This window comes from Benincasa hispida, chromosome 4 (genome assembly GCF_027475165.1).
Source record: "Benincasa hispida cultivar pf3 chromosome 4, pf3_genome.v1.1, whole genome shotgun sequence".
NCBI lineage: Eukaryota > Viridiplantae > Streptophyta > Magnoliopsida > Cucurbitales > Cucurbitaceae > Benincasa > Benincasa hispida.
In genome coordinates, this window is record NC_143481.1 from 54509294 (window position 1) to 54581382 (window position 72089).

The 72089-nt window shown below is 36.4% G+C and overlaps 1 protein-coding gene across 1 annotated transcript; it reads left to right on the forward strand.

The window, feature by feature from the left end:
- The first annotated feature begins 29571 nt into the window (after nucleotides 1-29571).
- Nucleotides 29572-37299, forward strand: LOC120075462 (Tetratricopeptide repeat (TPR)-like superfamily protein). The gene is made up of 3 exons (XM_090312555.1): nucleotides 29572-32709; nucleotides 35445-35760; nucleotides 36764-37299. Exons 1-2 carry the CDS (start codon nucleotides 29713-29715, stop codon nucleotides 35478-35480), a joined length of 3033 nt encoding a protein of 1010 aa, XP_090168681.1. The 5' UTR covers nucleotides 29572-29712; the 3' UTR covers nucleotides 35481-35760; nucleotides 36764-37299.
- Nucleotides 37300-72089: the final 34790 nt, after the last annotated feature.

Sequence of the window (72089 nt, forward strand, 5' to 3'; positions counted from 1 at the left end):
TGATTTTATAGGTCTCGGGTATCAAAGAGGTAAAATAAAGTATTAAGGTCAAAATAGAGTTAAAATGAGCCAAAATAGAGCTTAAATTCATCAACTGGATAAGAGGAGGCTAAATTAATGCATGATGTTGGTGCGTCGCAATGCTCAATGGCATTGTTCCTAGGATAGAGATAGTGATTCAGGGTAACATCACAGCGCTATAAGCTTTGACGAAAACACAACTTGTATTCAGAGTGTTGCTTCGATGAGAGCGACACGACGCTATAGTGATTTCTTTATAAACGGTTCGAACTGCCAACACTATTCATCTTTCGATTTCCTGATTTTCCTTCTGTTGTTCTTTCCCCTTTCTATACTTTGTTGATTTATCTCAATTGGAACTTGAACCAATTATCCTCCATTGATTTGAAGGATGATAATCGGCTAAAGTAACTAGATCTAGTTTGGGTTTCTAAGAGATTTTTCCTTCTTAGTTGAACTTGTGAGAATTGTTCATCGTGAACTTATTTTGTTCTCGTTTTCTCATTTTCCTTCTTAATTCAATTGCTAAACTATCACATTATCTTAGATTGTCTGACAAACTCTCTTAAAATGTATGATTAGAGGCTTGTGATTAGTATATAATACGTGATATATAATTGTATGTTAATTACTAAGAAACAATTGATTAGATTATCATATAAAATTGTTAGTCAATGATAATTAGTATTGTGAAATCAACCTAGAGGAAATCAACTCAAATATATAATTACATTGTTTTTTGTTAAATATTCAACTTAGCATTACCTTAGGCCATTTTGATTAGCATGCATTTCATCTTTTTACTTTGGGTTAATTTGTTATTTATGTCGATTAATTAGCGTTTCTAATTAATTTGGCTTAGAATAAACAAAAATTCTAATTGATCTCTCATGTTCTATGATCAAGTAGACTAAATTGAGAAACTCCAAAACAAACCCAAGCTAGGCTTTTTTCATTATTATTTTCACTGTTTTCTCTCTCTCTATCATTTACTTTTATGCAATTTCCTTTTCTTGAACTCAAATCAAACCCAATCCCCCTCCTCTCCGGTTACTTTAAGATCGTAAGCATTCTAACTGAGAAACACAAGGTTCCCTGTGGATTTGACTTGTACTTCCACCACCATGGTTTAGGGAGGAACGAAACTTATTTGATCTGCCGGAAAATTAGACACCCTCTGGGTGCTTGACCAATTATCTACTTACTCTTCTATAAACGATTGACCAATTGTGTATGAGTGATAATAATATAAATAAGAGTGGTGTTAGTGCAAGCATGCATTGTCAATAAGTAATAAAACGTAGGAGTGTTGCAAGTGTCATATCCTATGAGACTAGATGTAATTAGTTTCTTGTTAAACAACGCAATCGATGAAACCGATGGTAACCAAGTAAAATGAGTGATGATTGGTGTGAGTGCTCGATAAAAACAATAAACAATTATTGATAAGCACAATTTATAGTCTAGTTCCAAGTAAAAAGATATTATGCCTTGAACTATGTAGCCGCATCAGGTCAATAATGACTTAATATGGACAAAAAAACGTCTCCTATTCGGTCTTTTATCAAGTTCTGTTATGAGCTTAAGTAGTTAGACCTATATCTCTATGGCTGACTGATTTTTTTTATTATTTTCATGCAATTTCTTTATCCTACAGTGTACCTCATCTCTAAGCATACAAGATAGTCCTATCTCTAAGCTTCTTAGACTTGTATTCTTTTGTGAAATTAGTTTATATCCTAACTTTCTCAGCATTAAGACTCTACTAGCATGTTAAATTAAGTGTTCAATTCAACTTAACACGCTGTCATTAAAAATCAACAAAAGAAGTAGAAGTCAAAGTAAGAAAAGATGCACGAGCAATTACTCGAGTCATAAGATCTTAGTGTATCCACATGACTGAATCTCCTAGAGATATAGTTCATAACTAAGAAAGAATGAATGGATTTTTTTATTCAAATTTTATGGTTACTATATCAACATTGAAAGGAAAAAAAAAAAAAAGTGGAAATAGAATTGAAGTAATGTTGGAAAATGTAGAGAACAAGACTCCTCTCAATCATCATTCCTCCACTCTCTGAATATACTCAATAATTTTGGTTCATATTCTTAACAATGAAATTATGCTCAACTTTTCGGTGAGAAGCCACGTTTACCATATTTCTATGATGCATGCATGGGAGTTACTTGAATGGAGGGTTGTCTTTATCACAAAGATACTAATGCAATCCACAATCACCTATCCGAGAGGCATTTAAGCTTTATCCACTTGGTTCAATCAACCAAATGGAACCAAGATTAGAGAAATAAAAACACATCAACCAAATCAAACTTTTAGATACATTCACCGAAATGATAATATACTAACCCCAACCCATTTAAGGTTTAACTACTCATGAAAGAAGAACAAATGAAAGTGGAGATGAAGAGTGAAATAGGATTCATGATATAAAATGAATGAAACAGTGTCTACAATAATGTTGAGTGACAAGATGAAAAGAAAAATAGATGGAGAATGATAAGCCAAGTCGTCGATTGTGACTGCCTTTGTTGATGTGCATTTGTGACAGGCGACAGAGTGGAAGTTCTCTCGAAACTTTCCTCCACTCTCCTTTGCCTTCTTCTTCTCTTCGTATTTTGTGTTTGTTATGGCAGATGCATCAGGCTACTTTTTCACGTAGCATTGATTTCTTATCGACGTTCCCCACCTTGCTTTTGCTTAGCTCACCGCATCCCTTTTCGATGCATGGTTGTTTCAATGCAAGGAGATTAAATCCTTTGTTTCTTCACCTGTTTCTTGCATTTTCAACGGATTAATGCTTGATAGAGTATGGATCTTAGTTTTGCACCTGTACTAATGAAAAGCACTCAAAAAATGCTTTTTTGAGCTTAGAATTTAGTTGATTCGATTCTTTTTATATTTAGTTCGTAGAAAATCAAGCATATGGACTGTAATGAGCTAATTTGAGTGCATAATGACCAAAATACCCATAGAATAGGTCAAACTTTGATTTAGAGTAAGAAGAGATGAGAAAATAGGTCAAAAGGGGTGAAAAACGTGGAAGAGGTCGTGCATGGTGTGTTGCGGCGACGTGCTTCATACCACAAGATAGTAGTTTCAGAATAGGGCAGTGTCGTGACGCTACAGAAATTCCAGCTCGTTTTAGTCAGATTTTTTTTCTTTTGGGGGGGGGGGGGGGGTGAGGTTTTTTAGAGTTTTTCAAAGATTGCTATGTGGGGAGACGACATCTTAGAGCTTTCAAAGGAGTGATTGATTGGGGAGTTCGTCGGAGGGCGACTTGACTTGAGGACAACATTCAAGAGTGCAACTTGCATCTCTTTTCCTCTTTAATTCTCTTTTTCTTTGTATTTTGGATGGGATATGAACAGTCGATATTTGTATCACTGCCATGAGTGATTGAGTTGTAGTGCTTAGAATTTTTTATGTAGTTTTTGGGTTGTTGCAAAACTTGATTGATTGATGTTTGATTTGATTTATGCATAAACTATTTTGACATGTTTGTGTCTATTATTTTTTAACAATTGGCTACTGTTTGAATGATTTTTATTTAATATCTTGCTTGAGGGAGAGGGCATTAGATTATAACTAGCATGTTAAACTATGAATCAATTATCCATGAAAAGATAGGAGATTAATAGAGATTAATGATGAAGGAACTTAATGCTATGACTAACTAATTAATTGCATGAAAATGAATTAATATTTAGGAATTAGAAAGGGTTGAGCTCTAAAAAGAATACTTGGACATAAGACTTCTAGGTCTATAGTTAGCATAAAACTAATCTAAGGTTAAAACAATAAATTTAGTCAATCCATCAATGAAATCATTATCCTAGGATGTGTCTTTGTTTGGTTTCGCCCCAATTGTTATCTTTTATTTTCTTTTTAGGAGTAGATTTTTAAGTATTCATCACAGTTCAATTCTTTAAACACAATTAGAAGGATCTCTGAATAATCAGAAGAATCAAACCAATTTTCCAAAGGACGACACTCGACTTCTTGACCATTCTACTATATTACTACTCGACATGTGCACTTGCGCATATCAAGTTTTTGGCTAATACAAGGAAAGTATTCTTGCCCCATTTTCTGTTAGTTCCAAGGGAATTTATATCAAAGAGTACTAATTATTCTAATCTTACGCCACAATAACGTGTATTTCTACAAGTTATCAACTCCCTATGTTGGATTCACCTCTCTCAAGGCTTAATCCTCTCTCTACCCTTGTTCTCACAAGGTAGGGACGATCTAAACTTAGGGGTTCTTAAAGAATTTCTAGATGAGGTGTGAGGTTTCTCTTTTGGACTGAGGAATTTTGAAGATAGATGAAGAATGAGGCTTCCACTCTTTTATGTAGGCCAAGATGGTTGAGAAATGATTGAATTTCACGTTTTAAACGGCTTGAGGCATTTTCAACGCTGAAAACGATTGTGGATCGAGAAAAAAGTAACCAGAACGGCTGGACATGATTATGAAATTTAGGGTTTTGATGTGGGCACATCATAGGTAAAATTTGCAAAATAGTCAAATTTCATGATAAAAATTCATGGAATCAATCCAAACTAGTAAAAACCCACTTTAGATAGTTAAATAACTCGTGCTTGATCATTTTATCCTATTTAAACCAATTAGAGGGGTAAATATATGCAAACGACAACTTTCAATAAGGAAAAGTACCCAAAACTTTTATCCAAAATCTTGCATTTCATACATTTATCAATAAACAAAGAACAAAAAATTAAATTAAATATTGTATAAACATACATCTTTTTTCTGTTGAGATAATATAAATATGATAGAGTATACTAACATGCAACGGAAGAAATAAGAATCAATAAGCACTCTAATTACACTTAATTTGAGTTTAAAACATGCTTTTCAAAACTATTTCATAAGAGGGTTTGAGTAATACATAACCTTTGATGAATCCTCCTCAATTTTAGCAGAATATCACGAATTGGTACTTCAAACTTAGACCACTACAAAGATCTTCTCAACTAAACTCTAGCAAGGATTGTATGGTGGAAACACTAAATTAAGTTGAATTTAGATGAATTTGAGGAAGGTTTTTATAGGTTTCAATTTCTGCAGAATATTGGGAAGTATCTCAGCATACATACCTCTTGTTTAACCTTGAACTTCAATTTATAAGTTCATAAACATGCAGGCAGTGTGTGTGCATAGTGGCCAACACCTGCTTCATGAATTAATTGAAGAATTGAGTGGAGATTGAGTAAGGTGCTTAGCACCAAAGTGAGATTTTCCAACTTTTTAGAAAATTCCACTATCCAATTTGTTTTTAAAACAACAAATTGATTTTTAAAATAATTTTGTTTTTCAAATAAACTGATTTATTTATATATTAGTTTTATAAAATTAATTCAATTAATTAATTTTAGATAAAACTAATTTAATTAAATTTTTTTAATTATTTTGTTAATTTAATATCTTAATATTAAATTAATAAAACACCAATTCCACCACAATGAATTCAATTTCATGTAATTAATATTTAAATCATAATTTAAATATTAATTAATTCTTCAACTTTGTTTAATTTTGATAAATTTAAACATTTCAATTGTATTGAATACAATTAATTGAAACTCTAATTGAATTTGAATATTTCAAATTTTTAACCCTAATTTAAAATCTCATCTAAAATACTCAATTTACTAATCCGATTTACAAGCTAGTATAGGGACCTTATAGACCTACAGATCATGAGCTCCAACGATTTGCAATTAATTGGTTAAACTCTTTGAACCAAATTAATTACTATTCGTTAACTATCAAGGCATGCCACTATAGCTCAATAGTTGCACTCTCCCCACTGTAGATGTATTTCTATCCATTTTAACCATAATCAGTAAGTCGATCCTTCACAGATCGTTCATATTTACAACTGGGTCAAATTACCGTTTTACCCTTGTAAATACATTGATCCTTAAGCTCCCACTGATCCTTTATTGAACAATTGATTTATAGTATATCTTATAAATCATGACCCTCTCTACTAAGAGAGGGCAGGGCCCCGTTGTTCAAGACTAGGCGTCAGCACTTGAGAGAACAACCTATCTGCTAACCCTAAGTTAGGTAAGAGTGAATTCCATCTTGCATCGCTATGTCCCCAACTATCTATCCGGTCTTATCCCCAAAATGGCAGGATTATTGAGTAGTGTTGTTGGACTACTCTCACCTATGCAAATCAAAGGATAATCCCGAATAAACAGGAGTTCATAGTTAGCTTAGGATTAAGATCGAGTTACCCTATGTCATTTTAGTTTAATATAGTCAGTTTTAACAGTAAACGGTCGTTATAAAGAAAAGTGATTATTTTGATGTCCGATCTTATGCAAATCATTGTATAGGATGCCCCCATTCACATGTCTCTACATGAATGATTTGTGGATCACACCATTTGTCCATACAAAATGGGCCACATCCAATAGTGTCACAAGGATGAGATACCCAATTTCATCCATATACTTATAGACCATTTTGGCTATACCCAATTTGTTGATCCAATTTATGTCACCACATAAAGTTAAAGTACTCATACTATAGCCATAGGTTTATTTATTGGATTTTCATAAAAGAATGCAATATCAACAATTTTATTGAATAAAATGTTCAATGATACTTTTATTGATAAATTGAATATGTTAACACTATTTACGAACTGTGAGTTTAGGACATTCCCAACAAAATATACATGTTTTTCCTTTACAATATATAAATATACATGTCAGAAAATTTTAAAATGACATTAAAATGATATTGTGCCTAAGTTCCAAATAAAAAATAATATATATTTTGGGCTAAATTATATAGAATACTCCTAAACTTTGTACTTTGTATCAAAAATACTTTTCAACTTTCAGAAGTTTAAAGAATACCCTTAAACTTCCAAAATGAGTTAAAAAATATCTTTACCATTTGTTTTGGATGGAAATCGTTAGTGTTTTGTGTAAAAAAATACCTCTAAAGGGGTGTTTGACGCGCATAGTTGAGTTGATAATTATTATTTAGGAAGTTAGATTATTTGGGGAGTTAGATTGTCTGTGTTTGGGGTGAAAAGTTGAGTTGAGTTGAGTTGGAATGTCAGTGTTTGGGATGTTGAGTTGAGTTGATTTGAGTCATAAAATGAGTGTTTAGGGTACAGAGCTGAATTCAGCTGAGTTGGGGTATCTAATACAATTTTTCTAAACAAAATTTATTTTGTATTGGATTTTTTTTGGCTATTTTTATTTAAAAAAAATTCAATTGTACACATATTTTTTTAAATTGTCAACACTAAAAAATGCTTAATTTTTTTCCCTTTTTAAAACATAACAAATTCCTACAAAGTAAACATATACTATACACAAATTTTGAATTCAATTTTTGAACACTCAATTACATAATATATTTTTTTCTATTCCTAAACACCAAATATATTCCAAATAAATGAAAACTTCTAACAATTACTTAGCCCTCAATCATAAACACTGAAGAAGTTTAAAAATTGAATAACTTTTTATTTTTCTTTCTTGAAAAGTATAACATATTTTCACCACATAATTTAAACATTCAAATGCATAACAATCTTATTTACATCTCCAAAGATATGTCATATTTCAATCAATGAACATTTGTCTCTACTCCTTATTGTTCAATTTTTAACGCTCAATTGATTTTAACTCAACCATAAGTGTTAATAAAAGAAAACCAATTCTTATCTTATTTTTGCCCATTAGTGGGAGGAAATATGCAATTAGTTTAGTCCCTACAAAAAATATAACAAAATATAGTTAGATTAAAATGAAGCTAAATGGAAATAAAATTAAAATTAAACATACTACTGTTGGGGTTGGTGCCCTAAAGCTCATAGAGTTCTGTAGTTTGTAATTGTATTGTACAAATATTTTATTTAGTTAATAAAATATGAGATATTTTATTTGACATTTAGTAGCATTAAACCCACAAACCAATAAAGTAACATCCAAGGTTATTTTCTGTAGCTTAATCATGTATATAGAGACAAATAGGTGGATCATGTTTAAATGATAACCTGAATGGTCTATAGTAGATTGATAAAGCTGGATACCTTATCCTGGTGACACTACGCGTACGACTCGCTTTGTAGATGTTACAATTGTTGTAAAGTACTACAAATGATCTGATGTTGATTATTCATGTGGAGACATGTGAGTGGGAATATTCTATACAAATGAGTTTGTATAAGATCAAACCACAAAATGACTAGTCTCATTATATAACAACGTTCATGATAGAGACTTACATTTCACCAGGATGACTATAGGTGACATGACCTAAATCCTAAGTGAGTTGTGAACTCTTGCCTATAAAGGCGGTCCGTTGATTTGTATGGGTGAGAGTGGCCAGATCACCGACTCAACAAGCCTACCATTTTGAAGATTCGTATGATTGAGGAGCTGGAAACATAGTTATACAAGACAGAATTAACTCATTCCCTAGGTAAGGGAAAGTAGATAAATTGATCCTTTAAAGACTGATTCTGGGGCTTGAACAATGTGACACCACACCCTCTCCTGGCCCGCGAGGAGTTTAGTCATAGTTGGACTATGATTTATTTTTCATTAGAGGGATCAGTGGTACTTAAGAAGTTAATGTAAGTACATGGGCAAAACGGTAATTTTGGTCCAGTTGTACTTACAAGCAATTTGTGAAAAGTCATTGCATTATTGATTGATTATGTCCGGACACAGAAATATATCTATAGTGCAAAGAGTGCAGCTGTCGTTCTTTAGTGGAGTGCTCGACAGTTAAGGGATGTTGAGTAAATTAATTAAATAGTTTAATTAATTATACAAGTACCGTTGGAGCTTCAAGCTACAGGTCCATGAGGTTCCCTCTATAGCTCAACAAAGATTTATAAGAATCAATTTTGGATTAATTTGAATTGTTCAAATTAATTGAGGAAATTAATTATATGTAATATAATTATTTTAATCTAATTATATATAATATAATTACTATAATGTATTTGATACATTGTAATATAAAGTTTATTTGAGAGAAAATAAATATTTGAATATGATTCAAATATTAGTTATGTAAATTAGATTCATATAATTAAATTTAATATAAATGGGATTTATATTAAATATCACTGTTGAGATAATTAAATTATAGGTTATATTATATTGGATACAATATTAAACTATAGGTTATATGTTATATTTGATATAACATATAGTTTAATATATATTGTATAATAAAGTGGTTATCATATAAATATATATTAATGTTTTTATTAAAATTAATTTTATTTTGAAAAATAATTTTAGGGAGGGAGTTATAACTCCTTCCCCTTTTTCTCTCTACTACGTGTTAGTGGGAAGAGGGAAGTTGAATTGGTTTTTTCATCTTCTTCCTCCTTTAGATTTTTACAGAAGGGTTCTTAAATGCTTAATCTCTTTCAATATCTCAACTCTTTTCTTCTCTCTTAATTCTTTGCTTCACCAAAAAGCCAGAAGCCACATACTCCAAGATTCTCATCCTAGAGAATATAGAGGAAATCAAGTGGTGGTATCCATTGTGGGGTCTCGAGCTTTTTTTTTTTTTTCTTTTTTTTTCTTTTTGTAGAGAGGATAAACGTGAAAAAATTGTTCTTCAAGGGTTAGTGTTCATCTCCCTATTCTCTTTTATTTTTCCTTTAAGCATGCTGTAATTTATCCTAAATGCATAATATTCCATTTCTTCTATAAAATTGTTAATTCTATAAAATTTGGGATTTGAGTCCGATCCTGTTTCTGCTCAAGGACCTTCAACAGTTCCTTCAATTGGTATCAAAGCAGGTTTTTTGTCCAAAATTTTCCAAAATTTCGAAATTAATTTTACAGTTTAATGGTGGGATTTAAGCATTTTGTATTTTCATGTGATGAGTGTTTAAGAATGTGTAGTTTAAAATTATTGGATGTTTTTGGGATTGGTCGCTTTGCTTTATCGCTTTGTTTTACAATTTAATTTGTAAGAACCCATGTTTTAGGGCATATTATTGTGATCGAGTCTGTATTTTTGTGTTCTTGAGTCGATCATGGTTGTTTCAGTCGTGATCTAGAGAAATCGAGACCAAATTTGGCGGAGAAACGAACGAGAACGCAGCTGTACAATGGAGACTGTACCGCAGCGTTGCAATGCTACGAAGAAGAACAATGCTTTGTTCTTTCCGCCCAGCGTTGCAACACTCTGAGATGGAAAGAAAAAATTGGTTCTTGTCCGGTTCGGTTCATGGCTCATTTGGTTCGCTTGCAGTTCGGGTCCGATTCGGAGGTTGGATGGTTTGGTTCGAGCGATTCAAGGCGCAGTTCGCTTGTTTCGAACTAGTTGACTGTTTACTTATGTAATAGATAGTTACTTGATTAATTTAATTAATATAAGTGTTACATTAATTTAATTAATTGTTTAAGTGCCCAATCCCGGTCCAATAATTATTTTATTAATTATACATTTGATGTATGATTTTTATTTAAATATATATGTCATATAGTATTAAATCCCACCATAGGTTATGCATTTAATTTCATGCATCATCTATATTATAAGTGTTAATATATATAATTGCATGATTTGATTAATTTAGCATGCCCATGCATCATATAGTATAAATTTTACAATATGTGCATGCATGCATTAATAACATATACATGCATCAATCATATTATACGGGTTATAATATAGTGTATGGATGTATGTTTGGTTGTATGTTATTATTTATTTCATTACTTTAGTATATAAATGTTATGTATGTTAGTAATGAGATAGAATTGCATGAAGCATGTCACTACTTTAGGGTATTTTATAATTGTTATAATATTACCTAAGTATGCTTTCACATGCAATATATGGTTTTAATTAATTTCATTTTCTTTATAAATGTTATATTTAAATGAAATTAGAAATTAAAATCAATAATTCAAAATTGCATGCAAACCTTAGGTTAAAATCATCTTTAAAATAGTTTTAAAATATGATTTATATAGACCTAAGATCACTTTTCTAATGAGATTAGAAATTTATGTTTAATCTTTTAATTAGCATAATAGGATTAAATTGATTCTTAATTAAAAGATTAAATTTGTAAGAAAAATATGTCTATAAGGAACCTTTTGTCTAAGATTTGTTCTGTTTAGGCTGGGATATTTAAATTGACAGAAACGTAACACCCCTATTTGGGAACTTACCTGGAAATGTGAATTAGATAGATTTGTTACAAGCATGCAATGTTTGATTAAAATTTATTAAAATTTTTAATATATCTAAAGTAAGTTTTACTTTTAGGCAAATTAAACAAACACTTAGTTTAAAATCAGTAGTCGGGTTTTCCTATGTTAATTAACCCTAGGTAAAACACTCAGTGGGAGGAAATATGATATATGATACTTCATTTTTCCTCTTCACATTTCTCTCTAAATGTTCACACTGTGAGATCTATACTCGACCTTAAGGCACCTTAAGTGTCCCCCTACAAATGGTATTTGTATAGATCAATACCAAGGTGAATGGAGAGAGTGTTTTATATTAAGTGGGGGTAGAACAAGTGTCAACTGATCCCTCAGTCTCTCTCATTAGTTTGAAGTAAAGTTTCATGCTCGGCCTCGAGTCACCTTGAGTGTCCCCCTACGGATGGTATTTTGCATGACACTTTATTCAAACTCTAGAAATGAATAAGGGTTACTTTAGTTTTTGCCCCAATCGGTTTTTCCCTACGGTTGGATTATTGGGACGAAACTCTAGAATTTAAAATGAGCGATTACACTTACAAGAAATGTTAAGCGAGTTTAACTATTTTTGGACCGAACAATGGTGACTGATAGTTATAGTAACAAGGAGTTGTTTTGTCTATTGGTTGAGATAGTCTCATTTCAATGAAGGGACACCTGATCATCCTATGGTAGCTTTTTTCCTGACTGACTAAAATATCATTGCAAAATATATGTCACTTAGGATGCATTAGATTACTTTGCTAAATTTGATTGGTATTTCCAAGTGAGTTAATGCATAATATACTGATATAAATAATTTGTATGGTTTCAACAATTTATTATAACTTCCGTGACTTTAAATCTGCTCGCTGCTGACAAACTAATAGGGATAATTATACAACCTAGAAAAATACGATCAACACTATACTGATCATCGATGACCTCCATTTTTTTCCTAATGGAGGATTGTCCTGCTATTCCTACTTCAAATGCCACTCAAAATGTTAAAGAGGCATACTATACGCTGGACAGGGGCGAATGAGAAGATTCGAGCATATATCTTGGCAAGCCTTTCAGAAGTCTTGGCCAAGAAGCATGAGCCCATGATCACTGCCCATGAGATCATGGAGTCCCTGCGGAGGATGTTCGGATAATCATCCACACAACTCAGGCACGACACTCTTAAACACATCTTCAATGTTCGTATACAAGAAGGGGCATCTGTTAGAGAACATGTTCTCAATATGATGATCCACTTCAACGTGGCGGAGATGAATGGGTCTGTCATTGATGAAGCCAGTCAGGTTAGCTTCATTTTGGAATCTTTACCTGAAACTTTCCTATAGTTTCGTAGTAATGCTATTATGAATAAGATTGACTACAACTTGACCACCTTGCTCAATGAGCTTCAAACTTTTCAGACTTTGATGAAAAGCAAGGAACAAAAGAGAGAGGCAAAATGTTGCCTCATCCTTAAAGAAGTTCTACAGAGGATCATTCTCTAGAACTAAATCTATGCCTTCTTATTTTGATACCAAAAGGTGGAAGAAGAAGAAAGGTGGAAAGAGGAAAGCTAACTCACCAACTGCTACCCAAAAGGACAAGAAGGCCAAGGCTACAAAGAGAATCTATTTCCATTGCAACCACGAGGGACATTAGAAGAGGAACTGTCCCAAATACTTGGTAGAAAAGAAGAAGGCCAAGCAAGGTAAATATGATTTACTTGTATTGGAGACTTGTTTAGTGAAGAATGATGATTTTGCCTGGATAATGGATTCATGCGCCACTAACCATGTTTGTTCTTCATTTTAGGGAATTAGTTCCTGGCGGCAACTGGAAGCTGAGGAGATGACAATGCATGCTGAAACTGGGCACTTCGTCTTAGTTGTGGCTGTAGGAAGACTCCAACTGATTTTACAGAATAAATATGTTTTACTTGAAAATGTATATATTGTTCCTGGTCTGAAAGGGAACTTAATTTCTGTAAAGTGTTTGTTAGAACAAAATTATTGTATTCAATTCTCTATAAATAAAGTATTTATTTCAAAGAATGGTATTAATATTTGTTCTGCTAAACTGGAAAACAATCTTTATGTGCTAAAACCGTTAGCGACTAAAGCCCTCCTTAACACTGAAATGTTTAAAACTGCAATAACTCAAAATAAAAGACTTATTTCTCCTAAAGAAAATGCCCAACTTTGACACCTAAGATTAGGGCACATCAATCTCAATAGAATTGAGAGATTGGTAAAGAATAAACTTTTAAGCGAATTAGAAGAAAACTCTTTACCTGTGTGTGAGTCATGCCTTGAAGGTAAATTGACTAAAAGATCTTTTACTGGAAAATGTCATAGGGCCAAAGAACTCTTAGAACTTGTACATTCAGACCTCTGTGGTCTGATGAATGTAAAAACAAAATAAGGGTTTGAATATTTCATCACCTTTACTAATGATTATTTAAGGTATGGGTATGTTTATTTGATGCAACATAAGTCTGAATCCTTTGAAAATTTCAAAGAGTTTAAGGTCGAAGTTGAAAATGCATTGAATAGAAAAATTAAGACATTTCGATCTGATCAAGGTGGAGAGTTTTTGGATCTTACACTCTAAAATTATTTGATAGAGCATGGAATTATATCCCAACTCTCAGCATTTGATACACCTCACCAAAATGGTGTATCAGAAAGGAGAAATTGAATCCTGTTGAACATGGTTCAGTCTATGATGAGTTATTCTTATCTGATTCGTTTTGGGATTTTGCAGTACAAATTGCAGCGTATATTTTGAACCGTGTTCCATCCAAGAGTGTTACGAGAACACCTTTAGAGTTATGGATTAGTCGTAAAGCTAGTTTACATCATTTCAGAATATGGGGTTGTCCAACACATGTGCTTGAGGCAAATCCTAAGAAACCGGAAGTCGTTCAAAGTTGTGACTATTTGTAGGTTGCTCGAAAGGAACGAGAGGTGGTTACTTCTTCAACCCTAAGGAAAATAAAGTGTTTTTGTCGACAAATGCTACTTTTCTAGAAGAATACCACTTGAGGAAGCACAAGCTCCGCAGTAAAATTGTGTTGAATGAAATTTCCAAGAAAAAAACTACTGAAACTTCAACAAGAGCTGTTGAAGAACCCAACACCTCAATAAGGGTTGTTGAATTTGGATCTTCTAGTAGGTAAAATCCATATAAAGTGTTGAGGGAAACTCGACGTAGTGGGAGGGTTGCGAACCCACTTGTCCATTATATGGGTTTAACAGAAATCCTAGCTATGGTAGCTGACGAAAATGTTGAGGATCCATTGTATTACAAGAATAAAATGGAGGATGTTGACAAACATAAATTGATCAAAGTTATGGATTTCGAAATAGAGTCTATGTACCTCAATTCAGTTTGAGATCTTGTAGATCAACCTGATGGGGTAAAACCTATAGGTTACAAATGGATCTACAAGAGAAAACGGGGTGTTGATGGGAAGGTGCAAACCTTCAAGGTTAGAATTATGGCAAAAGGTTATACCTAGGTTGAGGGAGTTAACTATGAGGAGACTTTCTCACCCGTTGCCATGTTAAAGTCCATCTAAATTCTCATGTCCATTGCCTCATTCTATGACTATGAGATCTGGTAAATGGATGTTAAAACTGTCTTTCTGAATGGCAACTTTAAGGAGACCATTTGTATGTAGCAACCTGAAGGATTTATATCCCAAGGTCAAAAGTAAAAGGTTTGCAGGCTTAATCGGTCCATCTATGGATTGAAGCAAGCTTCTTAATCTTGGAATATAAGATTTGTTACTGCTATCAAATCTTACCGCTTGTGAACCTCGATATCCACGGGCTTATTAGCGATATCGACACATCTGAGATCGCCAAATGTTCGGGAGTTCCTCTAAGAAGATTTTTTTGGCTTTGATTAGAATGTTGATGAGCCTTGTGTATACAAAAGGATCATCAACAGTTCAGTAGCATTTCTAGTGTTCTATGTAGACATTATCCTACTCATTGGAAATGATGTAGGCCCATTGACTGAAGTTAAGAGCTAGCTAGCGTCCCAATTCCAAATGAAAGATTTGAGAGAGGCTCAGTTTGTTTTGGGAATTCAAATCTTTAGAGATTGAAAGAACAAATCACTAGCTCTGTCTCAGGCATCGTATATTGACAAGATGCTTGTCAAATTTTTTATGCAGAACTTCAAGGGAGGTTTACTCACTTTCAAACATGGAGTTATATTGTCTAAGAAACAATGTCCTAAGAAATCTCAAGAGATTAGAAATGAGATGGATCCCCTAGCATCGGTTGTTGGCAACATGATGTATGTGATATTATGTACTAGACCTGACATCTGCTATGTAGTGGGGATAGTCAATAGATATTGGTCTAATCTAGGATTTGAACACTAGACTGCTGTTAAGAACATCCTCAAGTATCGACGGAGAACGAGGGACTACATGCTCGTGTATGGTTTTAAGGATTTTATCCTTACAGGATACACATACTCTAATTTTTAAATAGATAAGGATTCTAGGAAATCTACATCAGGGTCAGTGTTCCCTCTTATGGAGGAGCAGTAGTCTGGAGGAGCACCAAGCAGGGTGCATTGCTGACTCCACCATGGAGGCTGAGTATGTTGTAACTTATGAAGCTGCTAAGGAAGTTGTATGGCTCAAGAAATTCCTGACTGATCTAGAAGTGGTTCTAGACATGTCAAAGCCCATCGCCTTTTATTGTGATAATAGTGGTGTTGTGGCTAATTTCCAAGAGTCTCAGAGTCACAAACACGGGAAGATAGAGCAGAAGTATTATCTCATCCAAGAGATTATGCATCGAGGGGACTTGATCGTCACACATGTTGGGTATGGTGTCTTAATTCTCCTGGAGTCTCGTAGTTCGTAAACATTGTACACATTGTTATGAATAAAATAAGAGTTATTTTATTTTGCATTTACTCATATCCAATAAACAAAGATTCGTGGTTATTGTATGTAAACTTAAACATGTATATGAGATATATAAGTGGATCATGCCTTAAGTAATAACTTAAAAAGGTCTGTAGTATAAGGATTAAAGGAGGGATACCTTATCTTGGTGAACACTATGAATACGGCTCACTTTGTAGAGGTTTACAAGTGTTGTGAACTACTACAAATGGTCTGCTCCTGATCATTCATGTGGACATGCGAGCGGAGGTGTCCCATACAAAGAGTTTGTATAAGACCGGACCATGAGATGATTCGTCTCTTTATATAACGCCATTGATACTTGAGACTTACATCTCACTTAAACGGCCATAGATTACATGAACTTAATCTTGAGTGTTTTAGGAACTCCTGCCTTTAAGGCCGATCCTTTGATTAGTATGGATGAGAGTGGCCAGATAGCCAATTTAACAAGCCTACCTTTCTGGGGATTTGTCTGATTGGGGAGCTGGGAACTCAGTTACACAAGATGATATTCAATCTTTCCTCGAAGTAGGGGTAAGTAGATAGATTGCTCCCTTAAAGACTGATTCCGGGTCTTGAATAGTGGCCACATCCTTTCTTTGGAAGATAAGATTTAGTCATAGTAGGACTATGACTTATGTTCATTAGAGGAATCAGTGGTACTTAAAGAATGAGATGTAACTACAGGAGCAAAACGGTAAATTGGCCCAGTTGTACTTACGAACGATCTGTGAAGGGTTATCACACTATTGATTGATTGATATGGACATAGAAATATATTTGTAGTGAGGAGAGTGCAGCTGTCAATCTTTAGTGGAGTGTCCGGCAGTTAATGGATGGTGGATCTCGTGGCTAAAGAGTTTAGTTAACTATTCACGTACTGTTGGAGCTTCAAGCTAAAGGTCCATGAGGTCCCCTTGGTAGCTCAATGGATTCAAGTTGAGAATCAGTTCTTGGAGTTAGTTTGAAGTGTTCAAATTAACATGATGAAATTCAATTATATATGATATAATTGGTGTGATGTATGAGATACATCAAGTGGAGGATTAATGTAAATATGATTTACATTAAGTACCATAAAATAGAAAAAGAACTATGGTTTGTATGTTTCATGAGATTAAATATTAAAATTATAGGTTATAAATATAATATGGTAAGTTGGTTATCATATTTATTTATAATAATATTAATTATTTGATAATTATCTATTTTTTCTTTAATAACCAATTGAGTGGGAGGTTATTGGTGGTTTTATGGTAACCGTGAGATAAAAGGAAAAATGTTTTCCTAAAATAAAGGTTACTTGATTTGGAAAGACTCACGGTGAAAGCTATCAAGTGAATGAGTTTCACTAAGTGATAGCTAATAGAGATACTAAACGATCATGGAGTTTGACTATACGATAGTTCATTCAGCTGATCATAGCTAAATGATCGCGTGGTTTTGTCTATACGATAGGCTACCATCTTCTACATGATCGAGCAAATCGTCTATACGATAGACAGCTTCCTATCTCCCACTTGCTCGATCGTCTACACGATTGTTGTTCTCTAGTCTCTTCCTCAAGAAAAGTCCATTCAAAGCCCACAACTCCTGGATTCTCACACCGAGAATACCAAGGTAACCATCGTGGCGGTGTTCTCACACAACTCGATTGGTTTTGGAGAGCCATTTGCCGTTTGTTGGGTTTGTGATCACGGTGTTCGTGTTGTTGTTCTGGTCATTGTGTTCGAGGGTTGTTTTGCTATTCTTGGACGCTTGGCGATTAATAGAGGGAGTTTGAAGAATGTTTCTTCAAAGGTACACATACTATATCCCTTGATTTCTATCTCAGAATACTATAATTTCTTGTTGTGCATGACAAGTTAGTTTCTGTTTTTGTACCGTAATTATTTATGTTCAATTTCGAATGGAATTTGGAACGATCCTTCCACTGCTCATGGAAATCCTTATGTCTGATTTTCTTCAATTGATATCAGAGCCAGGTTATTCTGATATCCCAAATTTCACTTCTGTTTTGAACTTCTTTTACAGTCGTGGTGGGTTTTTTGATGTGTTTTGTTAATGTGATGAAATAATGGTGTAGAATGCAATGGTGGAATATGCGTTGTGCATGCCAGTTTTCTTAGCAAGATCCAAGTATAAATCCTACTGAGTTGCCTGGTAATCCCAGGGTCGAACACAGGGACTAAAGAAATAGTATGCGATGGTAATTTTAGATCTCTTTGCAGTGACAAATAAAACAATGTGTTGGTTGGTATGTTGTTTGAATTATAAAGTTTATGCGGCGGAGTTGAGAAAAGAGTTAATAATACGAACGATGCGATGAGTATGCAGGGGAACGAGTTGAGAAGGGTTTTAGCTAACACTTCCTTAGATTGCGTTCATGTTATGCGATCATACTACATACATACAATAGCAAGTCATCTCTCAATGCAAATGCTATGGCTTCTAGTTTTAGAACGCATGCGATGGTGTCTATAGGACCTACGTTTAAGCCTTATCTATGCGATGACGAATGACACACACATACAAAAGGTGACCACATACTACCATAACCTATCTCTAGGGTGCATGCGATGCATGTTGGCAAATAGAGCTTATCTCTAAGTCTCTATCTCTTGTTTATGTAGATCTAATCTTGCTCTCTCGAGTATAGATTCTAACCTAGCTCTTTCAAGTCTTAGGTTCTTTCTTTAGACTCTCTCTTGAGTAGCTCTAAAGGGTGATGGACGCAACATAAGACAAGATGATCGCATGCAATAAAGATCCTAGGTCATGTTAGCTAAATACTTCTCAACCCATTCGAAAGTTTAGTTACTCATGCGTATTGTAAAGAGAGTGAACAGATGTAGAAATGCAAGTTCCATTCTATATATGAAATTGAAATACAGAATGACAATGTGAAATAGAGATAAAGAGCCTGGTAGCAATTTCTTGCTTCCCAAGGCTTTTACACTGTTCTTATCTACTCTGCTCAAAAGATATTCTTGCTCTCGCAAGAGTCGGCCCTCTATTTGTTTTCCACGCTTCCTGGCACTCTCTTGAGCTGACCAGGACGATCTTCCGACATCTTTTCCCTTCTCTCGCTTCTGCCTTCTAAGTATAAGAAAACTATGAACAAGGCTAACTATCTTTTATATGGTGAACTCTCTGAACTGGGCGAGCTCCTTCAATGAAGGTGGCTTTCGATATTTATAGAGCTTCAGGGTGAAGAGATTTTTCTCTCAAATGATTGCACTGATAGCATGTCATTAATTCTCTGTCTGATGTGTCGAATAATTGTCACCGAAAAGTTTAGTATACTTGCTACAGTGTCGTTAACGGCTTGTCAACTTAATTCAGAATCGACTGTCATCAGCTTTCTGTCCTATCGTGATTTATTAAGCTTTCACCTTGATGCGCCAGCTCTATGCGGCCACCTTCTTGAGCAGATTTTCGCGAACGCATAGCCTTGCGGTCACAATCTCTTAATGCGCTCGGACGTTAATTTCTTTGGATCGCAATTCTGCCTTGCGCCAACACATTTTCTGCACAAAATACACAAGTTAGCTATTTTTAATGCGATAGACGCATGCGATCGCAATGTTATAAATTTAATGCTTTTGGACGAAATTTTATATATTTTTACCGTCGCAATCCATCATTGTTTTATAACTTTGCGCTGTAATAACGTGCATTTCTGCCAGTTATCACACCCCTAACTTTAAAACAATGTTTGTCCTCAAGCATAAGCTAAAGATTTTCTCTAGAAAGTCGACCGCCTTCTTCTTTCCTAGATTTCTCAAGGTTGCCTTATTCAAATCCTATGTACCAAAATCTCATTAATTCCTATCCAGGTCTCTTCTTAAAATATTTCTAAAATTTAGGGACCGCAAGTTTAACCTTCAAAAAGACTTTACTTGTTTCCAGGGCATCACATGATTTATTTCATATAAAAAACTTTTTCAACTGGGGTATTTTCAAATGATTTATATCCTTGCGTATTTTAGATATATACATATATATATTTTATGACTTTGCGCCGATCCAAGTACATAGCCTTCGTTTTGGCTTGCCCCCACGTGTGTTATGCGGACATCCAACTACAAGCAAGACGCTCTTTCTCAGTCTAAATTCATGCCCATTTGGCTGTGGAGTTACGATCATTTTATTTACGCATTGATCACAATTCCTACCTTCGTTTTGCCTTGCCCCCACGTGTGTCATGCGAACATCCAACTATGAGTAGGATCCAATCGCAATGTTATGATTTTTTTTTTTGTAGAGCCTAAAAATAGCAAGGTTGAAAATGAATACCGCACCCCCAAATTTAAACACAACACTGCACTCATTGCTGAAAGATTGAAAGAAGTCATGCGATGCTCTTAGGAATTTTCGTAAAAAGTCAGTTTGAAAGAAAGCTGGCAGACCACTAACTTCTAGAAATATTTAATGAGTTGACTGTCCTAAAATTAAGTTGACTCTAGTATATACGAAAAAATAGAGGCATGCGTTTCATCATTGAAATCATAATTAGCAAAGAGAAATAATGCGGTGGTTTACTAAATTAATCAATATGTAATGATTGCGCCGACTAAAGAGGATGCGATGATAAAATTATCAAAGTTAGAATGCGATGCGAGAGAGCAAAATTTGGAATAAACAAAGGCAAGGAAAGATACAACCCCCAAATTTATTCTGTCGCCTACATTATTTGTGAATGCATCATTCTTTGCGGCAAACTACTCTCTTCAATTGTTATGGCGGACTAAGCTAGTTGCGTCTTTTGTGTAGCTCCTCCGCAATCGTTCACCATGATCGTTGCAAAGAAAACATTGAGAGGGTCAAATAACAGACAGAGTTAGCAAAATCGTTTACCACGATCGTTCAACACGATTGCGGAGCCATTTTTTTTTTTGTAGAAATGCAAAAAGACAAATATATGACAACAGATAAAAGAAAGGTAACTGAAGTTCATGAATCATTGATAGGAAAAAGGATATTCTAAAAGAATTGTGTCTCTAATGAGTTTGGGTCACATAGTAACACATGGATTGCTTATTTCAATCTGGGCTATTTACGTCCAAGGCAACTTCCTCTTCTTTTCGCGGTCTTCTAGGATCTTGACTGCCTTAATCCGTAGCTTTTCCCCATTGACGTTCATTACGATTTCCCCCTTGTGCACATCAATTTAAGCACGACCGATCGAGAGGAATGATCGTCCCAATATGGTGGGCGCATCTTCGTCAGCTTTATAGTCCAGAATGATGAAGTCTTCCGGTAAGATGAATTTGTCAATTGAGACTACGACATCTTTCAACTCTCCCTTGGGATGTATTCGGGATCTGTCTGTAAGTAGAAGAGTCTCCGTCGTGGGCGTTAGTTTGCCCATATTCAATTGTTTGAAGATTGATAGTGGCATTAAGTTTATACTCGCCCCAAGATCGCATAGTGCTTGACCAATGTAGACCCCTCCAATTGAGCAAGGTATCGTGAAGCTTCCTAGGTCGTGCATTTTTGGCGGGATCATAACATTTTGCGTTACTGCCACTGTAGCGATCTTTTCTTCATCATTCTGTTTCTTTTCAATCTTTGTAGGAATGGTGGTAGCTGTACTTCTTCTATCACGTGTTCTAGAGGCTTGAAGGTGGAAGCAACTTCTAGGTTTATCTTCTCGGGCTCTTTTGAATCATATGTCAATGGGTCCTCGGATGTCACCATATTTGGGTTGGTCCTGGTGGGCTCTTCCCTTTCTTCTGCTGTCGTTTTTTCGCCTAGCAAGGAGACTGCTAGGCATTGTTCCTTTCCTATACCCCCAGAGTTGCGAGGGAGCTCAGTTGAGCTCGGCAACGCTTCTTGCGGTCTACTTTTGAGTTTGCTCGCAATCTGTCCCATCTGAATTTCAAGATTGCGGATGGACGTCGCTTGATTCTGAAGCACTATTTCATTCTTTTCAATATATTGCTTCAGCAAACTTTCCAAGGATGAAGATTGCGGTGCCTGCGAACTGCTAGCTTGGTTTTGCGTTTGACCGTTTGTTCACAGGAAAAATCCTGGTGGCCCTTCTTTTTGCGCCATAGGTTGAAAATTTTGCTGTTGATTCTTCTACGCGAAGTTAAGGTGGTTTCTCCATCCGGGGTTGTACGTATCAAAGAAAGGGTTATTCTTTATGAAGCATATTGACTACGGATTCCTTGAGCATTCTTCAATCGGATGTGCTTCTCCACAGATGACACAACTCGTGGTCGTTTGAGCGATTGCGTTGACCTGCGCTTTTTGCATTCCCGTGCTATTGATTGTGATACCTTGTATCAAACTCATCATCGCATTCATTTGGGTTTGTAGGGATGCGATGGCCCCATTATCTGCGTCACTATCTTTGATCCTCATTCTTTGATCATTTTCTCTCCAGTCTTCATGATTTTTAGAAATGCGATCAAGTATATTTTTGGCCTCATCGTAAGTTTTATCAAGCATACCACCAGCTGCTGCCGCGTTGGCAGTCGTACGCGATGCAGGGTTCAGTCTGTGGTAGAAAATCTCCATCTATAAGCAATCTGGTAAGCCGTTATGCGGGTAATCTCTTACCAGCCTCTTAAACCTCGCCCAGGCGTCACTAAGCGATTCGTCAATTTCCTGTTCAAAATTCGTAATTAACTTCCTCCTTCTTGCGTTCTCTGTTGGAGGGAAGTATTTCTTCATGAACTTTTCCACTACTTGTTCCCACGATGTTATTTCCCCTGGTTCGAGAGAATAAGTCCATTTCCTTGCTTGATCGCATAAGGAAAATGGGAACAACGTTAGTCGAACCTCCTCAGCAGAGATATTTGGCTACACAAAAGTATTGCAGATTTCAATAAAATTCTAGAGATGGGCGTGCGGATCCTTGCCACGCCTTCCACCAAACTGTCCAGCCGTTTGAATCATTTTGAACATAACCAGTTTCATTTCAAACCTCGATCCGTCCAGAGCTGGCCTCATGATTCCTGGGGAGAAATCATATAGGTTTGGCGACACATAGTCCCGAATGGGTCTATTGCAATCATTCACCAGGAGGATGGGGTTGGCCATTATATTATTTGCGTTTGCGGCCCTCTCTTCCGGTTGTTTTGCCATTCTTGGAGTTCTGTCTTTTTGCTGTTGCCGGTTGTTTCTCAATCTTCGTCAGAACATTCTTTCAATCTCTGGGTTGTAATTCACCAAAGATTGAAAGCTGCAAAGAAAATAAAAAAAATTACTGTTAGCACAATGTATTGTCGTAGTCCCCGGCAACGGCACCAAAAACTTGATGCATTTTGTTAATGCGATGAAATAATGGTGTAGAATGCGATGGTGGAATATGCATTATGTATGTAATTTTTCTTAGCAAGATCCAAGTATAAATCCTACTGAGTTGCCTGGTAAGCCCAGGGTCGAACACAGGGACTAAGGAAACATATGCGATGGTAATTTTAGATCTCTTTGGGATGACAAATAAAACAATACGTTGGTTGGTATGTTGTTTGAAGTATAAAGTTTATGCGGTGGAGTTGAGAAAAGAGTTAATAATACGAAAGATGCGAGTATGCGGGGGAACGAGTTGAGAAGGGTTTTAGCTAACACTTCCTAAGATTGTATTTATGTTATGCGATCATGCTACATACATAATAGCAAGTCATCTCTCAATGCAAATTCTATGGCTTCTAGTTTTAGAATGCATGCGATGTATGCGATGGTGTCTATAGGACCTACGTTTAAGCCTCTATTATTGTCTATGCGATGACGAATGACATACACATACACAAGGCGACCGTATACTACTATAACCTATCTCTAGGGTGCATGCGATGCATGTTGGCAAACAGAGCTTATCTCTAAGTCTCTATCTCTTGCTTATGCAAATATAATCTTGCTCTCTCGAGTCTAGATTCTAACTTAGCTTTCTCAAGTCTTAGGTTCTTTCTTTAGACTCTTTCTTGAGTAGCTCTAAAGGGTGATGGACGCAACATAAGACAAGATGATCGCATGCAATGAAGATCCTAGGTCATGTTAGCTAAGTACTTCACAACCCATTCAAAAGTTTAGTTACTCATGCGTATTATAAAGAGAGTGAACAGATGTAGAAATGTAAGTTTCATTCTATATATGAAATCGAAATACAGAATGACAATGTGAAATAGAGATAAAGAGCCTGGTAGCAATTTCTTGCTTCCCAAGACTTTTACACTGTTCTTCTCTACTCTGCTCGAAAGATATTCTTACTCTTGCAAGAGTCGGCCCTCTCTTTGTTTTCCACGCTCCCTGGCACTCTCTCGAGCTGTCCAAGACAATCTTCTAGCATCTTTTCCCTTATCTCGCTTCCGCCTTCTAAGTATAAGAAAACTATGAACAAGGCTAACTATCTTTTATATGGTGAACTCTTTGAACTGGGCGAGCTCCTTCAATGAAGGTGGCCTTCGGTATTTATAGAACTTTAGGGTGAAGATATTTTTCTCTCAAATGATTGCACTGATGGGATGTCATTAATCCTCTGTCTAATGCGCCGAATAATTGTCATCGAAAAGTTGAGTGTACTTGCTACAGTGTCGTTAACGGCTTGTCAAGTTAATTTGGAATCAACTGTCATCAGCTTTCTGTCCCATCGTGATTTATTAAGCTTTCACCTTGATGCGTCGGCTCTATGCAGCCATCTTCTTGAACAGATTTTCGAGAATGCAAATGATCGCATAGTCTTGTGGTTGTAATCTCTTAATGTGCTCGGACGTTAATTTTTTTGGATCGCAATTCCGCCTTGCGCCAGTGCATTTTCTGCACAAAATACATAAGTTAGTAGTTTTTAATGCGATGGACGCATGCGATTGCAATGTTATAAACTTAATGCTTTTGGACGCAATTTTATATATTTTTACCGTCGTAATCCATTATTGTTATTTTGCGCTGTAATAACTTGCATTTCTGCCCGTTATCATTTTTCTGCATTGCATTTAAGTGTTAAATGTGTTTGTGGATGGTTGTTGATGAATGTTTATGGGTTAATTGCCTCTGTTTAAAGCTTTCCTTGAATTTACAAAGTGTGAATTTTGTTGGTTTTGGATAGACGAATTAAAACACTTCGATCGAATCGAGGTGGAAAGTTTTTGGATTCGGAGTTCCAGAACATGGAATCGTTTCCCAACTCTCAACGCCAAGTATACCTTAGCAGAATGGTGTAGCGGAGAGGAGAAACAGAACCTTGTTGGACATGGTTCGGTCGATGATGAGTTACACTTCCTTACCGAACTCGTTTTGGGTTATTGTAGTGGAGACTGCAGCTTATATCCTCAATTGTGTTCCTCTCAAGAGTGTTGCGAGAACACCTTTGGAGTTGTGGAATGGGCGTAAAGCTAGTTTGCATCACTTCCGCATATGGGGTTGTCTAGCATATGTGCTTGACGCTAATCCAAAGAAATTGGAACCACGTTCGAGGTTGTGCCTCTTTGTAGGATACCCCAAAGGTATATGATAACTTGTAGAAATACAAGTTATTGTGACTCAAAAGTTGGAACAATTAGGGGAACTAAGGCCCACGGTGGCTAATCTAATTCGAGCGATGGGAATAAAGAACTCACGGTTAATAGATCTGAGTTGAACATGACCGAATTAGGGCTGTAACGACTAAGGACGAGGAAAATCTACCCTGAAATGATGTCGGATGGGCTAGGATTAAAAGATGTCGGATCAGGTAGGTGACACTGAATCTAGACAAAATTCCACACGAAAAAATATCGGATGGCTAGAGCAACGACGCGCGTAAGGGATATAACCAGAGGAGAAGGGCGGCGCGCGTGAGGGACTAAATGGAGTAAAGCGGCAGTGTGAGGAGTCTGAGTGGATTTAGGGTAGAAGAATGAAGGAATTGAATTCCTCGTAGAAGTGTATGAACGATGTGCCAATGTTAAAACAATTTCGAAAACATAAAATTAAGAGAAAAAACAGAGATAAATAGAACTAATATAAGCATGCTTTTGAGAGGATAAAGAATAAGGAGGAACTTACCTTTGAAGACTACTCCTCACCTCACTTCTCTCCTCCTCTGGGACAGTACGAACTAGGTCTCCCTCATACTCAACTTACTGCAGTGTCTTCCCACGAATCGAACAGATCACGAACAGGGGACACCACCAAAAGGACTTCCTTGCTATTCTCAGGCAAGGAACACAAATTGTGGGACCTGTTTATGGTTTGGAAGAAGGAAGGGAATAATGCAGAGAGTTTTGAGTGAATTCTTTTGAGAGAGATAATGTTCTACAAAAAAAATTCTGTATTCTCTATCTGTAACCATTACAGAATCACACACTCTGTAATCACGGTGAGAGACTTTATGGAGGGAAAGTTACAATTCCCCTCCAGTTAATGCGAATATTCTCATTAAATATAATATATACTAAATAAGTAATGAATCTTAGGGGTCTTGTTAAATATTAAAAGATATTTAAAAGATATTTACATTTTATAGTGAAAAGTTCCAAAAGTAGTCAAAGTACTTAGCTACTTTTAGAACTTTTTGCTATAAAGTATAAATATTTTTGGGATTTTTCTATTTATAAGAATTTTCCTAAGTCTTACTTAACATATAATTAAACTAATAATATTAAATAATTATTAATTAATTAATAACTAAATATCATATATCTAAATTTCATTTGAATCATATTCAAATGACATCCTCTCACATAACCTATAACTTTAATATGAATCTCATTCATATTAAATTTAACCTATAGTATTTATATGAATCACATTCATATAATTAATATTTGAATTTATTCAAATATTTATTTCTCTTATACATAGTATTAATTATAAATAATATTCATAATTAACTATGTATTATAATGTATCCATATACATTATACTTTATATTAAGCATATTAATATAAAATTTTCCTTGAATAATTTGAACAATTCAAATTATTCCAAAACCATTTATTCCTTATTTTATCCTTAGTGAGTTAGCAAGGTGACCTAATGGACTTACAGATTAGAAATTCCAATGATACGAGATTAATTAATTAAAATTTTAAAGTAATTAATCAACATTTATTAACTACATGTCACTCCACTAAAGATCCACAACTGCACTCTTCACATTGCAGATATATTTTTGTGTCATGGATAAAACCAATCAACAGTAAGTCGACCATTCACAAATTGTTCGTAACTACAATTGGGTCAAATTACCGTTTTACCCCTGTAGTTACATCTAACTTCTTAAGTACCACTGATCCCTCTAATGAACAATTAGTTATAGTCCAACTATAAACTAGACCCCTTTCTAGCCAATGAGAGGGTGAAACGTCTCATTATTCAAGCAAAATCAACCCTTAAGGGAGCAATTCATCTACTTACCCTAAAACCAAATGAGTGGATTTCATCTTGTGTAGCTATGTTTCCAGGCATATTGAGTCAGCGAATCTGGTCACTCTCACCCATATAGTTCAAAAGGATCACCTTCATAGATAGAAATTCACAACTCACTTAGGATTTAGGTTGAGTCGCCTATGGTCATCCTATTGAAACGTTAATCTCCTCAAGTAACGACATTATAAAGAGAGACTAATCATTTCGCAGATCAGTCTTATACAAACTTGTATAGGATACTCTCATTCGCATGTCTCCACATGAACGATTAGAATCACATCGTTTGTAACAGTTTACAACTATTATAACAATGGGGGTGTATCTGTAATGTCACCCCAACCTTATCCATATACTACAGACCATTTAAGTTATTACTTAAACATGATCCACCTATATGTCAACCACATACATGTTTAAGTTATATAAAATAACCTTAGATCTTAGTTTATTGGATTGAGTTAATGCATAAATAAAATAACTCTTGTTTTATTAATAACAATTTGTTTATACAAATTCACAAACTACGAGAGCCAAGAGATTTAGGACACTAATCCCAACAAAGAAAGACTTATGAGCAAAGAGGCTGAGTCCACGACGACAAATCTATTTCCATCGATGGAGGACTAGGTGATGGTGATAAAGAACCCATGACGACAAATCTGGCACACGCGCAGAGACCAACAACGACGAGTCTGGTACCAACGATAAAGGACGAGGTGGTGAGTAGATTAGAGTACAACGAGCTTGGATTTTTTTGGAGCGATAGATTGTAGTAAAAGGTGGGTTGTAAAGGTGACGATGACTAAGCGACAACACAAATTTGAGGTGGGCGATGATAGAGCACAACGACAATAATGACGACGGATCTAGGTTAGGGTTTAACGACAGGTGCAGATCTACTGAAATGACTGTAGATCTAATGGAGTCTAAAACGCTGGAGGTGCAAAGACCCTAGTGCATGACTCTATACCATGTTGTTTTGTGTATTTTATTGAATAATCTGCATACTTTTACAAAGATGAATGGAAGACTAAATACACACTCCATAATACAATATAATGAGAACACTAATTAGGAGAGCTATTGCTCATACATAATTGGAATAAACAAAAACCATAATTTTCATTAACAGAGAGGAAGATTTTGGGAGTTGATGCCCATCGAAGGATGGTTAATAGAAGGTGAGGAAGGAGGAAGGGGATGGAAAGAAAGGGAGGAGATGAAAAGACTAAACCCTAAAAAAATATAAAATCAATATATTTTGCCGATTCATTTAAAGTTTTCACTTCATCATAGTCAAATCAATAAGTTAACCACAACATCATTTTTTTATTAGGTCAACTATCTGTCAATTTAATTCAGGATAATTTAGAATTAATTTTCAAATCTCAAGACTAAAACATCTTGTTTGAAAAGGACTAAATATTCAAATCTCAAGGACCAAAAATGTATTTTGCCCTTAATAATTTAATTCGTTTATAGAAATATCCACAGGTTGAGGGAGGAAAAGAAAGAAAAAAAAAAGAAGGAAAAATGACCTTTTTAATCTTCGAGTTTTGAAAAAATATGTGTGTTTTGTCTTTGAAATTTCAAAATAAACCTTTTTAACTCTTAGTTTTTTAGAGTAGGTTCATTTGATACATAAGTTTTCAAAATGTACATTTTTTGTCATTGAATTTTTTAAAATGTATTTAAAAGGTTCCTACATTTTTTTTATTGTTATTTTAAATCAGAAAATTATTTTTTTTAAAATTACCTCTTTTCTCTAAAATTATTTTTCAAACATATTTTTGTAATTCAAAATTTCATATAATTATATAAAATGAAAATAAAAACTAATTAAAAAACCTTTCAAACTTATTCTTAAAATTTTGGCAACTAAAAGTATATATTTTTAAAATTTGATCAAATACATTTATTTTAAAAAATTCACGAACTAAAAAGGTATATTTTGAAAACTAAACATACTTATTCTTGAACATGAAAAGATAGTTTGTCCAGGAAAAAAAAAAAGAAAAGAAAATGAAGGAAAAAACGAACAAACTGCAAGCTTTCTACAGTCTGATTTTGCCTTTCATCAAATAAACCCTCCAAAAACCCAATCCTACAAAATCCCATTTCCAAGTTCCTCACAGTGAGTAATGAGCAGAAGGGGACTGAAATCTCTCCAATTTCTCTCAGTTTCCTTCGTTTCTTCTCCATTTAGATCCAACGCCGTCTTCTCTTCAAACCCATTTCCGATATTCTCCCATTCTTCCGTCAGTGTATATCGCCAAACCCTTTCCTCCCCCATTGCCCACCACTCCACTTCTCCTTCGGACGATCTCAAAGGATTGGTTGATCCGGACGAGTCGCTTTCGTCTGATAGTTCGCGGGTCCAATGCTTTTCGCCCCAAGAAGTCTCGTTTCTGCGTGATTCGTTGTTGGATTCTCATGCTGACTCCGGTTCTCTAGACCAGACGCTCGATACTGGTAAGATTTCAAACGAGGCCATTTCAATATTAGATGCAATTCGAAATTGTGATGATGGGTTCGGGGACAAAACCTATAAATTACTTAGGCAGTTCAGGCAGAAGTTGAATCCAGATTTGGTGGTTGAGATTTTGAGTCTTTTGGGAAGTCGTGAACTTTGTGTCAAGTTCTTTTTATGGGCGGGTCGACAAATTGGTTACAATCATACTCCGTCAGTGTACAATGCGTTGTTAGATGTTTACGAGCGTGGTACTTATGATCCAGTGCCCGAGCAGTTTCTTCTGGAAATTAAGAGTGCTGACAAAAAAGTGCTTGGGAAGTTGCTTAATGTGTCGATTAGGAAGTGCTGCCGAAATGGGTTGTGGAATATAGCATTAGAAGAGCTCGGGAGGCTTAAGGACTTTGGGTACAAGCCTACCCGATTAACTTATAATGCTTTAATTCAAGTCTTTCTCAGGGCGGATAAGTTGGACACTGCTCATTTGGTTCATAGGGAAATGGCAGAATTAGGATTTAGTATGGATGAGTTTACTCTTGGTTTTTTTGTTCAAGCTCTCTGCAAAGTGGGTAAATGGAGAGAAGCCCTCTCATTAATTGAGAAGGAAGATTTTGTCCCTAATACAATTCTTTATAATAAGATGATATCTGGACTGTGCGAAGCTTCATTTTTTGAAGAAGCAATGGATTTTTTGAACAGGATGCGGTCTAGTTCTTGCATCCCTAATGATCAGACTTTTAAGATATTGCTTTGTGGCTGTTTGAATAAAAAACAGTTGGGTCGATGCAAGAGAATTCTAAGCATGATGATTGCAGAAGGCTGTTTTCCGAGTTATACGATATTTAATTCTCTTGTTCATGCTTATTGCAAATCAGGTGATTTTTCATATGCATATAAGTTGCTTAAGAAAATGGAAAAATGTGAATGCAAACCTGGCTATGTGGTTTACAATATCTTAATTGGCAGTATTTGTAGCGGTGAAGAATTACCTGGGCCAGTTACATTTGAGTTGGCTGAGAAAGCTTACAATGAGATGCTTTCTGCCGGAACTGTTCTAAATAAGGTCAACGTTGTTAGCTTTGCTCGATGCCTTTGTGGCTTTGGGAAATTTGAGAAAGCTCATAAAGTAATCCATGAAATGGTGGGTAATGGTTTTATACCTGATACCTCTACATATTCTGAAGCGATTGGTTTTCTATGTAATGCATCCAGGGTGGAAAATGCCTTTCTGCTTTTTAAAGAAATGAAAGGGACTGGTGTGGTTCCTGATGTTTATACATACACAATTTTAATTGATTGTTTTTCTAAAGCTGGCCTCATTAAACAAGCTCACAATTGGCTAGATGAAATGGTAAGAGATGGCTGTGAACCTACTGTGGTGACTTATACAACCCTCATCCATGCATACCTTAAGGCTAAGAAAGTTTCTATTGCTAATGAACTTTTTGAGTTAATGATAGCGAAGGGTTGTCTTCCTAATGTCATTACATATACAGCTTTAATTGATGGCTATTGTAAATCAGGGAATATAGAAAAAGCTTGTCAGATTTATGCAAGAATGAGAGGTGATACAAACATTCCTGACGTAGATATGTATTTTAAAATAGAAAATAATGTGGCTGAAAAGCCAAATGTTGTTACATATGGAGCTTTAGTGGATGGTTTATGCAAGGCCCATAAAGTCAAAGATGCCCGTGACTTGTTGGAGACCATGTTTGTGGAAGGCTGTGAACCAAACACCATTGTATATGATGCACTAATTGATGGGTTTTGTAAGGCTGGAAAGTTGGATGAAGCACAAGAGGTGTTTCGTAAGATGGTAGAGCGTGGGTATAATCCTAATGTCTATACTTATAGCTCTCTTATTGATAGACTATTCAAGGATAAACGTCTAGATCTTGTTTTGAAGATGTTGTCCAAAATGTTAGAGAATTCTTGTGCTCCTAACGTTGTTATCTACACAGAGATGATTGATGGCCTTTCTAAAGTGGCAAAGACGGATGAAGCTTATAAGCTTATGCTGATGATGGAAGAGAAGGGATGTAAACCAAATGTTGTGACCTACACTGCAATGATTGATGGCTTTGGGAAAGCTGGTAAAGTCGATAAATGCCTTGAGCTTTTCAGGGAAATGGGCTCAAAAGGTTGTGCTCCAAATTTTGTCACCTACACGGTGTTGATCAACCACTGCTGTGCTGCTGGCCATTTAGATGAGGCTTATGCACTGTTGGAAGAAATGAAACAAACATATTGGCCAAAACATGTATCGAGCTACTGTAAGGTCATTGAAGGCTATAAACGGGAGTTCATTCTCTCTCTTGGGCTTTTAGAGGAAGTGGAGAAGAATGATTCTGCTCCAATTATTCTGCTGTATAGGGTTTTGATTGATAACTTTGTTAAGGCAGGAAGACTGGAACTGGCAATGGATCTCCACAAAGAGGTCATATCAGCTTCTATGCCTATGGCTGCTAAGAAGAATATGTATACAACTTTGATTCAGAGCTTTTCTAATACAACTAAGATTGGTCAGGCGTTTGAGTTATTTTATGATATGCTAAGAGAGGGTGCAATACCAGATCTTGGTACATTTGTCCACCTTATTTTGGGGCTTACCAGAGCTAGTAGGTGGGAAGAAGCACTTCAGCTGTCAGATAGCATATGTCAAATGGTATGTGTCTTGACCCCTCTGATTTCCAATATTTCTGTCAGTTGTATAATTCGCCAACATCTCGTTATTTTGGAAAGATGGGTGATAAATGGAAGGTTGTCGAGGCTTTCAATCGATCAAATATATGTACGTATACCGAACAAGAATTTCCACTACTGGTGGGGGGTGGGGGGGGGGGTGTTGGAGGGGATAACACAAGATTATCTTCGTGGATTAAGAGGCCTTTGGGCTATTTATAGGTTAATTCATTGATTTATCATAAGAATTGGGTTATCTAATTAACAAGCCTAATCAACTGATTTAGTAATGCTGGTAAGACTCCCTTAATAGAAAATTAACTCATAATACGATGTCAATTTCTAAATTGACTAAATAGTGGTCATACTACTAGTTAATTGCATTAAGCTCTTTGATTGATTAGAACATTAGATTAAATTGGCCACGTCGATTCTAATGCCTTTTCTATTCCTTAGATTTTGTTATCTTTCTTTATTGGGGACTTTGGTGACGCTAGAGATCGAACCATAACTATAACTTCACCTATTTACTACTCAAATTAAACATGCTTTCATTACGAATATATAGCATATGTGCACCTTATTTTGGGGCTTACCAATGCTTTGAGACGACTAATCTATCACATTAATATAACATTCATTGCACATAGATTCAAGCAATGAGTTAAAAACATGAAGAATCAGAAAAACCCATAAACATTCCATCAAATCATTAAATCCATAAACAAAAGTGTCCAACTAACCTCTAAATGGACATTTGGTGTCTAGTCGGTCATCAAATCTCAAATACCAATGCCAAAATCTTCATTACAAGTAAAAAATACAAAGAATCTCATGGGTCTTGGGCAAAAGTGGCCAAAACTGAGCTTAGAGTGCCCAAAATTAGCTTACAACTCTCCTCTCTTCAACCCTAAAATGATAAGAAGTATATATAATGCTTGTCAAGAACACTGCAATGCCACTTACAACTTCGCGGTTCTATGAGCTGGGCAAAATGTTTCTGCAGTGCGTGCGGGAGCTGCAGTATGCTACGGCATCGTGGCCCTATCCCCTGCTGATGCTTTTTGTCTTGCGTGCCATCTCTAGCAGCACATGGCAGAGCAACGCTAGGGCCTTTAGGGGTATTTTTAACATTTTTTCTCCTTTGAAGCCCTGGATGCTTTGGTAAGCTCCTAATAACTTCAAATTAATCATGAACTGCCCATAACGCTTTGGAATGCATGTGATGCTCAAATTCCTACAAATATAGAAATCTAAACTCGTTAATCATTTTAAACGAGTGGGATTAGAGGCACTAAGATAGTCCATTTAGGGAGCTATCAATGGGTCTGTCATCAAATTTCCCATAATAAGCAACATAGTAATTTGCCATGTTTTGGTGGCTAGATTTAAACTTAAGTATGTGGAACCAAAGAGCAATTATTTATTATTATTGTTAAGCTAAATTATGGAAAATACTTTGAACTTTGTTCTTTGTTTCAAATATGCCCCCAAATTTTCAAAGTTTCATTGACACCCTTATACTTTCAAAAAAAAAAAAAAAAAAAAAAGTTTAAAAAATACCCTAACGCTTAATATATGGATGGAAACCATTAATACCTCATTTAAAAAATTATCGCATAACTTTCAAAAAAATGCATTAATACCCTTAACATTAAAAATAAAAGTAAAAAATGGCCTTACTATTAGTATATGGACGAAAACTATTTATCTAGAGCCCATTTCACCGACCTCTTTCATTCTCCTCTCTTTCCTGCTTCAATGTATAGAAGAGGGAGGTGACATGATATAGATAAATGATTTCCATCCATATAATAACGGTAAATAACAAAGTTTAGGGATGTTTTCTTTAAACTACCTGTTAGGCCTCCGATTGTATTGCTAGGGTAATTTGGGAAAAGAGGAAGTTGCGATAGTTAGGGGGGTTGGGGACTACAACTAGTGAAGACTTCAATTCGGTTAGGAGAAGGCTTTTGTTTAAAAGGAGGGGGAAGCGGGAAATGAGGGGGGACTTTTGATAATCAGAGCAATTGTGAGTGGGGGAAGCTTAACTCTCGCGTGTGAGAGGAAGCTGAAGACGGAGACTGCTTTTAGGAAGATTTTGTAATCGTGTTGCTTATCGTCTAGCTCATCGAGTAGACGATCGTGCAGTGAATAGTAGACAATCGCGTAGTGAATAGCAACGATCGTATAGAGGATAGCCTAGCTATTTGCATCGAGTAACTGATCGTTTACTAGATTGTTTACCTGATCGCATATTCAGTTGTGTAGCTCATCGAATTATCAATAAAACTCTTCTAAACGATTTGGTTCCTATCACTACCCTTGTAATTATTATTATTATTTTTTTGAACTAAAGATAGTTTTTCACTGGAATGATGAAAAAAGAATAGAAGTTCAAAGCAAGTAATTTGCCTCGTTCAGCTAAAGAAGTCTATGTTAGTGTACAAGTCAGGCACTGAGCAATACACTAGTAAAGCTCAACTCCGGCAATTATATGTTGTAGGAATTTATAGGAGAAAATAGATTTCTGGAGTTTTTTCTTTTTCCAAAAATTATTTTAAAAGTGAATTTGAAAATATTTTATGGTTGTTTATGTGGAAAAAAGTACTGCAAAGATCATTTTTGTATTGTGGAGCCTTCAGTTTCTCTTACTTCTATCTTACTTTTTAATATTGGAGTTACTATTCATCATGTTCTGAAAATTGTACTTAGCAGGATATCAATTGGTTGCAACGGGAAGACACACCTTGAAGAGATTTCTGCACCTATTGTTTTTGTTGTTGTTTGCCCATGGATTATGTGAATACCTCTGAGAGTGTTCTCAATAATTCAACTGTGGAAACCATTTTGGAGGGTTCTACCATGCATTCACGAAAACCTTTGAAGATGTGTGACCCATTCCATGCACCCATGAACAACTATTGCAGCTAAGGACAGATTTGATTCACTTTGGGTTTTTACCTGTCAATCAGAAGATAATTTGGATGAAAATTATCTTTGCATTATCCGGAGTCCTGACATAGGAGAAGGGGTAAGATCACATAACTTCTGATTGATTTTCTTCTACGGATGGGGAGAGGACCATTTCTTTAACATTATAACATCCATTTATTTTGGTTCGAGTACTTGTTTGGTATTTAAAGTTTTATTCTTATCTTATTTTGATCGATATGCTTTTATTATTCAAGTTTTGTCCAACTTTCAAAAGCCAGTCCAGCTCAAGAAACATATGGTTATTGTTTTTACAAAATAATTAATGAAAGTGGCTTAAATAGTTTCTCATGGAAAGTTTAGATCCTGGAATGAAAGCTTGAAATTTCCAAAATGAAATCAGCATACAAGCTTAAGTATCAAAATAGGATTTAAACCCTTTGCCTAATATTGTATAATCTCCTCCTCTTGCTTGGAGAACAAAGTACCAAAATTTATTTATGTGATTATGAGTCCATAGATGTTCTTTGATCTGTGGCATTTAGTTTCGTTTTATTCTTTTATTGGTTCAAGTTGAGTGTATAAGTTTTTTCATCTTAGACATGATTAGTGTTAGCCTCACCAGGTGAATCCTCCTTATTATGTTCCACTTATGTTGTAATGCTGGTTGCTAGGAGTGTTTGTGGTTCAGTTTTGGACCAAATGAAAAGCAGAACTGTGATGGCTAACCAAACCAAACCAATGCTTCTAGATAACTGATTTTAACTGAACTGGTTTGTTTGGTTTCCATTTTTAAAATTGGCTTTGACCGAACTGATTAGTTCTATTGTCTCAGTTTTGGCATTTTGGGACTAATTTTACCTCACCTATTTTGACCCCAAATTTCAAATTAAAAATACTACGATTTTTCTACTAATTAGAGTTAACACGGTCTTGTTGCTTTTACCATAGCATGGCAATATATAAATTGTAGCTGCTCCAGGATTATACTTATGTCATGAGTCATGGCCATGTCAGTGTGCTAGTTCTTATTCTTTAACATTCTAGAGCATCCTTGCATTGTTGGTTAGTTGGCATGGTAACACCCCCCTTCCCCTCTTCAGATTATTCAAAGGAAACTGCAGGTCTGAACTGCCAACAGGATCAGTTTGTGCGCAGTGGAGCTGTTGAACAAATTTTCTGCAGTTGGTTCCTTCACAGCCCCATGCTGGAAAGGTCAATTTTATATTGTTTCTTCCCCCTCCTGGAGTAGTTTTTGTTGATAAATGGTATCTATGCAACAACACATGTGATGTGAATCAAGGAACATCAATTGTCATGTCTCAAGGTCCCATTACAAGGTCAAGAGCCAAGAAGCTACAACACGCATTAATCATTCATATCCAAACTATGGTGAACTCGACAAAGGAAGTTCTGGGAGATATTGGAGTCCTTCCCTATATTAAGAGAGCTCACTAAGTGTTATTAGGCTGGAAGCTGTTATATTTATCAATATTGTTCCAACTGAACAATTTGTTTTTATCCTTCTGTTATTCAGTTGATTGTGTTGTTTGTTCAGTTTTACACAATGTATTTTCTATATAAAGGTCATTATGTTGATCACACTTCAATTAATGAGAAATACTTCATTTTGTGGTCATTCTCTATTTGGCACTATGTATCATTTCTGGTATCGGTGCTCAAAGTCTAACAATGAAAAGTTTGGTGATTTTTTTTTACTGTTGCAAATGGGGCGACTCTCCTTTGCGAGTTCAATCATCAACAGCAACAATCTCCTCCCTAACTCCATCAGAAGCGATCAACCTTGGAAGCAAAACTACCACCTTCAAGCTTGATGAAGGTAAATTTCTTTTTTTGGAAATTACGTTACTTCCACCATGAGAGGCTATGCACCAGAGAAATTTAACAATCCAGAAGTTGCTATTCCCTCGAAATTTTTTATTTCTGAATTAGAGTCTTCTTCTACAAGAACAATGAACCCTGAATACGATTATTGGATCAGACAAGACAGTTTGATTGTTTCTTGGCTTCGAGTTATGGCGAAGGATCTTCTTTCTCAAATGTTCGATTATTTATCAGCAAAAGAAGTCTGGAATATACTCAACGCACGATTTTCTTCTAGGAACATGGCATGAGTTCCTTGATCTGAACGGAAAACTAGAAGCAATGAAAAAGGGAAGTATGAAACTAGAAGAATATTTTCAGAAAATAAAAAACTTGGTGGGTTCTTTGAATGTGGCTGGAAAAAAGATAGCTCATGAAGTGATGCACATATTGGTTGGATCGGGTCCTGAATTCGATTCTACTATCTTGGTAATCACTGACAAAGATGAATATCCTTCTTTACAAAGAGTATATTCACAACTTCTTTCTCAAGAAAATCGAATCGAGGGACTCTTTTGTAAATCCTGATGGTTCAACACCTTCAGTGAATCTGACTACACAAAATCAATCGAAGCCAACTTCTAATTCTTTTCCTTCCTCGAACAACAACGATTGAGACGACAAAACAAGAATCAAGGTAATAAACAAAATAAATGCTTCTGGAATAATAATGGCAAGCTCTAATGTCAAATGTGTGGCAAATTTGGGCATACAACCTTGAAATGCTATCGTCTTCTTGAAAAATGGTTTCAAGGACCAACGTCGAACTCAAATAGGCTAGGTTTGTTGCCTAATTATCAAGGATAGAATATAAATTCTTCCTCCATTAAAACAGTATCAAACGACCGCAACAGGGAAAATCAATGGTTTCTAGACTCAGGTGCCACAAACTACATTACATATGATGCTTCAAATTTAACCTACAGATCAGAGTATCTTGGAGACAACAAAGTGTGGGTAGGTAATGATGTAGGTTTGAATGTTTCTCATATTGGATCTTTTCTAAAATTTTCCTCTTCTTCACGTTATCCACACATTGTCTTCCAACTTAAAAATCTACTTCATGTACCTAAAATCACCAAAATCTCATTAGCGTAAGCCAATTTGCTAAAGATAACTACATCTTTTCTGAATTTCATTCAATGTTTGTTTTGTGAAGGAGTCCATGGCCAAACTCTGCTCCAAGACAATCTTGTTGATGGACTATATTGTTTTACAATGGAAAAAGCACAGTCCCAGAAGTCTTTCTCTATTCACCAACCAATCTCAGAAAGTCATTCTCAAATTCTTCATACATCGACTACAAAGAACATACCTAGATTAATCTTCTAGTTCTTCAAAACTTGATGTATGGCTCAATAGATTAGGTCATCCAAGCCTAAATATTGTCAAATATGTTCTTACCTCTTGTAATGTTTTCTATTAAAAAAAAAAAAAAAGACATCCTCTATTTGTCATACTTGTGCTCTTGCTAAAAATCACAATCTCCATTTACAAATTCTTAAACTGTGTATTTTGCTCCTTTGCAATTAGTTGTGACTGATGTTTGGGGACCTTCATATAGACCCTCTAGGAAGATTTTTGGTACAAAACCCAATTATTCATTTCTAAAAACATTTGATTGTCTATGTTATTCATCATTGAGATCCTATAACAAGCACAAGCATGATTCTTGTTCAACCCCATGTCTTTTTCTGGGATATAGTTCAATCCACAAAGGTTATAAATATCTGTCCCAAAATGGCTGACTGTTTGTCTCTCTTCATGCATTGTTTGATGAATTTAAATTTTCGACTTCGTCTTTTCTCCAATCCAATCAGCAGTCCTCAAAGTACCTTCTACATCCAGTTATTTACCCATTATCTAGCCCTATAAGCCGTCTGCTCCTCCATCAATGTACCTACTTCATGTCCTGTCAATAATGACTTGTCAAATCCACTGCTATGTACATCTTTATAGCCTATTACACTGTGTACAAACCAAATATCTTATAATCCTTCATCATCTCATATCTCTTGTGAAGCCTCTAAACCTGTACCTGATGTTCCTATTCCTCGTTCCTCATCACCATCTATTTCACAGACTCCCTCTTTAAATAATTCTGAACAACCTATTTCTGATCCTCCCAATAATGAGAACTAATTTACTCTTGCACTTTTGCTCAATTCATCTCATGTTGTCAACAATCATCTAATGGTTATAAGAGGAAATAATGGAATTTTTAAACCCAAGATTTTTTCAGCTAAACGAAGCATTAAAAAGCCGTCAGTGGGTTCAAGCAATGATAGATGAACATAAAGCTTTTTTCACAAATGGAACATGGTCTCTAGAACCATCACTATCTAATAAAAAGATGATTGGGTACAAATGAGTGTCCAAGATCAAGAAGAATTCGGATGGATTGATAGCTTGGTATAAAACAAGGCTAGTGACTCGAGGATATGATCAAATTGCAGATATTGACTACACTGAGACATTTAGTTCAGTAGTAAAACCTATAACAATTAGAGTTATATTTACTCTTGCTTTATACTATGGCTGGCAATTAAGACAGGTTGATATCAACAATGCTTTTCTTCATGAAGTATTAGAAGATGAAGTCTATATGACTCAATTACCAGATATGATTGATTCTACAACCTCTGCAACAATGTGTAAACTAAAGAAAGCATTATATGAGTTAAAGCAAGCTCCTCGTGCCTGGTTTTATAGGCTGACATCATTTCTTCATTCACTGGGATTTAGAAACTCAAAGCTGATTCTTCTTTACTTGTATATCCTAAAAATAGAATTTTCTATTATATCCTTGTATATGTAAATAACATTGTCATCATAGGAAGTTCACCATAAACGATTGATAAGTTGATTCATGATCTAAATTATCAGTACTCCCTCCAAAATCTTGGATTATTGAATTACTTTTTGGATGTTAATGGTGTCATATCTAGAGGTTGGAGGTTTATTTGTTTTATAAAAGAAATATATTTCAGATTTGTTATATAAAGCCAAGATGCAAAAGGCTAAGTTGATATCTACACCAATGGTTAGTGGATCTGTACTATCAGCCTTTCATTGTGAACAATTTGATGATATGAGGTTGTATAGAAGTATAGTGTGAACTTTGAAATATGTGACTTTTACAAGACCGGAAATTGCTTACGGTGTCAACAAAGTATGCCAGTTTATGCATTCTCCAAATCAGTTTCATTAGAAAGCAGTGAAGCATATATTTAGATATCTGTCAGGGACACTTGATCATGACTTGTTATTCAAACAACCAAAAGATTTGACTATTCAAGGATTTGCAGATGCCATCTGAGTTTCGAATCCAAATGACAGAAAATTAACCTCAGGAATATGTGTATATTTTGGAGGAAATTTGATTCAATGGGCTTCGAAGAAACAAGCAGTGATCTCACGATCTAGCACAGAAGCATAAAATAGAAGCCTAGCTCTTACCTCTACTTTATTCATTGAAATTTTTCTAAAGACATAAATTTGTCTTAAAACTTGACGATAAAGACTAAAATTTTTAGATTTATTGTCCTAAAAGATTATAAGAATTATGTAACTAAATGATTACAAGTGTTGTAAAATGCTACAAATGATTTGATCCTGATCATTCATGTGGAGATATGTGAGCGGGGGTATCCTATACAAAGAGTTTGTATAAGATCGGACCATGAAATGATTAGTCTCTTTATATAACGCCGTTAATAATAGAGACTTACATTTCACTAGGATGACCATAGGTGAAATGACTTGAATCCTGAGTGAGTTGTAATTTTTTGCTCATGATGGCGGTCCTTTGATTTGTATGAGTGAAAGTGGCAAGCTTGCCAACTCAACAAGCTTATCATTTTGGGGATTCGTCTAACTGGGGAGCTAAGAACACAACTACACAAGATGGGATTCACTCCTTCCCCGATGCAGGGGCAAGTAGATAAATTGCTACCTTAAGGGTTGATTCCGGGTCTTGAACATAGTGGCGATACCCTCTTCTAGCCCGAGAGGGACTTGGTCATAGTGGGACTATGACTTGTTGTTCATTAGAAGAATCAATGGTACTTAAGGAGTTAGATGTAACTACAAGGGTAAAACAGCAATTTTGGCCTAACTGTACTGATGAGTAATTTGTGAAAGATCATCGAACTATTGATTGGTTATATCTAATGGACACAGAAATTTATTTATAGTGTGAAGAGTGCAGTTGTCGATTTTTAGTGGAGTGACCGACAGTTAATAGATGTTGGGTTATTTAATTAAAGAGTTTAATTATTCGAGTACCATTGGAGCTTCAATCTACAGGTCCATAAGGCCCCCTCTATAGCTCAACAGAGATTTAATTGAGAATTAATTTTTGGATTAATTTGAAGTGTTCAAATTAATTGAGAGAATTAATTATATATGATATAATTAATTAAATGGATTATATATGTGATTTAATTAATATAATGTATTTGATACATTATAATTTAAGGTAATATGAGAGGAATTTGAATATGATTCAAATACCAATTATATGAATGAGATTCATGTAATTAAATATAAATATGATTTATATTGTGAGGAATTAAATATTTGGATATGATCCAAATATCAATTATATGGGTGAGATTCATATAAGTGAATTTAATATAAATGTGATTTATATTAGATGTCAAGTATAGTTGAGAGAAAATAAAATCTATAGTTTATGTTGTATTTGATGTAATATAAACTATAGGCTATATGTTATATTTGATATAACATATAGTTTATATATATAATAAAGTAGTTATTATATATATATATATATATTATTAATATTAATTTAATTGAAATTAATTAAAGGGAAGATGTTACAACTTCCTCCCCTTATTTCTCTCAATGTTTTTACTAGGTTGTGATTAAGGTGGTTGGAGATTTTTTTCCATCTTTTTCCTCAATTGGCTCTGAGAGAAGAGTTCTCTTAAAAAAAAAAAAAAAGTTATAGAGAAGAAAAGTTTTTCTCTTTCCCTCTCATCCTCTCCATTTCCTTTCCCTCTTCCAAGGATTCAAGCAAAACCCACAACTCCTGCTTGAACCCTTTATCCCAAGAGAATACAAAGGGTTCTCAAGTGGTGGTGTCCGTTCTTGAAGAAGGAGATCCATATGGAGAAGGAGTTCCATTCGTGGTTTGTACGAGGGAGTTCTTGAAGAAAGAGTTCATCAAAGGTAAGGGTTTCTAAAACCCTATGTATTTTATTTAAAGCATACTATATTGCTAAAAAAATGCATATCTTGTTATTATTTACTGTAAAACTTATATTCAATGAAAAATGGAAATTAGGTCGATCTTTGCTTCCGCTCAAAGGATCTTTTTGGAAAATTTTCTTCAATTGGTATCAGAGTCAGGTTGTAGGTTTTTTTATTCCAAAATCCATTCTTTTATTGAATCGTTTTACAGTAATGGTGGGTTTTGTATATTCTGCATTCTAGTTCACGCAATGAATGGTTATGAATATTGTTTTGTTGATGGATGTTTCGGGATAGGATACTTAGTTTTAAGGTTTTCTTTGTTTACAAATTTTGGTTTGTAAAGGTCCCTACATTTTTGGGCATTAATCTTGCAATTGAGTCTGTAATTTGTAAGTTTGAGTCACTCGTGTTGTTCTTGGGAAGCTTCAAAGAAAGGTTGCAGAGCACAGTTTCGATGGAGAAGTCGAAGCTACAAGATCGCATAGCAAGAGCTACACGATCATGTAGCATTGGCTACAAGATCACATAGATGCTTGCTACGCAATCGTGTAGTCGTTCCTACTTGATCGCATAGTTGTTTGCTACACGATTGTGCACTCTCCTACGATGTGCGCTGGAGCTACGTGATGAAGCTAGGCAGCGTGCGATGTGGTTTGCGATAGTCTTAGGCTTACGACCATAGGAGGGACGCGATAGCCTCAAGGTGAGCTACGCGTTGGCCAAGGTTGGGCGTTGCACTGTCTGAAGGAGGCATGTGGTCAAGTGAATGCAAGCGTTGGCTTGGAAGTTGAGCCTTGCCTTGATCGCATAGTTCCTTGCTACACGATCACTGCAAGGTGGTTCATTGAAGGGCGGTTTGGTTCGAGCGGTTCAAGGCCCGGTTCACCTATTTCGAATTGGTTACCTCAATTTTATGTAATAGTTAGCCTTTTATTTTCTCCTTTTAAAGGTCCTATCTCGGTTCATCAACTATTAATGTAAATGTACATGCGATGTATGCTTAATATTATATGTCATAATGTACATCATATAGTTTTAAAACCCACCATAGGTTATGCATTTATTTTCATGCATCATATATATTATAAGTGTTATAATATATGTATATGCATGATTTTGAAGGAACTCTTATCAAAGAGAACCCATGAGCAGAAGCACGATCGATCTAAATTCATTGTGACAAAATTACATGCATTCACAAACATACAAACTAGTTATGCATTTTAGAACAAATTATGACATGCTTTCATAATTAAATACAAAGGGGTGAGAGACTTACCTTTAAAGAACTTTTCTTCCAACTTTATTTCGCTCTCGTGGAGTCTGGAACAACAACCTCTCGCTGTCTCTACGATTGTCTACCCAGTCGTCTAGTCAATCACGAACAAACTTCTCCATGAACAAGTAGCCTCTCGGACATCACCACTCAGTAATCTTGGTATTCTCGGAGTGAGAATCCAAGAGGTGTGGGCTCTGTTGGATTTGCTAGAGGTAAGGAGGAAACGATGATCACACTATACGACCAAGCAAGTGGGAGAAGGATAGTGTCAAACTATAGACTGTGGTGCTTGATCGTTTAGTAAAGGTATACAATTGTTTAGTAAAACAGGTTTGATCGTTTACACGATCGTTTAGTGAAGCTCGCTTGCCACGCGATCATTTAGTAAAAAGCTACAAGAACGTTTAGAGAATGATGTGTGTACACGATCGTTTAGACAAACACTTCATGGCTGTCGTGTAGTCTCTCATGAGCTAAGCGATAGGTTGTGTACTTAATTAAGCGATTCTCTTCCAAAATGAAACATTTTTCATTTTATCCTTCAGTTATGAAAACTGAATACAACCATCCACTTTCATGCACGATTAAAGGAGAAACCGCCTATTATCTCATAATTGTTTTAATTATAAATAAATATAATAATTAACTTATCATATTATATTTATAACCTATAGTTTCAATATCACATTATATGTAACATTTAAACCATAGTCCTTTTCTCCTTTACTTGATACAAATCATATTTATATCAAATTCCTCTAAATAATGTATCTCATACATCATGTCAACTATATCATATATAATTGAACTAGTTTAATCATATCATATATAATAAAACTCCCTCTTGTAAATTTGAACACTTCAAACTTACCAAAAAACTGATTCTCAACTTGAATCCATTGAGCAACCAAGGGGACCTTATGGACCTGTAGCTCGAAGCTCCAACGGTACGTGAATAGCTGACTAAACTCTTTAGTCACGAAATCCACCATCCGTTAACTGTCGAGCACTTTACTAAAGACCGACAGCTGCACTCTTCTCACTACAGATATATTTCTATGTCCATCAAATATAACCAGTCAATAGTACGATAACCCTTCATAGATGCTCGTAAGTACAGTTGGGCCAATTTACCGTTTTCCCCCTATAGTTACATCTAGCTCCCCAATCAGATGAATCCCTAAAGTGGTAGGTTTGAGTTGGCGATCTGTCGTACCCATGTAAATCAAAGGACCACCCTCAAAGGCAGGTGTTCCCAACTCACTCAGAATTAAGGCTATGTTACCTATGGTCATCCTAGTGAAGTGAGGTCTCTGTCATGAATGCCGTTATATAATGAGACTAAATACTTCGTGGTCTGGTCTTATACAAAATCCTTTGTATAGGTCACCCCCGTTCGCATGTCTTCACATGAATGATCAGGATCAGACCATCTGTAGCACGTCACAACACTTGTAACTATCTACAAAGCGGGCCACATTCGTAGTGTCACCAGGATAAGGTTTCCCTCCTATATCTATATACTATAGACCATTTTGGTTATCACTTAAGACATGATCCACTTGTATGTCTCCACATACATGCTTAAGTTACAACGACAACCAGGGATCTTAATTTATTGGTTTGTGGTAAAACAAATAAAATATCTTATATTTCATAGACAATAGTGAAGAAAATATCCCATATTATTACATCACAGGCGTTTATTCATACGGATGTTTACAAACTACATAACCCTACGAGAGTTTAGGGCATCAACCTCAACAATCTTCCACTTGTTCTAAAGCGAGTGGGTGTAAGATAAAAACAAGTACAAAAAAATAAACTAGGGCACTAAGGCCCAATACAAAAATCTCCTACTTGCCCTAGTCCAACCGCGGGCAGTCCCTAGACCCATGCTCTAAAGGTGACCCTAAAGAACTATAGCCGTGAGAGCCTTTGTAAACGGGTGAGCAACGTTGTGCTCCGAAGCGATTTTCGTAACTATCACGTCCCTTCAATGCACTATCTCGCAGATGAGATGATACTTTCGCTCTATATGTTTGTCGCGCTTGTGACTCCTAGGCTCCCTGGAGTTCGCCACAACACCACTATTATCACAATAAAGGGTGATGGGCCTAGACATGTTTGGAATAACTTCTAGATCAGTTAGGAACTTCTTGAGCCAAACGGCCTCTTTAGTAGCTTCACAAGGCGCTACAAACTCGGCCTCAATCGTGGAGTCGGTGATGTACCCCTGCTTAGTGCTTCACCACACTACAACTCATCCATTAAGAGTGAACACTGAGCCTAAAGTGGATTTCCGAGAATCCTTATCAGTCTAAAAGTCAGAGTCCGTGTATCCTGTAAGGATCAAATCCTTAGATCCATACACGAGCATGTAGTCCCTTGTTTTCCGAAGATCCTTGAGGATGTTCTTAACTGCGGTCCAGTGACCCTGTCCTGGACTAGACTGATATCTATTGACTATCCCTATAGCGTAGCAGATGTACGGTCTAGTACACAACATCACATACATCAAATTGCCAACGGTAGATGCATAAGGGACCTGTCTTATCTCCTCAACCTCTTAAGGTGTTTTAGAACACATTTCCTTAAACAATGTAACTCCATGCTGAAAAGGTAGTAGGCCCCTTTTGGAGTTCTGCATCGAGTACTTGAGCAACATCTTCTCAATGTACGATGCCTGAGATAGCGCTAGCACTTTGTTCTTTCGATCCCAAAAGATCTGAGTACCAAGAACAAATTGAGCCTCTCCCAAATCTTTCATTTGGAATTGGTTTGCTAGCCAGTTATTAACTGATGTCAGTAGACCTACATCATTCCCAATGAGTAGGATATCGTCTACATACAACACTAGGAAAACTACTGAACTATTGATGATTTTCTTGTATACACAAGGCTCATCAATGTTTTGGTCAAATCCGTACGATTTGATCGTAGTATAAAATTGAATGTTCCAAGATCGAGACACCTGTTTCAGCTCATAAATGGACCGATTCAGTTTGCAAACCTTTTGATCTTGACCTTGGGCTATGAATCCCTCGTGCCATATCTCATAGTCATAATATGAGGTAATGGACAGGAGGATGTGGATAGACTTCAACATGGCAACAGACGAGAAAGTCTCCCCATAGTCGACTCCCTCCACCTAAGTATAACCCTTTGTCATAAGTCTAGCCTTGAAAGTTTGCACCTTCCCATCGGTACCTCGTTTCCTCTTGTAGATCCATTTATGACCTATAGGTTTTATCCCATCAGGTTGATCTACAAGATCCCCATACTGAGTTGAAGTACATAGACTCCATCTCGAGATCCATGGCTTTGACCCATTCATCCCGGTCAACATCCTTCCTTGCCTTCTGATAAGATAACGGATCCTCAACCTTGCCATCGACTACCATAGCCAGGATTTCAGTGAAACCCATATAGCGAACAGGTGGGTTCACAACCCTTCCACTACGTCGAGGTTCCCTCAACTCTTGAAGTGTAACTGACCTACTAGATGAACATCCATCAACAACTTTTTTTTACGGAGCAGACCCTTCAACAACTCTTGTTGAAGTTTCAATAGTTTTGTTGAAAAGTCACGCAACACGATTTTATTACGTGGACTGTGATCATCCTCCAGGAAGGTAGCGTTCGTCGAAAAAACACTCTGTTTTCCTTAGGATCATAAAAGTAACCCCCTCGTGTGCCTTTGGGATAGCCTACAAATAGGCACAGCCTTGAATGTGGTTCCAGTTTCTTTGGATTAGCCTCAAGCACATGTGCTGAGCAACCCCATATGCGGAAGCAACGTAAACTAGCTTTGCGCTTGTTCCACAAGTCCAAAGGTGTTCTGGCAACATTCTTGGAAGGAACATTGTTGAGGATATATGCTGCAGTCTCCACTGAAAAACCCCAAAACGAGTCCATAAGGAAGCATAACTCATCATCAGCTGAACCATGTCCAACAAGGTTCTGTTTCTCCTCTCCAATACACCATTCTGTTGTGAAGTACCAGGTGCTGAGAGTTGGGAAACGATTCCATGTTCATCATATAGTTCTGGAACTCCAAATCCAAAAACTCTCTACCCCGATCCGATCGAAGTGTTTTAATCCATCTATCCAATGCGTTTCAACTTTAGCCTTGAACTCTCTGAACTTTTCAAAGGATTCAGACTTTCGTTGCATCAAATACACATACCCATACGGAGACTAATCATTAGTAAAAGTGATGAAATACTCATAGTCTCCTCTGGCTCGCATATTCATTGGACACAAAGGTATGAATATACTAACTCTAGAGGCTCTTTGGCTCAATAACCTTTTCCAGTAAAAGGTCTTTTAGTCATCTTGCCTTCAAAGTATGACTCGCACACAGGTAAAGAATTTTCCTCTGACTCGCTTAGAAGTCAATTCTTCACCAACCTTTCAATCCTATTGAGATTGATGTGCCTAATTGAAGGTGCCAGAGATGGGAATTTTCTTTTGGAGATACCTTAAGTCGTTTATTTTGAGTTACGACATTTTAAACATCTCTATGTTATGGAGGAAATTTATTGCTAAAGGCTTTAGCACATACAAATTATTTTCCAGTTTTGCTGAACAAAGCTCAACACCATCTTTAAGAATAAACACTTTATTCAATTTGAAGTGAAGAGTATATTTACATTATATCAAACACTTTACAGAAATTAAGTTCCGTTTTAACTCAGGAACTACATACACATCATTCAAAATGATAAACTTCCTTTGTAAAGTCAACTGGAGCCCTCCCACTGCCACAATTGAAACGACGTGCCCGGTGCCTACTCACATCATCATCTCACCAGCCTCAATCAACCGTCAGGATCTAATCCCCTGAAAAGAAGAACAAATATGATTAGTGGCCTCAGAGTCAATAATCCAGGCAGAATAATCATTCTCCACTAAATAGGTTTCCAAAACTAGTAAATCATATTTACCTTGGTTTGCCTTGGCCTTAACACTCTTCTTCTCCTTTAACCAGCAAGCACAGTTCCGCTTCCAGTGACCATCCTGGTTGCAATGGAAACACTTTCCTTTGTCAACTGGCACTGGTTGCCTTCCCCGCTGAGCGACAGGCTGTGGGTTAGCAAGTGCCTTCCCCTTCCTCTTACTACCCTTCTTCTTCTTCCACTTGGAAGTGTTAGAAGTAGAAGGTGTAGACTTAGTCCCTGATGTCAAAGCCCGATGGAACTTCTTTGATGATGAAGCAACATTTACCTCACCAACCTTCTTCTCCTTACTTTTCAGCAAGATTTGGAATGTCTGCAATTCGTTGAGGAGAGTTGTAAGGGTATAGTCAACTTTGTTTAGCACAACATTGCTGAAAAAGTGCAGGAAGCTATCTGGCAATAAGTGCAAAATTATGCTAACCTGGTCACCCTCATCAATGCATGACCCGTTCATCTCCGCCACATTGAAGTGGACCATCATGTTCAGAACATGTTCACGAATAAATATACCCTCCTCCATTTTGGAGTTTAAGATGCTTTTCAGAGCATCATGCTTGAGCTGTCTAGACGGTTATCCGAACATTCCCAGTAGGGACTCCATGATCTCACACACCGAGACCATAGGCTCATGCTTCTTGGCCAAATGTCATTTATACTAGCCAAGATGTAAGCTCGGGCCTTCTCATTCGCCCGTGTTCATCTCTCATAAGCCTCCCGAACATTTCGAGTGGTGTTCTGAGATGAAATAGAGGGACACTCCTCTGTAAGGACGAACTTTAAATCATCGATGATTAAAATAGTAGTGATCGTGTGTTTCCAACTAGCGTAATTCTCATCAGTCAGCTTATCGGTGCTTAATAGAGCTAATGTGGCTGTAGCCATTTTTACATTGTTGTAAAACGAACAAACTTAATGAGTCTATGCAATACCACTTTTAACACCAATTTTAGTTTTAGCAAAATAGTTTCCATGTACCCTAGGTGAAAAAACATCTATTTCGCAATGATGCCCCAGCGAGGCAAGACAAAAGTCACTAGTGGGGTGATCAGATGCCCCTTCACTGGGATAAGACACTCTCAACCATTAGGCAGAAACAACTCTTGTAACTAACACTAACAGTCGCCATTTTTCGGTCTAAAACTGTTAACCTTTAACAATTCCGCGTAAGTGTAACCCCTCATTTTTGGCCTTAGAGTCCCGCCCTAATATGCCCACCATAGGGAAAAAGTAGATTAGGAAAAGGGACTAAAGCGACCTTATCCTATACAGGAGATCAGATAAAGAGTCATGCAAAACTTTCATCCTATAGGGGGATACTCCCAGGGTGCCTCGAGGTGATGCATAGAAACGTTATCCAACCTAATGAGAGAGACTGTGGGATATGTTGTCACACGTCCCGCTCCCACTTACTATGAACATTCTCTCCATTCACCTTGGTATTGACCTACCCGAACACCATTCTTTAGGGGGACACTCTTAGGGTGCCTCGAGGCCGAGGATAGATCTAACGGTATGAACATGAAGGGAGAAACGTGAAGAGGTTTAAGTGAAGTATAATATACCCCAAGTACCTCCCACTGAATGTTCTACCTAGGGGTTCATTAACTTAGACCATCCAGCTACTGATTTTATCTAAGTCAATTTAATTTGCTAAAAAACAACTCTTATCTTTGAAATTAAACAATTTTAAGTCAAGTCCCATTAAACTCTTTAACGAACTATCCTTAAATTTGCATGCATGCATCAAATATATCTAATTCATCTTTCCAGATAGGTTCCCAGGTAGGGGGGTTCCGTTTCTGTCAGCTTAAGTACCCCAGCCTAGACAGAACCCACCTTAGACAAAAGGTCCCTTATAGATAAATTTGTTACATATTTAATCTTTTATTAGTCAATTGAATCCTATTAATCTGATTAAAAGATTAAACCTTAGGTTTCTAATCTAATTAGAACCGTGATCTTAGGTCTATCTCCATAAAGTTTTAAAACTCTTTTAAAAACATGATTCAGAACTAAGTTCACATGCATGTCTTTCTTATTGATTTTAGTTCTAATTTTCCTTATAACTCTTATAAAAGAAACAACCAAAACCTTTCATATTGCTATGCATAACTAGGTATTTATAACTCTTATAAATTTAACCTATGTGTCATGCTTCATGCAATGTCCATTCATTACTATATATAACTTTTATGTACTTGGTAATGAACTAAGCATACATGCTTCCATACACTCTTATACTATAACACTTATAATATAAAGATGATGCATGAATATGCTTAATGCATGCATAAATATAACTCTTATATTATATGATGCATGAGCATGCTCTTGAAGTAATTTAATCATGCTAACTACTATATCATAACTCTTACAATATAGAGATGATGTATGACCAATACATAACCTAAGGTAGGATTTCAACTATATGGCATACCATATGATATATAATAAAACATACATCTTATGTACATTCACAAAATTAATAGACCAGGATTATTAGCCTAAAAAAACCACAATTTAAATTCTATCTATTACATAAAACCATCGAGCAAACTGGTTCACAAGCGAACTGGGTCTTGAACCGCCCAGGCGAAGTCTTCCTTGATCGTTTAGTAAATTGGGCGAGTAACCATGATCGCTTAGCTACGATCAAGTACCATTTACAATGCGATGAAGCATGAGGCTACTCGATTATTTAGTTCAATATTTTAAACAGCGTAAGTCTAAACGATCGTTTAGACGACTACGTTATTGTGAAGCACGATTGTCTAGACGATCGTAGAACAAGCGCTAAGTAACTTTTACTATGCGATCGTGTAGTCAGTAACTAAGTGATGAAGCTTACTGAGCTACACGATCGTTTAGTGCATGAGCGTCCACCTCACACTCGAGTATCCTATACTCAACGATCACTTACCCTATCGTTTACCCCATCGTCTTCTTCTTCCTTGAAGTCATATACAACTCCTTGCCTTGAAGTTTCATCACGAGCGACTAAAACTGACTCAAATACTTTGAATTACAGACTTGATAGCAAGTTAATATGCCCAAAAACACAGGGGCCCTTACAATTAACTTTTAATGTAAAAGAATTCAACAATCCAGAGCCAATCATCCCAGAAAACTCCATTAATCCACATCCACAAAAATATTTAACACATAAACAAAATGTAGACATGCTTTCACCCGTCAAGAATGCAAATGCTATTATATACATCAATTTATTTGGAATATCAGAACCTGGCTCTGATATCAATTGAAGGAACTCTTATCAAAGAGAACCCATGAGCAGAAGCACAATCGATCCAAATTCATTGTGACAGAATTACAAGCATTCACAAACATACAAATTAGTTATGCATTTCAGAACAAAATATGGCATGCTTTCATAAATAAATACAAAGGGGTGAGAGACTTACCTTTGAAGAACTTTTCATCTGACTTTCTCTCGCTCTCGTGGAGTCTGGAATAACAACCTCTCGCTGTCTCTACGATCGTCTACCCAATCATCTGGTCAATCACGAACAAACTTCTCCATGAACAAGTAGCCTCTCGAACACCACCATTCAGTAACCTTGGTATTCTCGGAGTGAGAATCCAGGAGGTGTGGGCTCTGTTGGATTTGGTAGAGGGAAGGAGGAAACGACGATCGCATATATGACCAAGTAAGTGGGAGAAGGATACTGTTTATCGTATAGATTGTGGTGCTTGATCGTTTAGTAAAGGTACACGATCGTTTAGTAAAACAGATTTGATCGTTTACACGATCGTTTAGTGAAGCTCACTTGCCATGCGATCGTTTAGTAAAAAGCTACACGATCGTTTAGAGAATGACGCGTGTACACGACCGTTTAGACAAACACTTGATGGTTGTTGTGTAGTCTCTCGTAAGCTAAATGATAGGTCGTGTACTTAATTAAGCGATTCAGCGATTCTCTTCCAAAATGAAAATATTTTTTATTTTATTCTTTAGTTATGAAAATTGAATACAACCTCCCACTTCCATGCATGGTTAAAGGAGAAACCACCTACAATTATCTCATAATTGATTTAATTATAAATAAATATAATAACAAACTTATCATATTATATTTATAACCTATAGTTTCAATATCACATCATATGTAACATTTAAACTATAGTTCTTTTCTCCTTTACTTGATACAAATCATATTTTCATCAAATTCTTCCAAATAATGTAACTTATACATCATGTCAACTATATCATATATAATTGAACCAGTTTAATCATATCATATATAATCAAACTCTCTCTTGTTAATTTGAACACTTCAAACTGACCCAAAAACCGATTCTCAACTTTAATTCATTGAGCTACCAAGGGGACCTTATGGACCTGTGGCTCGAAGCTCCAACGGTACGTGAATAGTTGACTAAACTCTTTAGTCACGAGATTCACCATCCGTTAACTGTCAGGCACTCCACTAAAGACCGATAGCTGCACTCTTCTCACTACAAATATATTTCTGTGTCTATCGGATATAACCAGTCAACAGTGAGATGATCCTTCATAGATGCTCGGAAGTACAGCTGGGCCAATTTACCGTTTTGTCCCTGTAGTTATATCTAACTCCTTAAGTACCACTGATCCCTCTAATGAACAATACATCATAGTCCTATTATGAGTGGACACCTCTCGGGCCTTGAGAAGGTGTGTGACACCACATCATTCAAGCCCCAAAATCAGCCCTTAAGGGAGCAATCTATCTACTTACCCTTGCTTTGGGGAAGGAGTGAATACCATCTTGTGTAGCTGAGTTCCCAGCTCCTCAATCAGACGAATCCCCAAAGTGGTAGGTTTAAGTCGGTGATCTGGCCACTCGCACCCATGCAAATCAAAGAACCGCCCTCAAAGGTAGGAGTTCCCAACTTACACAGGATTAAGGTCATGTTACCTATGGTCATCCTAGGGAAGTGAAGTCTCTGTAATGAACGACGTTATATAACAAGACTAAACACTTCGTGGTCCGTTCTTATACATACTCCTTTGTATAGGACACCCCCGCTCGCATATCTCCACATGAATTATCAGGATCAGACCATCTATAGCACGTCACAACACTTGTAACTATCTACAAAGCGAGCCCCATTCGTAGTGTCACCAGGATAAGGTTTCCCTCCTATATCCATATACTACAGACCATTTTGGTTATCACTTAAGACATGATCCACTTGTATGTCTCCACATACATGCTTAAGTTACAACGACATCCAAGGATCTTTGTTTATTGGTTTGTGGTAAGGAAAATAAAATATCTCATATTTCATAGACAACAGTGAAGAAAATATCCTATATTATTACATCACAAGCATTTGTTCATATATGTGTTTACAAACTACAGGACCCTATGAGAGTTTAGAGCATCAACCCCAACAGATTTAATTTTATAGCATGCTCATGCATCATATAATATAGGTGTTATACTATATGCTTGCATACATAAATAACATAGCCATACATCATTTATATCATAATTGTTATAATATATAGTTCGATTGTATGCATGTGATGTATATTATTTATTTTCATTACTTTGATATATATATATAAGTGTTATGTATATGCAATAATGAAATGAACATTGCATGATGCATGATATTACTTTAGGTAATCTTATAAACGTTCTAATTTTATAAAGTATGTCCATCGATGCAATGTAGGTTTTAATTTGTTTCATTTACTTTATAAGAGTTATAAATAAATGAAATTAGAAATTAAAATAAATTACTAAGAGTTGCATGCAAACTTAGGTGAAATCATTTTTTAAAAATAGTTTTAAAATATGATTGAGATAGACCTAAATTCACAAATTTCTAATGAGATTAGAAATTAGATTAATCTTTTTTAATCGGTTTAATAGTATTAAATTGATTTCAATAAAAGATTAAATTTGTAGCAAATATATCTATAAGGGATTTTTTGTCTAAGGCGGATTCTGGCTAGACTGGGGTACTTAAGATGGCAGAAACGGAACACCCCTACCTGGGAACCTACCTAGAAAGGTGAATTAGATAGATTTGCTACAAGCATGCAATTGTTGATTAACATTTGTTAAAGTGTTTAACGAATATTAAACAAGATTGTTTAATTTTCCAAAGTAAGTGTTACTTTTGGGCAAACTTAAGCAATCACTTAGTAAAAATAATTAGCCGTATTTTTCCTAAGTAAATTAAACCCTGGGTTGTTAAAATACTCAGTGGAGGAAAAGATGTATATGATACGTCATTTTTTCACTCACGTTTCTCTCTTAGTATTCACACCGTGAGACTCATGCTTGGCCTTGAGGCGCCCTGGGAGCATCCCCCTTCGGATGGTGTTTGAATGGGTCAATATTAAGGTGAATGGAGAGAGTATTTATAGTAAGTGGGAGGATGTGTGTCAACATGTCCTACGATCTCTTTCATTGGTTTGCAACGTGAGACCTTCTTGCACGGCCTCGAGGTGCCCTGGGAGCGTCCCGCTTCAGATAGTTTGTGCAGTTGGTCAATATCATGGCGAACTCTAGAAATAGATAGGATTGCTTTAGTTTTTACCTCAATCGATTTTTCCCTTCAGTTGACTCATTGGGACGGAACTCTAGGATCTAAAATGGAGGGTCACACTTACGGGAAATTATTAAGCAAGTTAATGATTTCTTGACCAAATAAATGATGACTGATCGTTATAGGAATAAGAGTTATTCTGATGTAATGATTGGTTGAGAATGTCTCAATTTAGTGAAGGAATAATTGACTATCCTTCAGTGGCTTTTGTCCTAAATCACTAAAGCATCATTGCAAAATTAGATGTTAAATGGGGTTCATTTAGATTTTGTTAAAACTGGTCGGATTTTTTAAGAGTTATTCTAAAATCTAATGTAGATCAATGTGTTTATTTTTTTCAGCTAATATGACAAATAGTTATTTTCCGTTAGTTTCCTTTTCTAGTTTGACCGATTTCAATTACACAACGTGGAAAGAATCCATTAAAGCATTTTTCGTGGTAAACGACCTCGAAATTGTCATGATTGAGAATTGTCCTCAAGTCCCAACCCCTGATGCACCACGAAATGTTCGTAATGCATATGAGGTATGGATGAAGGATAATTTGAGGGCCCAAATTCACATTTGGCAAGCATACCTGATGCGTTGGCTAAAAGGTTTGAAAACATGGTCATTGCATAAGAGATCATGGAATCAATGCAAGAATTGTTTGAACGAAAGTTCTCACTATTCAAGCAAAATGGGATTAATGACAATGAAACCAGTAGTGTCAGTTTCTAAGATAATCTCCAGTCCACATTGAATGTCAAGGGACTAATAAAGAAAGCAATCGTTGCCAACTCTGATGAAGTTCACTGACGAGGATTGTCCTCTGAAATGAAACTTGGAGTTTATGATTTGGATTTTGGAGCTGATCCACTACTCTCTAAAAAAGGAAGAACTCCAAAGAAAATAAATATGATTTATTTGTCTCAGAGACGTGCTTAGTAGAGAATGATGATTCTGTTGGGAATGGTGTCTTACATCTTCTTGTAGTCTCGTAGTTTGTAAACTCTGTAAACATATTGTTATTAACAAAATAAGTGTTATTTTATAAGCATTTACTCAATCCAATAAACTAAGATCCGAAGTTATTTTATGTAAATTTAAACAAGTATGTAGAGACATACAAGTTGATCTTGTTTAAATTAATAACCTAAATGGTCTGTAGTAGATAGATAAAGGAGGGATACCTTATCCTGGTGACACTACAGATATAGTCTGCTTTATAGATGTTACAAGTGTTGTAAAGTGCTACAAATGATCTAATTTTGATCATTCATGTGGAGACATGCAAGCGGGGGTATCCTATATAAAGAGTTTGTATAAGACCAGGCCACGAAATGATCAGTCTCTTTATATAATACCATTAATAATAGAGACTTACATTTCACTAGGATAACCATAGGTGACATGACCTGAATCCCGAGTGAGTTGGGAACTCCTACTCATGAAGGCGGTTCTTTGATTTGTATGAGTGAGAGTGGCCAGATTCCCAACTCAACAAGCCTACCATTTTTGGGGAGTTGGGAACTCAGCTACACAAGACGAAATTCATTTCTTCCTCGAAGCAGGGATAAGTAGATAAATTGTTCCCTTAAGGCTGATTCTGAGTCTTGAACATAGTGGCCACACCCTCTCTTGGGAAGAGGAGACTCAGTCATAGTGGTACTTAAGGAGTTAGATGTAACTACAGGGGCAAAACAGTAAATTGGCCCAACTATACTTACGAACGATTTGTGAAGGGTTATCGCACTGTTGATTGGTTATATCCAATGGACAAAGAAATATATTTGTAGTGCGAAGAGTGCAACTGTCGATCTTTAGTGGAGTGTCCAGCAGTTAACGGATGGTGGATATTTTGACTTAAGAGTTTAGTCAGTTATTCATGTACCGTTGGAGCTTCAAGCTGTAGGTCCATAAAGTCCCCTTGGTAGCTCAATGGATTCAAATAATCAAATTTTGGGTTAGTTTGAAGTGTTCAAATTAACAAGAGGGAATTTGATTATATATGATATTATTAAATTAATTTAATTATATGTGATATAATTGATATACAATAGATTATTGAATTGGAGGAATTAATATAAATATGATTTATATTAAATGCCATAAATTAGGAAAATAACTATGGTTTATATGTTGCATATGATGTAATATTAAAACTATAGGTTATAAATATAATATGATAAGTTAGTTATTGTATTTATTTATAATTTATTAATTATATGATAATTAATATTTCTTTTTCTCAATAACCGACTTAAGTGGGTGGTTATTCACGGTTTTATGGTAACTGTGAGATAAAAGAAAAAATAGTTTTTCAAATTCATTCAATCGGATATATCTCAGAAGAATTCACTATCGAGTAAAAATATTTTACTACACGATAGTTTAACAGAGACTAAACGATCAAGCATTGAGTTACTATACGATAGTACTCGTTTCTACACGATCGAGTATCAAGTCTATACGATAGGCTTCTTCTTCTACATGATCGTTTGATCGTATATTCGATCGTTTACCTTCTCCTTCCCTCTATCCAAAATCATACAGAGCCCAGGACTCCTGGATTCTCACACCGAGATTACCAAGGTACTCTTGTAGTGGTGTCAAGTTTTGTTCGAAGATCGAGGACCGAGTTGTACTGCTAGTGATCAAGGATCTTTCAGTTGATCGTTGCTTTCGTGATTTTTGGACACATTGGTGATTGATCGAGGGAAATACGTGAAGAAAGAGTTCTTCAAAGGTATTGTCACTCGATCCTTTGTGTTTAAATTAAGAAGCATGCTGTAATTTATTCTTTATGCATAATCATTTCTGAGTTATTGTAAATGTATGTGTTTTTTCTCAATAGAGTTTGGAACGATTCGCTTCTGCTCACTGGTTCTCTAGTTTTAGAGTTCTTTTAATTGGTATCAAAGCCATGTTGTTTTGATATTCCAAATTCCATTGTTGTATTGAATTTCATTTACAGTCTTGGTGGGTTTTATGAATTCTGCAATGCATTTAAGTGTTAAGTGTGTTTGTGGATGTGTTGATGGATGTTTACAAGATTATTGCCTTTGTTTAAAACTTTCTTACATTTTAAAGTTAATTTTTAATGGCCCCCGCGTTTTTGGGCATAATTAACAAGCAATCGAGTATGTATCAAGTTTTTCTTTTGTTTGAGTCTTTCATGATGAAGCTTCAGACGAGTGGAGATGTTGTTTTCTTTGAGGAAGAAGACCAATCGTTGGTCGCATCATGTGGCCTAAGCTAAAGGATCGTTTAGATTTGGCTATGCGATCGTGTAAAAAGTTCTACTTAATCATGTAGTATTTACTAAACGATCACATAGCTAATGCTACGCGATTGAGTAAAGAGTTTATCGATCGTGTTGCCTTGGCTACTCGATCGCGTAGACGCTCGAGGTAAACGATTGTTGAGTAAATGATACTCGACGTATGACGCGCGCATAAATGATCGTGTAAACCAGCATGCTCATCGCATAGTCACTGGCTACTCGATCACTTGGTATACGATACTCGACGCTTGCTCTTCGATCGTTTAGACAATCACGCTCATCGCATAATCATTGTCTACATGATCGCATAGCATGCATTACTCGATGTGCGTTGCACGATCGCGTGGCCTTCATGTTCATCCCACAGTCCAAAGGCATGTGATCCTCGCTACATGATCGTTTATACTCGATAACCATTACTCGACGATCACAAGGAGTTACTACACGATCAAGTGACGAGGCTTCACCCGGGTGGTTCAAGACCCGGTTCGCCTGTTTGAACCAGTTGACTCTATGCTCTTTGTAATAGTTAGTTTTTCTTTCTGGTTTTGAGGCTAATTATCCCGGTCTATCAATTTTTTTATTTAATGTACATGTGATATATGTTAGTTTATATGCCATAACGTATGATATAGTTTTAAAACCCATCGTAGGTTATGCAATTTATTCGTACATCATATTTATATTATAAGAGTTATAATAAAGTAGTTGGCATGATTAAATTACTTTAAATCATGCTCATGCATCATATAATATAAGAGTTATAATATATGTATACATTAAGCATATCCATGCATCATCTTTATATTATAAGTATTATAGTATAAGGGTGTATGTTAGCATGTATGCTTAGTTCATTACTTGTAATATATAAAAGTTATATATTAGTAATGAATGAACATTGCATGAAGCACGACACTTAGGTTTATTTATAAATGTTATAAATTCCTTATGGATGTCTAGCTTAGAAATATGGTTGATTTTGATTGTTTCATTTTTTATAAGTATTATAATTAATAAAATTAGAATTAAAATCAATAAGAAAGAGTTCCATGAAAACTTAGGCTTTAATCATGTTTTAAAAGAGTTTTAAATTTGATTGAGATAGACCTAAGATCATGATTCTAATGAGATTAGAAACCTAAGTTTAATCTTTTAAATCGGTTTAATAGGATTAAATTGATTTCAATAAAAGATTAAATTTGTAATCAACTTATCTATAAGGGACCTTTTGTCTAAGGCGGGTTCTGTCTAGGCTGGGGTATTTAAGCTGACGGAAACAGAAGACCCCTACTTGGGAACCTACTTGGAAAGGTGGATTAGATAGATTTGCTACAAGCATGCAATTGTTGATTAATATTTGTTAATGTGTTTAATGAATGTTAATCAAAGTTGTTTAACTTTCCAAAGTAAGTGTCATTTTTGAGCAAACTTAAACAATCACTTAGTAAAAATAATTAATCGTATTTTTCTAAGTAAATTAAACTCTAGGCTGTTAAAATACTCAGTGGGGGGAAAAGATATATATGACATGTCAATTCCACTCACATTTCTCCCTTTATGTTCACATCGTGAGATTCATGCTTGGCCTCGTGGCACCCTGGGAGCGTCCCCATTTGGATGATGTTTGCATGGGTCAATATCAAGGTGAATGGAGAGAGTATTTATAGTAAGTGAGAGAAAGATGTGTGTCAACATGTCCTGCGGTCTCTTTCAGTGGTTTGCACCGTGAGACCTTCTTGCATGACCTCGAGCCACCCTGGGAGCGTCCCCCTTCGGATGGTTTATGCATTTGGTTAATATTAAGGCGATCTCCAGAAATGGATAGGATCGTTTTAGTTTTCAATTGGTTTTGCCCTTCGGTTGATTGCTTGGGGCGGAACTCTAGGATTTAAAATGAAGAGTCACACTTTCTTGACCAAATCAATGATGGCTAATCATTATAGGAATAAGAGTAGTTCTGGTGTAATGATTAGCTAAGAGTGTCTCAATTCAGTGAAGTGAGAAATTGACTACCCTTCGGTGGCTTTTGTCCTAAATCACTGAAGCGTCATTGCAAAACTAGATGTAAAATGGGGTTCATATGTTTTAAAAGAGTAATGCTAAAATCTAACGTAGATCAATATGTTTGTTTTTTCAGCAAAACGTCAATGTATGATTTTTCGTTTGTTGCCTTTTCAACTTTGGTTGGTTTTAATTACATGGCATGGAAAGAGTCTATTAAAATATTTTTTGTGGCAAACGACCTCGAATTTGTCATGTTTGAGGACTATTCTCAACTCTCAACCCCTAATGCATCACGAATTGTTCGTAATGCATATGAGGTGTGGATGAAGGCCAATTCAAAGGCCCAACTTCACATTTTGGCTAGCATATCTGATGCATTGGCCAAAAGGGTTGAGAACATGGTCATTGCACATGTGATCATGGACTCATTGCAAGAATTGTTTGAATGTAAGTTCTCACTTTTAAGCAAAATGGGATTGATGACAAAGAAACCAGTGGTGTCAGTTCCCGAGATAATCTTTAGTCCTTATTGAATGTCAAGGGACTAAAAGAGAAAGCAATTGTTGCTAACTCTGATGAAGTTCATCAAAGAAGACTATCCTCTGAAATGGAACTTGGAGTTTATAATATAGGTTCTGATACTAATCCCACTACTCTCCAGAAAAGGAAGAAATCCAAAGACGATAAATGTGATTTATTTGTCTTGGAGACATGCTTAGTAGAGAATGATGATTCTACTTGGATAATTGATTCAGGGGCTACTAACCATGTGTGTTCTTCCTATCAAGGATTTAGTTCCTGGAAATAGTTGGAAGTTGGAGAGTTGACTCTTGTAGTCGGTACTGGTGAGGTCGTTTCAGCTGTTGCTGTAGGCAGGCTTAAGTTATTTTTGGATAAGAAACGGTATCTATTACTGGATAATGTTTATATAGTTCCTCATATCAAGAGAAGGTAATTTCAGTTTCATATCAGATTGAACAAAATCATTCCATCTTCTTTTATGAGAATAAAGTGTTTATTTTTAAGAATGGTATAGAGATAGGTTTTGGATCAATGGAAAATAACTTATAGACATTGCTTAATACTGAAATGTTCAAAATAGCAACAACTCTAAAAAGACCAAGAATTTCTCCTAAACAAAATGCCCATCTTTGGCATCTAAGGTTAGGTCACATCAATCTCAATAGGATTGAGAAGTTGGTGAAAAATGGACTTCTAAATGGTTTAGAAGAAAACTCTTTGCCAATATGTGAATCTTGCCTTAAGGGCAAAATGACCAAACGAGCTTTTACTGGAAAAGGTTATAGAGACAAGGAAACCTTGGAGCTTATACATTAAGACCTCTGTGGTTCAATGAGTGTAAGAGCATGAGTTGGGTATGAATATTTCATCTCTATCATAGATGATTATTCTAGATATGGGTATCAATATCTAATGCAACATAAGTCTAAAGCTCTTGAAAAGTTTATGGAGTATAAGACTGAAGTTGAAAACTTGTTAGGTAAAAAGATAAAAACATTACGATCTGATCGTGGTGGAGAGTATATGGACCTAGAATTATAGAACTATATGATAGAACATGGAATCACGTCTCAACTCTAAGCCATAGGTACACCTCAGCAAAATGGTGTATCAGAAAGGAGAAACAGAACCCTATTGGACATGGTTCAGTCTATGATGATTTGTGCTCATCTTCAAGACTCGTTTTGGGGATATGCAGTGGAGACTGCAGTTTATATTTTGAACAAAGTTCCCTCAAATAGTGTTTCTGAAACACCTTTTGAGTTATGTAGAGGTCGTGAAGGTAGTTTATGCCACTTTAAGATTTTGGGATGTCCAACCTACGTGCTTGTGGCTAACCCTAAAAAGTTGGAACCTCGTTCGAAAGTATGCCTATTTATAGGTTACTCCAAAGAAACGAGAGGTGGATACTTCTATGATCCAAGTGAAAATAAAGTGTTTGTATTGACAAATGTTATCTTCTCAGAAGAAGACCACATAAGGGAACATAAGCCACGAAGTAAACTTGTTTTAAATGAGATTTCTAATGAGACTATTAAGACTTCAACAAGAGTTGTTGAACAAGCTGATAGATCAATAAGAGTTGTTGATGTTAGTTCATCTAGTCAACCATCTCAAGAGTTGAGATTGCCTCGACATAGTGGAAGGGTTGTGAACCCACCTGTACATTACATGGGTTTAACAGAAGCCCAAAACATCATATCTGATGATGGAGTTGAGGATCCGTTGTCTTATAAGCAAGCAATGAAAGATGATGACGAAGATGAATGGATTAAAGCCATGAATCAAGAAATGGAGTCTATGTACTTCAATTTTGTTTGGGAGCTTGTAGATCAACCTGATAGGGTAAAACCTATAGGTTGTAAATGGATCTACAAGAGGAAAAGAGGTGTAGATGGAAAGGTACATACCTTTAAGGCTAGACTTGTGGCAAAGGATTATACCCAGGTTGAAGGAGTGGACTATGGAGAAACTTTCTCACCTGTTGTCATGTTAAAGTTTATCTGAATTCTCCTGTCCATAGCCACATATTATGACAATGAAATATGGAAAATGGACATCAAGACTATCTTTTTGAATGGTAATCTTGAGGAGACCATTTACATAGCTCAACCAGAAGGATTCATTGAACAAGATCAAGAGCAAAAGGTTTGCAAGCTTAATCGGTCCACTTATGGACTAAAACAAGCATCTAGAACTTGGAATATAAGATTTGATACTGCAATCAAATCTTATGGCTTTGATCAGAATGTTGATGAGCCTTGTGTTCACAAGAAAATCATCAACAACTCAATAGCTTTCCTTGTGTTGTATGTGGATGATATCCTACTCATTGGAAATGATGCAAGTTTTCTGGCTAACATTAAGAATTGGCTAGCCGCCCAATTCAAAATGAAAGATTTGGGAGAGGTGCAGTTTGTTCTAGGGATCCAGATCATAAGGGATCGTAAGAATAAAAGGTTAGCCTTGTCTCAGGCATTGTACATTGACAAGATGCTTGTCAGATATTCGATGCAGAATTCCAAGAATGGTTTATTACCTTACAGGCATGGAATTGTTTTATCCAAGGAACAGTGTCCTAAGACACCTCAAGAGGTTGAGAAAATGAGACGGATTTCTTATGCATCGGTTGTTGGCATCCTTATGCAATGTTATGTACTAGACCTGACATTTGCTTTGTAGTTGGGATTGTCAGTTGATATCAGTCCAATCCAGGATTAGATCACTGGACGGCGGTCAAAATGATCCTCAAGTATCTTCGAAGAACGAGGGACTATATGCTTATGTGCGGAGATAAGGATTTGATCCTTATAGGATACACCCATTCTGACTTTTAGACTAATAAAGATTCTCAGAAATCAACATCAGGGTCAGTGTTCATTCTGAATGGAGGATCTATAGTATGGCGAAGCATCAAGCAAGCATGCGTCGCAGACTCCACTATCCAAGCCAAATACATAGTTGCTTATGAAGCTGCTAAAGAGGTTATTTGGCTTAGGAAGTTTCTTACTGATTTGGAAGTTGTTCCAAATATGTCTTTGTCGATCACACTTTATTGTGATAACAGTGGGTTGTGGAAAATTCTAAGGAACCTTGGAGTCACCGAAGAGGCAAGCACATAGAACGGAAGTATCATTTGATCTGAGAGATTGTGCATCGCGATGATGTGATTGTCAAGAAGTATCCTTGTAGTCTCGTAGTTTGTAAACTCTGTAAACATATTGTTATTAATAAAATAAGTGTTATTTTATAAGAATTTACTCAATCCAATAAACTAAGTTTTGAGGTTATTTTATGTAAATTTAAACAAATATGTAGAGACATATAGGTGGATCTTGTTTAAGTTAATAACCTAAATAGCCTGTAATAGATGGATAAAGGAGGGATACCTTATCCTTGTGACACTACGGATACGACCCGCTTTATAGATGTTACAAGTGTTGTAAAGTGCTACAATGATTTGATCCTGATCATTCATGTGGAGACATGCGAGCGGGGGTATCCTATATAAAGAGTTTGTATAAGACCAGACCATGAAATGATTAGTCTCTTTATATAAACACCGTTGATAATAGATGACCATAGGTAAGATGACCTGAATCCCGAGTAAGTTGGGAACTCCTGCTCATGAAGGCGGTCCTTTGATTTGTATGGGTGAGAGTGACCAGATTACCAACTCAACAAGCCTACCATTTTGGGTATTCATCTGATTGGGGAGCTATGAACTCAGCTACACAAGACGGAATTCACTCCTTCCTCGAAGTAGGGCTAAGTAGATAAATTGCTCACTTAAGGGCTGATTCCAAGTCTTGAACATAGTGGCCATACCCTTTCTTGACCCAAGATGGTCATAGTGAAACTATGACTTATTGTTCATTAGAGGAATCAGTGGTACTTAGGAGTTAGATGTAACTACAGGGGTAAAACGGTAAATTGGCCTAGCTATACTTACGACCGATTTGTGAAGGGTCATCGCATTGTTGATTGGTGATATCTAATGGACACAAAAATATATCTGTTGTGCGAAGAGTATAATTGTCGATCTTTAGTGTGAGTGCCTGGTGTCATGGTCATGCTTGTCCAGAGCATGTTACCCATGGCCACATGTCCACCTCCACCTCTTTTTACTATGCTTTCATCCTATGTGTTTCCTTTTGCTAGGTAGTTAGATTTATATATACTTTTCTTAGTGAGTAACCACTCGCCCATTTCCATATGCAAGAGTAGCGGATGTGTTTTTGATCAGAATGCACTATATGGGGATAAAACGAACCATCACTTCCCTATAACCGGAGTAGTATATTATAAAGTTATTGTTGCTTATTTCTTTCTAGCCTACCACAATCTTTCTCTTCTCTATTCTTACATTCAAACTGTTTGCGAAAACCTTTTCTCCAAACCAGTTTTCTAAAACCGTTTTCTCTAAAACGAGGGTGGAGGTTGCGAGAGGCACCTGGTGTGCCATCGGCATTCCGTATTCGAATTGGCTGACTTGTTCATGAACGGAAACAAGTGCAGCAAATTCGCCAAGTGAAACTTTTGAAAGTGCGATTATGACAGTTGGTATCAGAGCCAAGTTGGCTCGTAGAGTTGAGAATCTGTGATCATGTCTGCCTCGAAGTAGTTGGGCAAGTTCCATGTTGACCGATTGGTCTAGATTGAAGAGAAAATGCTCTATTTAATAGAAATCCCTTTTCAGGTTTGGTTCCTAGAGACTCGGTTACAGGAAGTCATTGACAAGGCCGATGAAATTGATGCAGTAGCTGGACACTTAGACGAGATGCTCGTCAAGGAATTGTTGACAAGGGTTGAGACCCTAGAGGCAAAAGCTACAATGAGTAGGCCTTTCGAGCGTGGGGATGGTTCGTCAGGTTCTATTGCCCCGATAGAAAAGCGCGTCAAAGAACTAGACAACTCGCAGAGAGTGATCATTCAGATGGTGACTGAAGTGTTCGAGGACTTTCGAGCCACCATCGATGTAATCCGGGCAGAGATTGCGGACATTAGTGCAAAAGTTAACCTCACCATGAGAATGGTGAGAAATCAAGCCCTAGTTGGGGGTGTAGCCCAATTCATCAGGGTAAAAGTACCTGAGCCTAAGCCCTTCTGTAGGGCTCGCGACGCAAAGGCACTAGAAAATTTTATCTTTGACATGGAACAATACTTTAGAGCTACGAACATAGTGAGAATACAGATATGGTGGAGGTCCCCTTTCATGGACATCCAATAGGGTCGGTGTACCCTCGACACATGGGAGTGACTGAAACTAGAGTTGCGTTCTCAGTTCTTCCCCAAAAATTTTGAGATTTTGGCAAGACATAAGCTACGGGAATTGAAACATACCAATACTATTAGGGACTATGTGAAAAAATTTGCCGGATTGATGTTGGACATAAGAGATATGTCCGAAAAAGACAAAGTTGTATGTTTTGTCGAAGGCCTAAAACCGTGGGCAAAAGCAAAACTGTATGAGCAGAGAATATAGGATCTCCCAGCCGCATATGCAGCAGCCAAACAGTTATTTGACTTGATTGATGAATCTCAAGAGATTAGGCAACACTCAAGATCCCCTAATAAGGGGAGAAAAAGCAACGGTTCGAGCCCATCAAGAAACAGTGGGGGAGATAAAGACAATAATGGGGATAGCAGACCTCCTCAACAGACGACTGGAAATACGTGGCAGGGGCAGAATCAGAAGAATTTTTATTGGCCCTTATCTTGTTACATATGCAAGGGACCGCACAAGTTGAGCAAATGTCCAGAACGAGCAGCCTTTAATGCTTTCCAAGCCTTATTAACATCGGACTAGAAAGGCAAAGCTGTTCAGGTAGAGGACGAGAATGTGCAAGCAGAGGAAGATAGAACCCCATGGGTTGGGGCCTTGAGATTTTTAGCTGCCCTTCAGAAGGATATAGGAAAAGCAAAGGGATCCCAAGGAGGTGGACTGATGTATGTTGATGCTTGGATCAACCATAGATTGGCTATAAGTATCATGGTCGATACAAGGGCCACCCATAATTTTATGTCTGAAACAAAAGTCGGACAATTGAATCTCCATTGGGAAGGAGGCGCATGTAAAATGAAAGCAGTGAACTCTGAGGCCTTGCTGATTACAGGAATGGAAAAGAGAACAGTGATAAAGTTGGGGGACTGGAGTGGCCCTGCCGATTTCGTGATCGTCAAGATAGATGACTTTGACGTGGTGTTGGGAATGAAGTTCTTGCTTGAGCATAAGGTAATACCAATACCCCTTACCAAGTGTCTAGTGATCACAGGGTCTATGCCCACCGTTGTGTAGGGATCAAACGGCCGAATAGGGTGAGGATGATCTCAGCCCTCCAGCTAGAGAAGGACTTTACCCATGATTTAGTCGAAACCGCAGAAAAGAAGGTCCCCAAGAACATTCTACGTGTCTTGGAACAATGTCATGTTGTTGAGCCGGACAGTTTAGGCAAGTCCTCGACTCCAAAGAGAAGGAGAAGGAGAAAAAGGAAGCCCAGACATCGAGAGTTCCTACCAGGAGATTAGGTTTGAGTAAATTTTAGCCTGTAACAATTTCGAAGTCGAGGGCAAAGAGAACATTGCCTTGTGAGCAGCTTTAGAGAACCGGTGGAAGTCATTGAAAGGGTTGGGAAAACCTCCTATCGGGTGCAGTTACCATCGTGGATAGAGATTCATCCTATCATCCATGTAAGTAGATTGAAACCCTATCATCCCAACCATGTCGAGGAGAGATGTAGAGTGGTGACCCATTCGCATGCCATGACGAAGAGAATGGCAGAAGAAGAAGCCCACGAGAGACTTGGGGGAAGAAGTGACAGAGCTGAAGGACTAGGACCAAGCTGGCAAGAGTTCCTGGAGAAGTGGAGAAGCCTCCAAGACAGAGAAGTTCGTTCAGAGCGCGTGGAAGGCCTCAAAGGAAATTTCTCAACAGTAGGTTGAGTTCGAGCAGAGTTGGTTGATGGGGACGTCAATCAATTGAGTGGGGGAGAATGTCACGATCATGCTTGTCCAAGGCGTGTTGCCCATGGCCGCATGTCCACCTCCACCTCTTTTTACTATGCTTTCATCCTATGTATTTCTTTTTGTTATGTAGTTAGGTTTATATGTACTTTTCTTAGTGAATGACCACTCGCCCATTTCCATATGCAAGGGTAGCAGATGTGTTTTTGTTCAGAATGCACTATATGGGGATAAGACTAACCATCACTTCCCCATACCCTGAGTAGTATGTTATACAGCTGTTGCTGTTGCTTATGCTTTCTAGCCTACTACAATCTTTCTCTTCTTTATTCTTACATTCAAACTGTTTGCAAAAACCTTTTCTCCAAACCCGTTTTCTAAAATCGATTTCTCTAAAACTAGGGTGAAGGTTACAAGAGGCACCCGGTGTAGCATCGACGTTCCGTATTCGAACTGGCTGACTTGTTCGTGAGCGAGAACAAGTGGCGCACAATCGCCAAGTGAAGCTTTTGAAAGTGCGATTGTGACACCCGGCAGTTAACGGATGGTGGATATTGTGATTAAAGAGTTTAGTAGTTATTCACGTACCGTTTTAGCTTCAAGCTACAGGTTCATAAGGTCCCTTTGGTAGCTAAATGGATTCAAGTTTAGAATCAAATTTCTGGTTAGTTTGAAGTGTTCAAATTAACAAAAGGGAATTTGATTATATATGATATAATTAAATTAATTCAATTATATGTGATATAATTGATATAATGTATTTGATACATTATTAGATTGGAGGAATTAATATAAATATGATTTATATTAAATGCCATAAAATAGGAAAAGAACTATGGTTTATATGTTGTATATGATGCAATATTAAAACTATAGGTTATAAATATAATATCATAAGTTAGTTATTATATTTATTTATAATTTATTAATTATATGATAATTAATATTTCTTTTTCTCAATAGCCGACTTAAGTGGGTGGTTATTCACTGTTTTATGGTAACTGTGAGATAAAAAGAAAAACTAATTTTCAAATTCATTCAATCGGATATCTCACAAGAATTCATTATTGAGTAAAAAGATTTTACTACACGATAGTTTAACAGAGACTAAACGATCAAGCGTCGAGTTACTATACGATAGTACTTGTTTCTACATGATCGAGTATCAAGTCTATACAATAGGCTTCTTCTTCTACACGATCGTTTGATCACATACTCGATCGTCTATTCGATTGTTTGCCTCCTCCCTCCCTCTATCCAAAATCATACAGAGCCCACATCTCCTGGATTCTCGCATCAAGAATACCAAGGTACTTTTGTGGTGGTGTCGAGTTCTGTTCGAGGGTCGAGGATCGAGTTGTACTCATCGGTGATCAAGGATCTTTTAGTTGACCATTGCGTTCATGCTGTTTGGATGCATTGGTGATTGATCGAGGGAAATAAATTAAGAAAGAGTTCTTCAAAGGTATTGTCACTCGATCCTTTGTGTTTAAATTAAGAAGAATGTTGTAATTTATTCTTTATGCATAATCATTTTCGAATGACTGTAAATGTATGTGTTCTTTTTCAATGGAGTTTGGAATGATTCGCTTCCGCTCACTTGTTATCTAGTTTTAGAGTTCCTTCAAATTCTGCCTGGATAATTGATTCATGAGCTACTAACTACTTGTGTTCATCCCATCAAGGATTTAATTCCTGGAAACATATGGAAGCTTGAGAGATGACTCTTAGAGTCGGTACTAGTGAGGTCGTTTTAGCTGTTGCTGTAGGCAAGCTTAAGTTATTTTTGGACAAGAAACGATATATGTTATTAGACAACATATATGTAGTTCCTCATATCAAGAGGAACCTAATTTTTGTTTCCTATCTGATTGAACAAAAATATTCCTTATCCTTCTCTGAGAATAAAGTGTTTGTTTTTAAGAACGGAATGGAGTTAGGTTTTGGTTCAATGGAAAATAACTTATATATACTAAGGCCATTAGTCATAAAAGTTGTGCTCAATACTGAAATGTTCAAAACAACAACAACTGTAAAAAGACCAAGAATTTCTCCTAAACAAAATGCTCATCTTTGGCATCTAAGGTTAGATCACATCAATCTCAATAGGATTGAGAAGTTGGTGAAAAGTGGACTTCTAAATGGTTTAGAAAAAAAGTTTTTACCAGTATGTGAGTCATGCCTTGAAACCAAAATGACCAAACGACCTTTTACTAGAAAAGGTTATAGAGCCAAAGAAACTTTGAAGCTTATACATTCAAATCTCTCTAGTCCAATGAATGTAAGAGCATGAGGTGGGTATGAATATTTCATCTCTTTCATAGATTATTCCAGATTTGGGTATCTATGCCTAATGCAACATAAGTTTGAAGCTCTTGAAAAGTTTAAGGAGTACATGACTGAAGTTGAAAACTTGTTAGGTAAAAAGATAAAAACACTATGATCTGATCGTGGTAGAGAGTATATGGACATAAGATTGCACTATATGATAGAACATGGAATCACGTCCCAACTCTCAGCCCCAGGTACACCTCCACAGAATGGTGTATCAGAATAGAGAAACAGAACCCTCTTGGACATGGTTCGGTCTATGATGAGTTATGCTCAATTTCCTGACTCATTTTGGGGATATGTAGTAGAGACTGCAGTTTATATTTTGGACAACGTTCCCTCAAATAGTGTTTCTGAAACACATTTTGAGTTATGGAGAGGTCGTAAAGGTAGTTTACGCCACTTTAGAATTTGGGGATGTCCAGCCCATATGCTAATGGCAAACCCAAAAGAAGTTGGAACCTTGTTCAAAAGTGTGCCTATTCGTAGGTTATCCCAAGGAAACGAGAGGTGGATACTTCTATGATCTAAGTGAGAATAAAGTGTTTGTATCGAAAAACGCTACCTTCTGGGAAGAAGACCACATAAGGATCATAAACCACGAAGTAAACTTGTTTTAAGTTAGATTTCTAATGAGACTGCTGAGACTTCAACAAGAGTTATTGAACAGGCTGATAGATCAACAAGAGTTGTTGATGTCAGTTCATCTAGTCATCCATCTCAAGAGTTGACATTGCCTCGACATAGTGGGAGGGTTGTGAACCCATCTGTACACTACATGGGATTAACATAAGCCCAAAACATCATAACTGATGATGGTGTTGAGGATCCATTGTCTTATAAGCAAGCAATGGAAGATGTTGACAAGGATGAATGGATTAAAGCCATGAATCAAGAAATGGAGTCCATGTATTTCAATTCTGTCTGAGAGCTTGTAGATCAACTTGATGGGGTAAAACCTATAAGTTGTAAATGGATCTACAAGGGGAAAAGAGGTGTGGATGGAAAGGTATAGAGCTTTAAAGCTAGACTTGTGGCAAAGGATTATACCCAAGTTGAGGGAGTGGACTAGGAGGAAACTTTCTCACCTGTTATCATGTTAAAGTCTATCAAGATTCTCTTATTCATAGCCACATATTATGACTATGAGATATGAAAAATGGACGTCAAGACTGCCTTTTTGAATAGTAATCTTGAAGAAACCATCTACATGAATCAACCAAAAGGATTCATTGAACAAGATCAAGAGCAACAGGTTTGCAAGCTTAATTGGTCCATTTATGGACTGAAACAAGCATCTCGGTCTTGGAATATATAATTTGATACTGCGATCAAATCTTTTGGCTTAATCAGAATGTTGATGAGCCTTGTATATACAAGAAAATCATCAACAACTCGGTAGCTTTCCTCCTGTTGTATATGGATGATAT

What these genes read in the sequence shown, in the direction of transcription:
- LOC120075462 (XM_090312555.1), top strand. Translation starts at nt 29,713, where the DNA reads ATGAGCAGAAGGGGACTGAAATCTCTCCAATTTCTCTCAGTTTCCTTC. An exon ending in CAGATAGCATATGTCAAATG is followed by an intron (nt 32,710 to 35,444) that starts GTATGTGTCTTG and finishes TGTACTTAGCAG; the next exon opens with GATATCAATTGGTTGCAACG.